Below are 71,635 nucleotides of genomic sequence, written 5' to 3'. Positions count from 1 at the left end.
CACCAGTTTTACACCAGTGTAATTCCATTAACTTCAGCAGAGTTGCTCCAGATTTTTTTATTATTAATCGTTTGTATTATTGTACCACTTAGGAGCCCTAGTCATAGCCCAAGGCCTCATTGTGTGAGGCACTGGACAAACACCGAACAAAAAGACAGTCCCTGCCTGTCACAGGGTGCTCTACTCAGCTCGGGAGCACCTCTTTGTGGGCCTGGTTGGGGATTAGCTCTGCCAGTCTGATGCCTTTTCCTGTAGGTGCTCGCTCGGTCTCCCTCTCTCTTGAAACTCAATGGCTCCCACTTCGTGGCTTGGCACTCCAGCCAGGTTGATGTAGTTTTGCCCTTCCAGGGGTTTGTGTAGCAAAGTCTCTCTCTGCTGATTGTGTCTTCCAATTCACTGCCCATCCACGGTGCCACTTCCCCAGTGGTTGGTAGGGGAACCCAGACTTGCCTTCTACACTGGGTTCCAGCCCAGGGACCCTACAACCACCAGCTAAAGGTTGCCCTGCCCTCCCACTTGCTGCTGTTTCCCTGGATTGCTTCCTACATTGCCTTTATCAGGCTTCTCCACTGTCCTCTAGGCCTCAGAGAGAGAGACTGTAGACTTCCTCCCTTGCAGCCCTTTTCTGCCCTCGGCTACCTGGCTTTATACAACCACCCTCCCCTCCGTTCTTGTCCAGGTAAGCATCATCCTTTAAGTGGTCCCCATTGCTCCTGGCTCCTTCTCCAGGTGCAGCGTAGGTGGTTAACGGGCCCACCTAACCACCTTAACTCCTTCAGAGGCTGGTATGGGGTGACCACTTCCCCCACCCCCCAGCTCCAAGGGACTTACAATCAAAGTGTAAAACAAGAGCCAGGCAATGAATACAGACAGATGAGGGAATACAAGGAACCAGTGAGACATGATAGGCAGTGGTCTCTGCCTACCAACAGCCTAGCTGTTAATCGTTATCAAGCTATCTGTGAGCCTCCTGGCAAAGGATGGTTTGGGAGGAGGGTGATGAGCTAGCTGTGCAGATGTTTATGGGGAGCACTTCCCAAGCATGCTCCAAAATAGCCCCCCAACCTATAAGTATGACCTACATTCTTGATTCCTCAACATATGACCTTACATATGTCTGCAGTAAAATGTTGTTCGAGTGAGCCCAGTTGACCATGAGAGCCAAATCACCTTGCAGAATTGATTTGTCCTTATATCATTTACCACACAACTAATTTTTCTGTCATCAGCAAACTCTACAAGTAATTATTTTATGTTTTCTCCTCGCTCATTGATACAGCATGGGAGGAAGAACAAAGGTGCTTCTTTGAAAATGTAGTAAGTGGGAAATGGAGGCTGCCACCATCGCTGAGTGGAGGTGAGCCTCAGCAGGGAACAGCGAAGGAGAGATGATAGGTAGGGTGGGATATGACCATGAAGGGCCTTGAAAGTATGTACAAGCAGCTTATGTTTAATGCAATAGAGAATGGAGAGCCAGTGGAGGAAGTCAAAGAGTGAGGTAACATAGTAAAGCAGCAGGCTAGGAGAATGATCTTTGCATGAGTAAGAACAGAATCAGGTCCCACTGGGCCTGCCATGAAGAGTTTACACTCCATGGGCGTGACTCTGAGTAAAAGCTGAGCATGCAAATCGCTATGCAGGAAGTTTGCTAGGACAAAACCTGTCACATGGAGAGATGGCAGGGAGCCCGGCACAGTGTGAGTTACTCCTTTTGCACAGTAGACCCAATACTACAGAGACGAGGGGCAGAAAGAACCCACTTTGAGTCTCGGAACCCAGGCTGTTTGCAGCAATGCCAGTTAGGAAAGCAGGCCAAATGCCCAGGGCTGGTGATATTCTCCTGTGGAGGATCTGGCCCATCAGTGAGCAAATTTGTCACTAAGGGAGAATTGCTATGAAATCCTCATAGTGACATTTTACAGTCACTTTTTCAACTCCCGAGATCCGATTTTGGAGCCGGTGCCAGAGAGAGAGCGGCTGTGTGCCGGCTGACAGCCCCGGGTGGTATTCTACAAGCTTGGCTGGCAGCTGCTGTGCTGGGGAGGGTACAGTCAGCAGCTTCTGACAACCAGAGGGAAGGGGGGGGGGGGCTGACTTGGATGGCGTTCCCTGCGCTGAGTAAGAACGTTTCACTGAACACGGGCCTGGGCTTGTGGGGGCTCCACGCATGGCTCAAAATAGCGCAAAGCAAGGTCCCTGCTTATTCATGGCCACCTGGGCAGAGGCTGCCAACGGGAAGGGAGGAAATGTCACTTCAGACTAATAGAGGGAGTGGGATGGACCCTAAAATATCACCAACCTATCACTGGGACTTAGATGCTGCTGCACAGTCAGCAATGGAAGCTGGTGACCCCAAAATAGGTGGGCGAAAGTGGCTGGTAAAACACTCAGCTCAGAAGCAGGTAATGCTCAGCCTGTGTTATGTTGGATCATATTAAAGAAGTTCTGTATTAAAAGCACAATTGAGTTTGATTCCCCATAGTTTAAATTCCAGGGTATTACTAATTAAGACGTCTCTTGGTTTTTGGTCTCTTATTTTTACTGTTTCTCTCTCTCTGTGTGAAACTTGCAAGCTGCTAATTGTGTTAGTACATCCTAAAACAGAGTCTGTTCTCAAAGCGATACTTTGTAACAACAACTACTCACACACAGAGAGACTCAAAGCAATACTCTGTAACAACAGAAACCGCACCCAGAGACTCCCCGCCCTTTTGTTGTATTTGTCTCACTTTGCTAACAATGGTGATTAAAATAGAGATAGAGGATGTATGTGGATGGATGCTTGGTGTGGATAATAACTGAATGATCAGGGAGGTGCCAGCCTAAGAATCCAGTGTCCATTGGCCGAAGAAGGAGTCAAGTGGAAACAACCAGAGGACCCCCAGAGGGCAGACTGGAATCTACCCAACAGCCTCAAGGACGGGAGAACCAAAGAACAAGATAACATCTGGCAGCACGGAGCCATCAGGTGCCATCTGCTGATTGATTCAGCAACAGCATGATGAAGCAATTCCCATAGACTGGCATAGGAATAAATTCCTATAAAAGTGGACTCTAGAAACTGAGAACTTTGGGGTCTGATTCTGCAAACCAACTTCCAGGAGCATCAGATGAGCATCTGACAAGGCCCTGCTCCCTCCTCATGTCCAGGCCACCTGGCCAGTGGCTTGGCATGAGCAACTCTAAGGCTGGTAACTATGATAATAACCTTGCAGAACCTGTGTGTGTGTGTGTGTGTGAATGAACATGTGAATAAATATGAGATTGAATGGAATGTTATAGCTATAACTAACTCCTTACTATGATTCTTTCTGTATTCACAATAAATGTGGCATTTTGCTTTATTCCCTTTAATAAGACCTTGCTGGTTTTTATTTTATTGGTATAACACCTGCATTGACTCAGCACAGGACAGGTTCTGCTGGCTGTGGCCAGGCTGAGAAGTCCTCAGTGGTGCTCGGCCATCTCCATGCAGTGAACGCTTTCCCTCCCGCCAAACCCCGCTGCTTTCCTTCGTCCTCTCTGCTACCATCACAGCCTATGCTGGCTGGGGGGCGGGACGCCTAGCATGGCGGCACCCTGGCTTCATTCCGCGGCTGTAGTGGGCCGGAGCCTCAGCTGGTGTCAACGGACACAGCGCCACTGACTTCTGTGGAGTTGTTCCCATTTACTCCAGCTGAGGATCTGGCCCTGTGAGCCCATTGGCAGCAGAGTGAACCTGCTCTGCCCCCAAGGGGGCGGGTGCAAGTGTTAAAACCTCCATACATGTTGAGGGGGGCAGCTCCTTCTCCAGAGTACGATATGGGCATCTCGCTGGTTACAGACCTACAGCTGAAGTTGTAGCTGTCGCTGACCTGGACAATTATACAAGCAAGGCAGTGGGAGACCCTCGATTCTCAGAGCAGGGCGCCTGTCCCTGACAGAGAGGACAGGCAGCTCTTGCAGTCAGAGTGACAATGGGAGTTGCCTGCACTCCCTACGGGGACACTAGGCCTTACAGGTATGTCCACACAGCAATTAAACACCCGGGGCTCGCCCCAGTCAGCTTCCCGGGGCTCAGGCTGGGGGGCTGTAAAACTGCTGTGTAGCTGTTCAGACTGGGGCTGGAGCCTGAGCTCTGGGATCCCACCTCACCCTAGAGGGAAATGACAAGCAGATGACAACTTTACCTGTGCGTGTTGTACCTCTCCACCTCTCCTCGTAAATCAAGGAAAAGTCACTCCTTGTGGCCTGCCAACTTAGAATCCTAGAATCTCAGGGTTGCAAGGGACCTCAGGAGGTCATCTAGTCCAACCTCCTGCTCAAAGCAGGGCCAATCCCCAATTTTTGTCCCAGATCCCTAAATGGCCCCCTCAAGGATTGAACTCACAACCCTGGGTTTAGAAGGCCAATGCTCAAACTACTGAGCTATGGCTGGGGCAGGCACCATCTGCTCATTCAAACCTGGCAAGGGAGAAGGCATGTGCACACTTACCTGACGTTCCATCTCCTGGCTCAGGCTCATCCTGGTGGGATGGGCTAGACAGTGGTGGCATCTCAGAGAGATTCCTGGCTCATGGCTCAGCTGGACACGTGACCCTCCTCCTCCACGCTGTTCATGGTGGGGGTCAGTTTCTGTGTCGCAGGCTCCTCAGAGGTATCCACCTGCCCTGCTACGTGGCGGTTAGGTATCCACCAAACATGGAATGCAGCTTATTGCAAAAGCATTAGGTCTGCGGCTTGGCACCAGAGCAACTGTTGGCCTTCCTGGCATTGTGGTGTGCCTGCCACACTGCTGCTGATCCCTGTCCTACCTCTTTGCCTGCATCCTCAGTGCAATCTTGTTGCAGGTGCTGAGGTTCCTAAGATACCTCCGTAGCTGTGCCTGGCCTCCTGGATCTCCTGGCCACGCCTGGCAGCAGTGCGTTGCACACAACAAAGGAGAGCTGCTAGGTGTGCTGACCAAGCTGGGCAACCAGGAAAAGGCATTTCAAAACTACCCAGAGCTTTTAAAGTGGTGGGGGGAAGGGTACGGCTTCCGGTCTCCATGACCCTGGGCAGTGGAGTTCACAATTGTGACCAGAGCGGTCACTGTCCACCATTGTGGGACAGATGCCGGAGGACTATTAGGCTTGACATAGGTCATGGGTTGGCTACACTCGCATTGCGTTGAACACATGACGTTGACCGGGGCTCAGTACCAGTTGGGAAAGGGGAGTTACTGCAGCACCGTAATGGAGCACTTACGTCAAGCAGGCGACAAATAGGAATATTGACACATGCCCAAATAAGCGGACACAAGGTGGCTTATGTCAACCTAACTTTGTAGTGTGGACCAGGCCTAAGCCTACTCTCCTGACAGAATACCACAGTTGTGAAATGTAACAGCCACGACACACTTACAATCTACCATCTAAACTATACTTGCCCTTACCCACCAGTAACCCCACAGGCGGCTTCGGTCGCCCCCTCATTACTGCCACGTGGCGCAGCAAGACCTCCCCCGGGTGCCTGACAGCTGAGCCAACCCGCACAATTTTGCACTAAAATGCTGCGGACGAGCTTCTCAGGTACACATGTGCCCCTTTCCTTTTGTTGGGAACACTGGGGCATGGCCACTAGGTAACTCGAGGGGATGGAAGACCACAAGTGTTGATGAAGCCCCCTCGCACTAGGCCCCTGTGTCCTTGGGCCCCCCCCCTCCTGCCTGGAGGCACTCGCAGCAGCTCTGCGTGCTAGGCCCAAGTGTCCTTGGCCCCCCCGCCTGGAGGCACACACAGCAGTTATGCTGAGAATCTGCAACAGTATGTTGCAGAGTCAGACTGCCTGAAACTAAGCAAGGCCAAACAGGGGAGATATGGAAGAACAATGCTGAATAAAGCAGCTTTATGTATAGTTTAACAAATGATACAGAGAATCAGGGAACTAGCTGGGAACTGGATTGGCTGGCTATATGGATACTTGGGGCAGCTTGCTATTGGATAAGTATGCTGGGAAAAAGGATGTACAAAAGCCTGTGTAACTTCCTGCTCTGTTGTGCAGGATTTGAGATTTTATTCTCCCTGTACCTTTTTGCAGCTGCAAATAAACTTTTCTGCTTCTCCACCCCGTTGTGATTATTGGGTGTAGCACACCGGGTAACGAACCACTCCAGCTGTTGTTCAGCCTCTCGGCACTGGGTGCCGGCAACAGCTTTTGGCACCCCAGATGGGACAGGAACAGAGCTCAAAGGTTAGGGCACGGTGTACGCCCCTAGAGTGCATTCTAGCAAACTGAAAGGTATTTGGTGCGGATCCGATGACTAAGAGCCAATTAAAACAATTCTGTACAGTTGACTGGCCTCAATATCAACTAGAGGACCAGGAGTGGTGGCCACCAGGAGGGTCAATTAATTACAACACGATCCTCCAATTAGTTTTGTTTTGTCAGTGAATGGGTAAATGAAATGAACATATGTATGCGCATTTGTTTCTAACTTTATGTACTTGACCAGATATTTTACAGCACTGTAATCTGACTCCGACTGGTTTGGTAGCAGCTAATGTTAGTCCCCAGACCCCCACCCCCACTGTAATGGCAGAGCCGGTGTCCCCTTCGGCCCCCACACCCCCACCGTATAAGGGTAGGATGCCTCGGGTTACAGAGATTGCCCCCTCGGTGGGACTCTATCCTTTGCTTACCGAGACGGTTGTGGCTTGCCCAGGGGCAGACGAACGTCAGGCTACCACTATGCAAGTTTACATCCATGTGCCATTCAATCCAATAGACTTAGCAGCTTTTAAAACACAGGCTGGGGAATTCTCAACAAACCCAAGCAGGTTTATTTCAGTCTTTAAGGGGTGCCTCAGTAGTCACAAGCCAATTGAGATGACTGTAATATCCTCCTGAAAACCCTGTTGTCTGAGGTGGAGAGGGATCAGGTTACAGCTAAGGCAAGGGGAGCGTCAGCTTTCAAGCAAAAGAAAGAAATCTATCTGTCAAGTTCCTCTCCAAATAACCGTAAGCGGCTCAGGGCATTTCTGGGTATGGCAGGCTTTTGCAGGATATGGATCCCAGAGTTTGGACTGTGGGCTAAACCCCTGTACGACTGTGTAAAAGGAGCAGATCATGACCCCTTCTATTGGACCCCAGAGGCTGACAGGGCATTTAAAATCCTGAAAAGAAAATTAATGGAAGCCCCGGCTCTGGGCCTGCCAGATCTCTCTAAGCCGTTTCAGTTGTATGCACATGAACGAAGGGGGGTGGCCCGAGGAGTGCTTACACAGCTGTTAGGAGCATGGAAGCGTCCTGTGGCTTATTTTTCTAAGCAATTGAATCAGGTTGCAAAGGTTTGGCCGGCATGTTTCCGGGCGGTCGCAGCTACTGCCCTATTGCTTGAGGAAGCCAAGAAGCTAACATTGGGAGGGGTTATGCAAATCTATACTCCCCATATGGTCCGAGCCTTATTGGATGCAAAGGGAGGGCTTTGGCTCACCCAGGCTCGGATTGCTCGGTACCAGGCTAAGCTGTTAGAGAACTCTGAAGTCACCCTACAGCCTTGCCCCTCCCTTAACCCAGCCACTCTCTTGCCAGAAACAGAGGAACAGAAACATGACTGTTTAGAGATCATAGATGTCCAGTACTCCAGCCGTCCGGATTTAAAGGATGTACCCCTCCCAAATGCAGATTATGAGTGGTACACTAATGGTAGCAGTACTGTAATAAATGGGCAAAGGAGGGCGGGTTATGCTGTTGTGACCCTCCATGACACTGTGGAAGCTGAAGGTTTGCCTGCGGGGACCTCTGCCCAGCTTGCCGAACTAATAGCCCTGACCCGTGCACTTGAACTGTCAAAAGGAAAGCGGGTCAACATTTTTACTGATTCAAAGTATGCTTTTGGTGTGCTGCATGCTCATGCTGGCAGGGAAGCACTTATCCAGCTAATGGGAAAATACTTTATCACTTCCGGACTCCGACCCCTGGCTGCCCAGGTACAAGCGGACTGCTTAGTCTGCCGAAAGAATAACCCCCGACCGGGACATCCTGTGCCACCAGCTGCCCTAGAACCCACTCCGGGCCCCGGACAAGTGTGGCAAATAGACTTTACTGAGTTTCCCCGGACCCAAGGGTTCAAATATCTCCTGGTTATAGTGGATCGGTTCAGCGGATGGCCAGAAGCCTTCCCATGCCGTAACTGCACTGCCAGGACAGTGGCCCTCAAGTTTGTTAAGGAGCTCATTCCTCGCTTTGGACTCCCCCTGTGGATGGAATCTGACAATGGGACACACTTCACGTCAAAAATCATTCAAAGCATCTCACATGCCTTACAGATCCCCTGGAAACTCCATACGCCCTGGAGACCGCAAGCCAGTGGGGTAGTGGAGCGGACCAATCAGACCCTTAAACGGCATCTCTCAAAAGTGTGCCAAGAAGCCTCACTGCGATGGCCTGATGCTTTGCCCCTCGTCCTACTCCGTATCCGCGTTCTCCCAAAGGGTAGATTAGGGCTCAGTCCCTTTGAAATTATGTTTGGAAGGGCATGGCCCATGAATGGCACCCCGGTTCTGTCAGGGGAATGGGAGTTGGGTAATGGTTTTTTTGTCACAGTATATGTGTTCCCTGTCTGCTGTTCTCTTGTTTCTTCACAGGTATACCAAGGATTCCCAGCCTCTCCCCTTGGACTCTCCCGTCCACTCCTTACAGCCCGGTGACTCTGTGCTTGTTCGCACCTGGAAAGACGAGCCGAAAGGACCCTATACCGTCCTGCTGATCTCCCATACAGCGGCAAAGATCGAGGGACACAAGAACTGGATCCATCACTCTCGTCTGAAGGCAGTACCTGCCCCCTCGTCAGCAGAACAGTGGACCGTCCAACCTGCTGACTCCTCATCTAGTGACGATCTCGGGCTAAAGCTACTGTTTAAAAGACACAAATAGCGGGCTGGGGTTTGTCGTCTTGGCTTGGTGGTTTATTTAGCCTGCTATTGAAATTTCTCTTTCCTGTACTGCTTGTATTACTGGTATTATGCTGTGCGGTATCATGTGTCAGGGCCCTTTTGCAAAAGTTAATAAGTCATTCTCTTCAGGGCTATCACAAAGTGATTATGCAAAGTCATATTATAAAAAAATAAGTAGCCCAAGTGAGAAAACTCAGAGCCAAGGCTGTTAAGTGTTCTCAAAGGGGGGAGTTGTTGGGAACACTGGGGCATGGCCACTAGGTAACTCGAGGGGATGGAAGACCACAAGTGTCGATGAAGCCCCCTCGCACTAGGCCCCTGTGTCCTTGGGCCCCCCCCCCCTCCTGCCTGGAGGCACTCGCAGCAGCTCTGCGTGCTAGGCCCAAGTGTCCTTGGCCCCCCCGCCTGGAGGCACACACAGCAGTTATGCTGAGAATCTGCAACAGTATGTTGCAGAGTCAGACTGCCTGAAACTAAGCAAGGCCAAACAGGGGAGATATGGAAGAACAATGCTGAATAAAGCAGCTTTATGTATAGTTTAACAAATGATACAGAGAATCAGGGAACTAGCTGGGAACTGGATTGGCTGGCTATATGGATACTTGGGGCAGCTTGCTATTGGATAAGTATGCTGGGAAAAAGGATGTATAAAAGCCTGTGTAACTTCCTGCTCTGTTGTGCAGGATTTGAGATTTTATTCTCCCTGTACCTTTTTGCAGCTGCAAATAAACTTTTCTGCTTCTCCACCCCGTTGTGATTATTGGGTGTAGCACACCGGGTAACGAACCACTCCAGCTGTTGTTCAGCCTCTCGGCACTGGGTGCCGGCAACACTTTCCTCACCCGCAGGGTAGGCACAAGCCCTCATCGCCTGATGGCACAGCTCTGTGACACCCCGCAAACTAACCCCCACCTCAGGTCTCAAACACCTCTCGCCCTGCTTGCCCCATCTACTGCCTCCTCCCTAAAACCGTTCGATACAGTTACAATCACGCTGAATGCTGCTGCTGTGCCTGTGAATAATTCCCAGTGGCTATTGCCAGCTTGGGGGGGCCGAGAAGGGGGGGGGGGCGGAGTTAAAGTTACATGGGTGTGTAAATTAAATTCTGTAATTCCTGTTTTTTTTCCCCCCTGACATTTTAGTTTGGCTGAACTTGACAACCTGGAAAGACACAGGCTGCTGCTGGGAAACCGTAACTTTGCATTAACCATGCTTTTTAATTAAGAGGGACTTTATGGTGTCTGTTTTCAGTGATCCAGGAAGGCCTCTTACAGCCACTTTCCAGAGCAGTTGCTGCAATGTCTTTGAAAGAGCCCTCTGGACTCCTGAGCGGGGCATTGGCCCAACTGAAGTAATTATTAGTATTTGTGTAACAACTGAGCTTCGGGCCCCATTGTGCTAGGTGCTGTACAAACACACTGTCAAACTTTGAGAGCAGGGCCTGTTACTCACAGTCTAAATAGAGGAGCCTGACAATGGCTGAGAGGAAACAGCTGGCATGGTGTGGCAGTGACCTGCCCAGGGTCAGGCAGCGCACACGGGAGGAGAGGTGGGTCAGTGGTTAGGGCCTGCTCTGCCACAGACTTTGTGTGTGGCCTTGGGTAAGTCACTTAGGGCTAGATTCACACAGGCCCTGAGGCATTGCAATGCCCAGCGCCTCCAGCCCGGTAGCAGCCTCGCTCTGCATTAGGTGCTCGGGCTCCCTATATAATGTATTAGTGGGAGGTACCTAAGGAAGGGATTCTCAGACGCCAGCCAGCTGCCTAACCTAGCCAGGTGTGCAGAGGAAATGTGCGTGGGGTATCCTCAACGTTATTACGGTGCCTAACACCTGTTGATCTGGCCTTTAGGTGCCTGCCAGGCCAGAGGGAGATGCCTACCACTAGTTGGGATGCTCAGCTGTGAACCTGGAGTTAGCTGCTTGAGCTAGGCCAACTGTTTTTCGTGAAAAACCTGAGGACAAGTAGTCAGAATGCACGCTAAGCACACCTGCAAAAGCCAGCCCCATTGGCGAGGTAGGCAGGCGAACACATGGTTCGAGACCCCCCGGCTTTGTATCTGCTGGGGCTTTGGCTTATGCTAGGGCTCTGAGCAGCTATTGCCTGTCAGGTGGTGTCCGTGCTTCGGTGGCAGTGTGCATGCCCATCCCCGAAACATAGGCACTATGGAGACTTAGGCTCCTATGGGGTTAGGTGGCAGCTAAGCAGTCGTTTTGAGCCCATTCCTGGTGCTTGAAGAGGCAGCTGGGAACCTAAATACCTTTCAGTACCGCCGCTCTCCAGCTGTTCAACGGGGACACTGGCCCTACCTCACAGGGGTGCTGTGTGCTGCATTAAAGAGTGTGAGGTGATTTGGGGGGTTGGGGGAACAACAGCTAAATTCCATTGGTGACCAGGCATGTAAATACCTAAGCGGCAGAGCCAGGGTTAGAAACCAGGTCTCCTAAGGTCCTGTTTGGTGCTCTAACCACTAGACCACGCTACTTCCCTACAGACCAGGTTTTACACAAGATGGTGTCTGTGCTGAGACAGGCCAGTTCAGGAGTAATGGGGACAGAAATACAGAGAGGCAGAAGACGTGCCTGCTTAATGGGTTGTCAAAATCTGATGTGTGTGTGTGCATTTGCATGGATGTGTTCGGAGCTCCTGCTGAATCTTTCATTGGCCTCTCACGGTATTGAGCCATCTGTTCTCAGCATCCAGTCAGAAAGCAGGACTAAATCTCACTGGTGCCCTATTTGCCCATGTCCCTTCTGTGGCCTCTTCCTCAGCTGTTGTGCTTGTATGTCAGGGCAATGCCAGTTTGGGAAGGCTAGTACCATGGCTGCCTGTCACAGCACGTCATTGTAACCCTTTGGACTCACGCGAGCCAAAGCCTAAGGGCAGAGAGGGGGAGGCCATGGGACACAATTCCCAGAAGCAGAGGAACCAGCAAAGCTGGAAAAATTATTTGCTGATTATATGGAAGGGGTTTATAGCCCTCCCTCAGAATGCTGCCATGGCTCAGCTGACTGCAGTGTCTGGAGGCTCCAGGGCTGCTGAACTCTCCCAAGGATATTGGTACAGGGCCCAGCCCACCTGGCAATGCGGAGTCTCCTCAGGGCCACAGAGAGCAAATGAGGGAAGGGCCTAGGGTGTTTGCATTAGCGGTGAGAGGTGCTGCTGCTGGCCAGTTAATTAGACCGGGCTGCGTAGCTGAGTGGGAGAGAGCAGGGAAGGAGGAGGGGATCAGAAGAAAGAGAGGGGATATGTGACAGATAAAAAGAAAGAAGGGAAGGGGAAATGGAGAACAGAGAGAATGAAGAAAGGGGGCTGATGGAAAGAGAGAAGGATGGGGTAGGGAAGGAAAGAAGAGAGGCAGATAAAGAAGGGCTTTGGAAACAGAGGGCCCACCAGATGGGCCGAGGAAAGGCCAAGGGAGGACCTGAGAGGCCAAGGGAAGACTAGAGCAGCTATACTTACTGGGACAGATTCTGCTGTCACTAACCCTGGTGCAAATCCAGAGACACCCCACTATCTCTAGCTGAATTGCTCTGAGTTTAGAGAGGCCGTGCGGAGATCAGACTGTGGCCCATCTTCTGTGGCTGCAGGGCATGGTCCTTGGGCCTCCAGACAGCCCCCACGGCCTCACCTGCCTCCGCACCCAGCACTAAGGTGAGCGTAACAGACACGCAGCGGCCTTTCTATTTGCTCCTAACTCACGTCTAGCTGGTTTTTAATCAATAGGGATCGTTAATTTTGTATTCTCACCTGGAAGTCACCCCACCCGCGCACCCGAATTCCACATGTTGCCAGCCACGGGTTTGGAACCTTGCCTTCCAATTCCCATTAAATAGCACCGGTGGCTCAGGGAGTGGCTGGGGAGAGATATGGAGCGTTCACGTCTTCGGCATTGCTCTGTAACTGCCTTGGAGGTGAAATCCTTGAACAACTTGTGGCTCTTTGGTGGCCCACGTAAAGAGTTGTTTTTTGGGTTTTTTGGGGGGGGGGGAGGGGTCTCAAACAAGTGTGTGTCATTGAAACACTGCTCAGTGCGTTGTCTCTGTGTCCCTCCTGTCAGGTGGTCATTTCACAGGTTCTTCCCATGCTGATGAATCCTACATTCAGAATGGTTTTAAAGGGGGACATTCAAACCAAGATGAAAACAACAATTAAGACTCTGCTCATCTGCAATGCCTTTTATCCACAGTGTGTTACAGACACTAATGAAGTTGGCCTCACAACCCCTCATGGGAAGGACTGTCCCCCTTTTAAGGATGGATAAACTGAGGTCCCCTGCCTATGTTCATCCTCTCACACAACCCTGCACACTTAACAATCATGGTCAATTTTTAGCTCCAGAACGCCAAAGAAAACAACTCTGCATGAAGTCATTTGCCAAGTCTCCTCGCTGTTTATTTATCTTTCAGCTGGAATGAAGGGCAGGTGCAATACACCGAGGCTGACAGGTCTTTAATGTGATAACATAACCATTTAAATACATAGCACAGCTATGGCATGATGCTAGATACACTTTTCATAGAACGCCCCCCCTCACCGCTGGCATATTGCTCTACTCTGCTATGATGGAATGCTGACAAAACAAGGGCGGGGAGAGAGCGGAATATTAAGCATTCAAAGTACCAATTTTAACTACAGCCATTGTTGCTTTTTTAATTTTTTGGTCGGTCCCATAAATACCATTAACGTTTTCATTCTTTTTTGGCCGAGCATTATCACAGCCTGCAGCCAAAAGCGTTTCGGCCCTGGCCTTGTGCTCCCAAAGGGATCTGATGCTACGGGAAGGACATTTGCAACAGACACATTTTAAGGTCAGAAGGGAGCATTGTCATCATCTTTTCTGGCCTCCTGTGTCATGCAGCCCAGGGAATCTCACCCAGCGAGTTCTGCATTAATAACTTGGTGGTTGGACTCCAGCATAGCTCTTAAAAAGACATCCAGTAATGGTGCAGTCTGAGCGATAGCCCAGTACCATGTATACGCCTGTATCAGAGCCAGGGTTAAAGCCCCTTCTTCTGTGTCTTGGGCCAGAACCTTAATCATAAGACCATCCTTGCTCTGCTTCCATCATAAAGGGAGCTACAACTGGGACACTAGGTCGTGTAAATAAAAAGGCTTCTAACCTTTGTCTGAATCAAGACAGGGGGAATATTACACCTGAGCCAAAGCCCACTGAAGTCGGCCTTCAATCAGGCCCAGATAGCCAACAAAGTTCAAAGCCAACGTCAATTTTATCCTAACCATTTGTGAAGAACATTTGCGAGCAGGAGGGAGGAGTTTGACACTTGGCCAAGCCCAGAACCCAGTGCTAAGGAACAGGACTCCCCTCCCCACATGCCTTGTGACTAGCGATGTGGGAAGCTGCTGGAGCTGAAAAGTTAGTTAGTCTCATGTTCCCAAAGCTGCAATTGTTGGACTGACAGACTGCCTCACCGTTTGATTGAGGCATTTGACAAGGGTGATTCACACTGAAAACAAGCACGTTTCTCTAGCAAAGGGGAAGCCCCCCTGCTGGGGAAGTGGCACTGGGTATGCAGCATGCTCTCGCCCAGTGCCTGCTGCCCAATGGCACCGTGTGCCCAGGAAGCTTGGGCTTGCCCTCAAGCAAGTAGATGCTGCTGCAATAGAACCCGGGAACCCTGCAGGGCATTTCAGTAGGGTCCATAAGTTGCCTTGCTCCTACACAGGTAAGATGAGGGGAAATGGGGGTTCCCCAGAGCCCACCGATATTTGGGTCTCCCCTCCCATAAGCAATGAGCATGCTCCAGCCCCAGAGGCTAACCATGCATTCTGAAGCAGGGGGAGCCCTGCTAAAGCTTCATACCTACCAAGACATGGCAGCACCCAGCAGAGCTGCAGTCTGAGAGCCCCCCACCCGCTCTTGTCTGAATCCTCACTGACTACAAGTCTTCAAGGCAGCAAAGAAACTACACGCCATTTCTTTGCTCACCTCTCCTTCTACTAGCTTGGGTGTCCCTTCCCAGCAGAGTACAGGGTGCAGCCTGACCACAACTGCTTTAAAGAAACCATCCCTGGCCGCATTCAGCTGTGCCTGCTTTTGATGGCTCTGCCCAGATGGTGAAGCCAACACCCCCCTCACCCCATGCCATTTGGTTGGACAGAGGTAGAATTAAACATCTGACTGGTTTTATTTCCCCTCTGTTAAGTAATCTCTTCCTTTGTTTCCTGGAAAGCCCATCACAACAGAGCACTGATTTCAGACCCCCTTAGGCCTCAATGAGCAACACAGTTTGGTTCTTGACGGCTTTTCCAAGTTCAAAGATGGCAGGAAACGTCTCCTGCAATGGGGTTGCATTCCTCCTTCACAGCTTTCAGCGGCAGCTGGTTCTTCTGAAGAGTCTCCCTCAGTTTTCACACTGCCCTGAAACAAACACCCATTGTCCCCAAAGAGACCGAACTTTCGCCAGTCCCTACATTCAACACTGAGAATCAAGCGCCCACCCCAAAAGTCACGAGATTGGCTGAAATACCATGACATTTTATACAAATAAAAAAAATTGGGGCTCTTTACATTTGCTTGTGGCGTTTGAGCCCTGAGTGCTCGTGTTTTCAAGCTTTTCTCCAATATCACGAGGGCTAGACACTTCATTGTTTGTTGTTTTTGTTTTAAGTGAGGTTAGCAACATGATTCCAAGAGCTGGGGCTTTACAGAAAACACCAACAATCACGAGATTTACGACACAATGGTGATAGCGGGAAACACTGGGTTTATTTTGACTAGGAAGTGTGGCTGAGTTGAGGCTGGGATTAGCTGGCACGTGCTAAACTTGATCGCAACTTGATCTTTAAGTGGCAACTGAGTAAACACTGAGGCCTATCCTGTTGGGTGCCCAGTACGAGACCCTGTGGGCCTGGCTTCCAGAGGTGCTGAACACCCACAATCCCAGCTGAAGGTCCGCAGAACCTCAGGAGCTCTGGAAATTGGCACCAATGTGTCTCAAATTGGGCTCTAAAATTGGCTGGAAAACAGGAGGGGGAGAAAAGAAATCAGCTGTTTTGTGAGTAGACACTTTCCCCACTTTTCTGGTTGGCATTTGAAATTCAAAACATTTCACCCTGTTCCACAGTTGGTCAAAAAAACAGGAGTCACCAATGTTATCAAATTCCACCACCATCCCCATTTTTCCCCCGTCAGATTTTGATGACATTTTAATTGAAATTTGAAGAATTTCAGCCAACCTCAAACATGGAGGCCCCCAAAATCCAAGCATCCAAGGTGCTGAGAGCCCTCAACTTCTACTGACTGCAGAATCGAGCCTTTGAGAGAATGGGCTGTGGAAAAGGCTGGTTTCATTGAAATGGTAAAGTGCAGTATGAGTTCTTCCTAAAGGAACTCTCCTTTACGTTCATATTATGCACTGGGAAATAGCTCTCTTTTTTAAAAAAGGCTTCTCCTTTATTAAAAATGTCAGCATTTGTATTCCCTCTGCTCAGTTTAGCTCAGAATGTCCAGTAATCGGACGGGGAAGATAAGCACCCACTATTTATTAAGCTGCTCACTCTGCCTGAACTCAAGTTTTTAATGGGGAGCCATCCAGAGGAGGAACCAAAGGACCCCTTTTGGAGAGGGCACTATTATCAGGGCAGCACTGTATTAAAACCATAAATTTCTCTTTGGACCCTGCACTGAAAACACCCAGTGGTTAAATGCCAGCCTGGCCATCATGTAGATGAAAATCCATGTGGCTAAACTCCCCCCAGGCACTGTGTTGACAATCAGTGGGGCTAAGCCCACCGTGGGTACGAGATCACAAATTTACCCCTAACCCCCTTAAGCCAGTGAACAGACCATGCTCTACTGTGTAACATTCACTGGAAAATAAAATCACAATTAGGGACAATGGGACTCCCCAGCCGGTGTCACTGGAAAGGAAGTGCTAGGAAGGAAGTGTTTGCCCGGAAACTACTTCTGCGCATAATCACACGAGTTGCTTCTTCTCTCAGGTTTTAGTCCACTGAAGCTTCCTCAAAGATCTGATTCAGTGACTTCCCCTGCTGCTCCTTCTTACTAAATGGAACTTGTGAAGAACATTTGAAAAAAACAGTTTATGTCTCACGTACCACTGTCCATTTGCCAAGAATATTTGCTTATGGGAAGTCTAGGCACCATGCAAGATACCCGCAGAGTGTAACTTTGCCCTTAGTTTCGTAGAACTGGGTGCCACATGGACACCGGCTTCCTTAAGGTTGCCAACATCTGGTTCCAGTGCGTGATGCCCATGCCGCTGGCCGATGGGCCAATGATGACATGGCCAATGTTTTCAGCTCTCCCATCTTCACAACACTCTGCCACCGTCACCCGGAGAGACAGATCCTGGAGGGGCACAGGAAACATTACCAATGTCCCATTGCACTTATTTATGTATTTGTACTGAGGTAGCGCCGCGGAGCCCCTGTCACAGGACTTATTGTGCGAGGCACTGTACAAACACAGAACAAAAATAGAGTCCCTGCCCCAAAAAGCCTACTGCAATCTAAGCACAATTTGGTGCCCGATGGCAGTGAAAGGCAAGGGTCAAGTATCATGAGTGAAGTGGTCCTTGAGGTATCCCTGAAAGCACAGAGTCTCCAAAATCTCCTGAGAGTAGGTTCTTATGAGACTTAAGGGGCCAAACTGGTAGAAAAGTCTATTGGATTCTAGGGGAGTATGTCTGTGCCATCAATTAGACTCACGCTCACTTCCCACTTCAGCCCAGACCTGAAGAAGGGCTCTGTGTAAGCTCGAAAGCTTGTCTCTCTCACCAATAGAAGTTGGTCCAATAAAGAATATTACCTCCCCCACCTTGTCTCTGGAATACAGTAAATAATCCTGCCAACAACACACAAGGTGGAATAATCTCCCATGGGAGTGCTGGCTCTGTGTAAAAAGCCATAAGCCTTATTGTTGCCACTCAAGTCAGCAGATCAGAGTCTGGACACACAGAGGAAGCTGATCTGCTGTGGGACTGGGAACCATGTATACACAGAGCCGTTGCAGAGTGAAAGCCCACTTTAATACTAGCGGCTAGGATAGCTTTGGTTAATGCCTAAGGGGTCAGCATTATGAATAATTAGCACTGGAGAGTGTAACTCAGACCTCAGCCCAAGGAATATTTGCCTTGTGTACCAAGTACACAGCAGCCCCTTTCTCGCATGAGCTGAGCAACGCAACCGGCTCCGTGTGAGCGTGCATGCAAAGTGGAGATTACTCTGGTTAGTTTAGCGACCCAGCCCTGCTTTTCATTATGTCCCATGCTACTTCCAAAACAGTCACTGATTACAAATGAATTGCAGAGACAAGTGCACGGCCCGTTCTCTCACACCCCAGCCAGCTGCCGGGAACATACAGGGGACCTGAAGTCAACAGGATTCTTCCCACAGAGTCCCTTGCTGAGTGGGGCTTGGAGAGAAATGATCCTCCCCTTAAACTCAAGATGGAAACAGCAAGCCCAGCTCTTCTGCTTCCTACTTAGGGAGCTCCAGCACGAAGCCAGTGCAGTTCTGTTCATGTCGGGGGCTGGGTGGAAGAGAGTTCCAGCTGAATGATATCTGTCAGTGCTGGCTGTCTATTAAATTCCCCTTTGTAGAAATCCTCCTCTAGAGCTACGACTGCTTTTCAACCCGGCCAAACCCTAAGAGCAGCCAAGGACCAGCTCATAGTGCATCACGCCGGCTGATGTCACACAGGGTAGCAGGCACTCAGCACCCTTCAGGTTACAGCTGAGAGACTTTCACCCACAAGGAGCCCGATCCCGCTGGGAGGTGCTGAGCATCCTCAGCGCTCGTTGACTTTAACGGGGGCCCTAGAAATGGCCCCAGCAGTTCCTCTCTTTGAAAGCCTTGTCGTTAGAGATGTGTGTTAATGAAACAGCCTGGATATTGAGTTCTGGAGCAGTTTAGATCTGGACCTATGGTGTATGGCTTGGGCCTATCTCTACTTACCATGCAAAGTTAGGCTCTGTCCATCAGCACTAGACAGAGCGGGTCAGAAAACGATGGTGTGTATTATACGAACATTTAAAAAGAAGAAGCATCTTTCATTTTGCTTGAAACTTTCTGTTAATTGGGTTTTATTTTCCCCTGGTTGTGAAGTTTTAAACAACACGTCATTTTGGTAGGAAAAATATAACTTGCTTTCACTTTTTTAAAAGTCTTTTACCCCTTGGGGAAAAAAAGGGGAGGAAAAAGTGGGAGCAAGTGGGTTCCTCCTGCACTGGAAATGTTGGGGTGGGGGGGGAAGGTCAATAAACAAAACCTTTATATCAAAATGTAAGTTTTTCATGAGAACTTCCACTTCGGTTGAAAAAAGCATTTTCCAATGAAAAACCGTTTTGGTGGGAGATTTCCATCCAGTTCTAATCAGCACATTTCTGATTCATGCCTTGGTATTTAGCCAGGTCCCTGATGTTTCACGGGCATGACACTCAGAGACGCGGCATTCCCTTTGCTTGCCAAGGCTTCCGCCTGCTGCCTTTGCTCCAGAGCTGTGGCCCACTGAAGACAATTGCCCCCTCAGTCAGTAAGCTATAGACCCAGCTATTCTGTTTGTTTGGCATGGCCTACGTTCATTCAAAAAGCCCATCTCTCCTAAATGTTCAACCACAAATTCCCTTGTTACAGGCTGGAATTGTTTACATGGATGGACGTCAGACTAAGCAGAGGGCAATTTCCCTGCATTCCCTTCCCTACACAGAGCTCCAGTCCCAGGTTTGCTTCTTCCCAGGGACTGCATCTCTACCCATCCATCTTAGGTACTTGTATAGCCCCATCACTGCAGTACCTCCCAATCTTTCATGTACTTAACCTTACAGCACCACTGGGTGGTGAGAAGTGCTATTATTGCCATTTTACAGATGGGGCACTGAGATTGCACAGCGAGACTAAGCGACTTGCCCAAGGTCACATAGAAAGTCTGTGGCGGAGCAAGGAACTGCACCTGGATTTCCTGAGCAGAAGCCTAGCCCCCTAACCACTAATCCACCCTTCCTGTCTCCTGAGTCCTTGGACTTATTGAAGGTGATTTTCTGAGATTTCCTCTCCTGGCTGCTTTGAAAAGGCTCAAGTGTGTTTCATCCGCACCTGCAGATTGATACTCTACAGATCTAGCTTTCACTCAGTGCCACTCTAGCTGTTATCACTGACACATTCATTTCCCTTCTCTTTGTCCAGTTCTCCCTGATCTCAGTGCTATCACCCTCACGGTGGGAGGAACAGGAGGAGACCCCTGGAGATGTTGTTATGGCAACCATCCCTTAATAGGCTCTTTCTTGTTTCCATGCCACTGAAGAAACCTTCCACCTTATTATCTGCCCTTTGAAGGTGTCTCCTTCAGACACATTTATTAGCCACTAACTCCAGAGCCTCTGACTTGCTAAATGAAATTACTCTGCTTCCATGCCGTGCAGTGATCCTGGTTAGATCTCAGCCATCGGCCCTCCTGTTTCAGCTGCAGGATTTAATTTTAATGTCTCTGATTTGCACCAGGGAACTCACTGCCCGAATCTCTTCCCTGATATAAGCAGCAGTCAAACTCCAGGAGATTTCAGAAAAGCTGTAATTGTCAGGCTAAGGAGGAGTGAAGATTTACAGCTCAGTCTGCAGTTCTAGTTACATACCCAGGCCCTGGTGTACTGTCATTTCCTTGATGTGGGGGAGGAGGGAAGGTGCAGTCTTGAATGCACCCTGTTGGGTAGACCCAAGAGGCAGGTTGGGGTGGATCTCATGAACGATATAAAGTTTTCTGGCTTAAAAAAAAAAAAAAGTCATAACTCTTCAGTCTGCCCTTGACTGGGAAGTTCTCACCTGTAGGACAATTGCGGGCACTGAGAAAATCATGGCCTCGTTAAACACCGGATTTGTCTCGTCTCTCTTCACAGCTGTCTTCTTCTTGCTGATCTTCCTCCCGTCCTGAAGCAAGTACACTTTGACGAAAGGATCTGTTTGGACAATGGGAAGCAAAGGATCATCATTCGCCAACTGTCCTCCACCCATAAGCAGAGACAATGCTGAGTGAGAGCAGGGAGCACTGGACCTCAGGGAAAAGGGGTATACGCACAGTAGCTCAGAGATGACGTGTAACTGGTGATGGGGGGGCCCACAATTTAAAGGTTTATGGGGGAACACATGACTTCTCCATGCCTTCCCTCTGCAGGGTGGGGGGAGGGAGTGACTGAGGGGCATGGGAGGGAACAGGGAGGAACGACATGTTCCTGCCTATTTGCCCTGCCCCCTCTCTCTGGCACCCTTGGCGAGCCCCTCTCTCTCCCCCCACCTTTGTGCCCCGTGGCCCCCTGCTCCCAGCCAGCCCTGCAGCAGCTAGCGCGCTGCATCCTGAACCCCACCCTAGCACGGACCACACGCTGCCTCAAGCGGAGAAACCACGACCGAGCTTAGGAAAGGGTTGACATTGCAAAAGCCTGCCCCGGGCCAGTGGGTGGCATTTCAGTGCAGGTGCTGCTGGCCCCTGCCTGGAGGTGCTGCCCCTCTCCCGGTGAGGTGGGCAGGGGCTGGAGCGAGGGGCACGAGGCGCCACAGAGCAGGTGACAGCGTTGGCCACTACTAACAAGGATGGAGCCCAGCTCTCGAAGCGTGGGGTTGCCGGACTTGGGATAAGCTGACAAGGGGGGCTCCTGGCTGAGGTGAGTCAGGGGGTGGAGCCCTATCGTGCAGGGCTGGCATCGCTGCTCGCCTCCCTGAATGTTCATCCCTAGGTGGGACACCCCACATTTTGAAAATCTCTGATTAGAAGCTGTTGCTAAATGAAAGACAGATATCGGGGGGGTGGGGGGGAAGAACGTGACCCCCCCCCACAAGTTAGCTCTGCATTAGCTCTTTGGGACAGGGACCATCTGTTTGCTCTGTGGTTGTACAGCACCTTGCACAGGGGGATCCTGGTCTGTGACTGGGGCTACCAGGCACTACCGCAATAATACACAATGTAACCTGTTAATATGCCTAGGGGTGACTTGAATAAACTCCCCATTCACCAGTGGCAGAACAGGCCCTTCCTATTTAACTACGGGACCCTCGGTGACTATAATGAGGCAACAGAAAAACAGGGCCTGTGAGCAATGCTGCCTCCTAGTGGCTGAGCAGTACAGAGATTAAGTGCAGTGGCTAGTGCAATGGGGCCCTGTCTCTATTCGGGACTATCATACTACAAACTGCCATCGCTAGCAGCTCTACAGGCTCTCCTTGGCTCAAGGGCAAGAGGCCTGAGGTTTTGGAGCTCAAGTTCTGGGCTTCTCGTCTGAGCTCCCCAGAGCTACACCTGATTTAACAGGCGTGAAGTGCCTGGACTCACGGCAGCACTTCCCGCACTAACGCAGCGGAGATGCACCCTGGGCAGCAGTTCTAGTAGGGGAAGCCGCAGGCAGGGCGGAGCTGCACGGAGCTGGCCTCTGGCGGGAGCTGCTCGTTCACGGCCTCGCACTCACCTGCTGTCATTTTGCTGTTGGTCCACACAAGGTTTTTGGCTTTAACCACAACGACCGTCAGCCGCTCCGCTGTGGGTAGGTAACTAAGAGACAGCAGGATCTCTCCCACCGAGTCAACTGCCTGTAGGGCACGTAAGGCACCGTCACCCAACAGCAAACATCGGCAGAAATGACTCATTCACAGACAAGAGGGGAAGGAGAAGTAACTCTCTGGCAGGGAAAGTTGTTCCCTCAATGAGGGCAGAAACTAGGCAGAGTAGTTATAGCCTACAGAGGCTGGCCTAGTGGTTAGAGGCCAGCACTGGGACTCAGGAGACCTGGGTTCAATTCTCTGCTCTGCTCCAAACTGCCTGTGTGACCATGGGAAACTCACAGAGGGTTTGTCCATGCTATGGGATGGCTGGGTCACTGTAGCCCCCAGTGTAGATGTGCGTGACAATGAGGAAAAGCTGTAGTAACTTTACCTCCCAAGTGACAGTAGCTAGGTTGACAGAAGCAGTCTTCTATCGACCTACACTGGGGACTTAGGATGGCAGAGCTACAGTGCTCAAGGGGGTGGACTTTTCACCTCCCTGAGAGCCTTAGGTATGTCGACCTAAGCTGTAAGTGTAGACAAGGTCTTAGTCTCTGTGTCACAATTCTTGCAGATGGGGAAAATATCACTTCTCTACCTCACAGGGGTGTGGCATGCATAACTACATGGAAGGTTATGAGGGGCTCAGATAATACAGTGCGGAGGTCCACATAAGTACCTCAGAAAGATAGGTGTCATCTTCATGTGTGACATCCAACTGTCATCAATGGTAGCAGAAGCAGAGGGAAACCCTGATCACTTCCCCCCATTCTCCTTGCTACCTTGCCCCATACTGGGAGAAACAGGGGTCTCATTGATTAAACCAAAAGGCAGAGGGCTGGATTCTCACTGGTGTAAATGCTGAGCCACACCAGCTGAGGGTCTGCCAGTGAATCTAGACGCAGAAGGGGAAACACTATTTCAGCCTGTGGAGGTCAATGAGACAAATATTTTCACTGCTTTTAAGAAGTCAAGGACTCTTAATGAATTGAGCTGGGCCTGAGCCAACAGCAGAATCAAACACCTGAACACTTGGAAAATTTGGTTCTGGACCTCAGCTTTGGTGCTCTGGCTCCAAATAGCCAGAACAGCCATCTGAGCTCTGCAAGCTGAGAGAAGGATGTGCATGCTTCGGGGTGCCAGCTGATGGCCTGCAGGGAGGAGGGAATTGCTCCTCCCAGGTGGATCATTACACAATTGGTGAGGTGCATAATGGGGGCAAGGGGCCGGGTTCACCTCACTCCACAGCAGGAAATGTTGGCCAGTGCCATGCCACTGCACAGGCTGACCAGATCTGGGGTGACATCGTATCCCGTTTCCCCCACTGTGCTTCAGCATCAGCTCTGGTTCCAAACCCAGCAGTAAAGATGAAATTCCCTCACACTTCATGCACTGGACGGCTCCCGCTGGGGAGGTAATCAGACCCAGCACTGCCTGTGGCCGACCCAGCGCTTATCTTTCATGCCCCACTAACTCATTTTCAGGGAGCCCAGCTGGCACCCCAGCATGCAGATGACAAGAGCTCACCTTGTTCATGTCCTGCAGATAGAGCCAAGCACTGAATGGGCGGCTGGCCAGATCCAAGTCCAACAGCTTCAGCTCTGCTACCCCGGTGCTGATGTTCCTCTCGTCCTCATCAATGCCAAAGACAGAAAATCTTAAGCTGTTTTCCTCCAGCACAGACGGGTCCAAGGGGATGGAAAACTTCTCATCAAAGAAGACAGAAAAGGCACTCCTTTGAATCTGCCGAGAGAAAGGAAGGTTCGAAGCTATGGCTGCAGGAGACGAACGTGCTACTATGGGGAGTTACTTAGGGGAGGGTGTTTTCCTTTAAAGAGCCGCTGAGACCACCTGGAAAGCTCTGAAAAAGATTCCCTTCAAAGGCAGTAAGTTAGCAGTTTAGAAGATCTCTAAGTGGCCGGAACCACAGGTTCAAATCCCACCGGGATTGACCCAACCCTTTTTGCTTCCAGGGTAGAGACAGATAGAGCTTCATGCAGTTTACTGAGTGGGAGGATCTGCCCACACAAGACCTTAAGAACCAAGGTTCTCCTTGCTGTTGGCAGAAAGTCAGGGCAAAATTTACAAAAGGGCTGTCCACTGATGCTTGTTCTGCCAGCCTCACAGCTATCCCCCCACAACATGCTAGTTATGTGATTACAATGCCATTGGTGACACCAGACATATCTGTGCCCTACTTCACAGGGAGCCATGAGGTTTAGGAAGTTCCTGTGTGTAAAGTGCTTCGATAAAAGGGGCTACAAAAGGTAGGAAAGTCCTTGTGGGAGGTGCAGAATCAAAGCAAGTTACTGCACCTAAAGGATGGCTCCTTGCTCCAGATGGAAGACGGATGAAGGGCAAACATAGTACCTGTCTTTAAAAAGGGGAACAAAAAGGATTCAGGGAATTATAGACCAACCAGTCGAATTTTGTTACTTGGGAAGATTCTGGAACTAATTATTGAAGAGTCAATTTGTACACACCTAGAGGACAATAGGGTGATAAGTAATAACCAACATGGATTTGTCAAGAATAAATCATGCCAAGCCAAACTAGTTTCCTTCTTTGATGGGTTACTGGCCTAGGGGATAGGGGGAAAGCCACAGACACGATTTATCTGGAGAAATGTGGTCTAGATGAAATTACTATAAATTTGCACGACTGGCTGGAAAACCATATTCAAAGAGTAGTTCTCAATGCATTGCAGTCAAACTGGGAGGATGTATCTCGTGGGGTCACACATGGGTCTATTCTGGAGCCAGTACTATTCAACGTTTTCATTAATGACTTGGACAATGGAGTGAAGAGCATGCTTATAAAATGTGCAGATGACACCACGCTGAAGGAGGGGTTGCTAGCACTTCAGAGGGCAGGATTAGAATTCAAAATAATCTTGATAAATTGGAGAATTGGTCTGAAATCGACAAGATGAAAGCCAATAAAGACAAGTGCAAAGTACTACACTTAGGAAGGAAAAATCAAACGCACAGCTACAAAATGGGGAATAACTGGCCAGATGACAGACCTGCAGAAAAGGATGTCGGAGTTATGGTGACTCACAAATTGATTATGAGTCAAGAGCGTGACGCAGTTGCAAAAAAGACTAATATCATTCTGGGGTGTATTAACAGGAGTGTTGTATGTAAGACACAGGATGGAATTGTCCTGCTCTACTCGGCACTGGTCAGACCTCAGCTGGAGTACTGTGTCCAGTTTTGGACACTACACTTTGAGAGAGATGTGAACAAATTGGAAAGGATCCAGAGGAGAGCAACAAAAATGATAAAAGATTTAGAAAATGTGATCTATGAGGAAAGGTTAAAAAACCTGAGCATGTAGCCCTGAGAAGAGAAGGCTGAGGGGAGAACCCGGTAACAGTCTTCAAATAAATTAAGGCCTGTTATAAAGAGACTGGTGATCAATTGTTGTCCATGTCTGCTGAAGGTAGGACAAGAAGTAATGGGCTTAATGTGCAGTAAGGGAGATTTAGGTTAGATATTAGAAAAAGCTTTCTAACTATAAGGATAGTTATGTACTGGAACAGGTTAGTGAGGGAGCTTGTGGAATCCCTGTCATTGTCTAACCTGTTCTTAAAAATTTCCAAACACCTGTCAGGGATGGTCTAGGTTTACTTGGTCCCTCCTCAGCACAGGGGGCTGGACTAGATGACCTCTTGAGATCCCTTCCAGCCCTACATTTCTATGAAAAAACTGAGCTGGACTTGTAAGGCAGCTTGTCAGGGTTCCTTCCCCACTCTGAACTCTGGGGTCCAGATGTGGGGACCCGCATGAAAGACCCCCTAAGCTTATTCTTACCAGCTTAGGTTAAAAATTCCACAAGGCACAGATTTCTTTCTTGCCTTGAGATCGCTGCCGCCACCAAGTGATTTAACATACAATCAGGGAAAGGACCACTTGGAGTCCTATTCCCCCAAGCCTACACCCCCTTTCCTGAGGAAGGCTTGAGCATATATCCTCACCAACTGGTTACAAAGGGAGTACAGACCCAAATCCCTGGGTCTTAGAACAATGGAAAAATCAGTCAGGTTCTTAAAAAGAAGGATTTTATTTAAAGAGAAAAAGGTAAAAGAATCACCTCTGTAAACTTAGGCTGGTAGTTAACCTTACAGAGTATCAGAAAATTCAAAGAGCACAGAGGAACCCCCTCTAGCCTTAGTTTCAAAGTTACAACAAAACAGGGATAAACCTCCCTCCAGCAAAGGGAAAACTCACAAGTTGAGAAAACAAAGATAAACTGACACGCCTTGCCTGGCTGTACTTACAATTTCTATAATATGAGAGACTGATTCAGAATGGTTTGGAGGACATGGATTGATGTCCGGTCCCTCTTAGTCCTAAGAGCGAACGAACACAAACAAAGAACCCAAAACAAAACCTCTCTGCCCCCTCTTCTGCCCCCTCACCCCATTTGAAAGTATCTTTTGTTCCCTTTGGTTCCTTTGGGCAGGTGCCAACCAGGTTACTTGAGCTTCTTAACCCCTTGCAGGTAAGGAGGAATTTTAGGCTACCCTTATGGTTATGACACAGCTAAATAAGCAAATCAAGGTACATTAGGGCAGTGGCTCTCAACTTTTCCAGACCACTCTACCCCTTTCAGATTTGTCTTGCGAACCCCCAAGTTTCACCTCACTTAAAAACAACTTACTTACAAAATCAGACATAAAAATTAAAAAGTGTCACAGCACACTAGTACTGAACAATTGCTTCCTTTCTCATTTTTACCATAGAATTATAAAATAAGTCAACTGGAATATAAACACTATACTTACATTTCAGCGTATAGTACATAGAGCAGTACAACCAAGTCATTATATGAAGTCTTAGTTTGTACAGACTTCGCTAGTGCTTTTTATGTAGCCTGTTGTAAAAGTAGACAAATATCTAGATGAGTTGATGTACCCCTTGGAAGACCTCTGCGTACCCCCAAGGGTATGTGTACCCCTGGTTGAGAACCACTGCCTTAGGGGGAAGAGGACATGGCTGAGACTCTTGGGACATAGCTTTTTTCTTCTGTGACATGCGGCTGCAGGGAGTTTGTTACATTAATGAGCACTAAGTTGTCCCTAAATTCCTCATGTATAAGCATACTATGATTCCACAGGGAGAGAGCAAAATCACCAGCCTGTTCCATAGCAATAGCTGTCCCCACATCAGTGCAGAAATTTCAAAATAGGGCTGAAGGAAGCACTCCAGGGGAGAGCTGCTGACACAGGGAAGGTTAGGGATTGCTGAGCTATCACTGTTACACAACTCCTGAAATGAGGCAGGGGGGAATGCGGTGTAAGGAGCACAGGCAGGCTCTGCACCAGCCTTCTCCCTCCCTGCCTGCGTGTGTGTGTTATGTGGAATCTCTAGAGACACTGAGGCTTAAAGGAACCCTGGGAAGGGCAGTCAGAGAACGCCACCAGCTGTGGTATTAACAAGTGACCCCCCCCACCCCAAGCAGTGGGGCCTCTGGGGTGGGGGGAGGGAAGGAGTCTGTTGGATCCCTCCCCTCGTTGCTGGTTCCCTCTCCATGTGACACCACGGTATGCACCGTGCTAGCTGCCCCCAACCAGCCAGAGAACAGAGTGGAAGAGAGTTTGCTGACCTACTAGGACATCATCTTGTGAGGTGCTGAGCATCTTCCGCTGAAATCCGGGTGGGTTGTGGGTACTCAGAAGCGGGCAGGATGCGTGTGTGTGCAAGGAAATGTGGGGCTGTAGGGGCAGGAGGGAGGATAAATGGAGGGGGAATGGGAGGGGAGAAATGGGCCCCTCCCCACGAAAGTGCCATAATAGGATAACCTGTCGTACCAGCTGCAGAGGGTCGGACGTGGCTCCTTAGAGACTCTCATTGCTACTAGGGAAGCGGAAGAATGGGTCCTGTGGCGAGAGCTCCCTCTGCCTCCCCAGTGCTCCCAGGGACACTTAGGACTGAGCGATGGCTGTGCATGTGGGAGCATGTGGTGTTCGCCCGAGGCTGCTGCACTGGGCTAGCACCAGTGAAGTCTGCCTGACAAAACAAAACCTTGGCCGGTGTTTCCTGCGTCCACTTCCATTCCTTGGCTGCAGGAGACGTGATCCTGTCTCATGGGGTTCCCCCCACTCCTCTAATTACCCAGGTAAGCCATTCCAGGGGGATTCAGTGGTCAAAAATTTGACCTTTTAATTTTTTCCCTTTTCTTTGCTTCCTGTCCTAAAGCAAGGCCTGATCCAATACACCCTTATCCCCACCCATAATCCTTCACTCATGAGAGTTGGCTTGAGAGACCACCCATGTGAGTTTGCAGGTTCAGGCCCCTGTTGTGTAACAGTGCTGTGCACTATTTAGCACCAGCCACCCTCCAGCCCAGAGGTGGCTGCATTTCAGTGGAAGGGAGAGAAATTCCTGGATTAGGGTTGCCAACTTTCTAATTGCACAAAACCAAATACCATAGCCCCACCTCTTCCCCGAGGCCCCTCCTCCTGCTCACTACATTCCCTCTCCCTCTGTGGCTCGCTTTCCCCCATGCTCACTCACTTTCACTGGGATGGGGTAGGGGGTTGGGGTGCGCAAGGGGGTGCGGGTTCTAACTGGGGGTGCAGGCTCTGGGGTGGGGCCAGAAATGAGGGGTTCAGGTTACGGGACGGGGCTCCAGACTGGGGCAGGAGGTTGGGAGGGGGTGAGGGCTCTAGCTGGGGGTTTCAGGCTCTGGGTGGGGCCAGGGATGAGGGGTTTGGGGTGCAGGAGGGGGGCTCAGGGCTGGGACAGGGGATTGGGGCACAGGCTTACCTCTGGCAGCTCCCTGTCAGTGGCGCAGCAGGGGTCCTAAGGCAGGCTTCCTGCCAGTCCAGACTCCGTGCTGCGCCCTGGAAGCGGCCAGCAGGTCCAGCTCCTAGGTGGAGGTGCGGCAGGTGGCGGTGCGCACTGCTCTCGCCTGCAGGTGCTGCCCCCGCAGCTCCCATTGGCCACGGTTCCCAGCCAATGGGATGCAGAGCCAGTGCTCGGGATGGGGGCAGGGCGCAGAGCTGCCTGCTGCGCCTGCCAGCAACCTGCTGGCTGCTTACGGAGCACAGCGCGGAGCCAGGACAGGTAGGGACTAGCCTGCCTTAGCTCCGTAGCACCACTGATCCAGACTTCTAATGACCGGGTCAGCGGTGCTGACTGGAGCTGCCAGGGTCCCTGTTCAACTGGGTGTTCCAGTCAAAAACTGGACATCTGGTCACCCGATCCTGGATGCCTGGGGTTGGCTGTCTGGGATCCTTCTGGAAGAAATCTGCTGTAGAACAGAAGATCTATGATGATGTATAAAATTATTTATTACACGAGAAGTTGAGTTGTACCCAGTGCTGTATTCTCTCACTTCAGTATCTGCTTGGCTAATGGATTTTAATATCACACGTTAAACTGAAAAGAAAAAGTCATTAGAAGAGGAAGCAAACTCACAGCCAGCTCTTCAGCTGATGCAAGCCAGCCTCTCTCTCTGGTGAAGACAAGGGAGTTATTTCCACCAGCTGAGGATCTGGCCCCTGAAAGCCTGTGTCCCTGTGAGCCTCTCCCATGACTTTCTCTGGTGATGCCTCTGGGTTTCCTGTCTCTCCTTGTACTGTTTATTTTCTGACTGCCTGGATATTGCTCCTCAGATCTGCAGTGCCACGGGATGGCTCCCCAGCTGCAGCCTGCATGCCCCTGAGAGCACTCTGATTCCCTGCCACATGCTCCAGAGAGAATTCCTCCCCGTCCCCACAGGGCAGGTTTACAGGGACCTTACACCTGCCCTCTGGGTAAAATCCATACAATTGGCTGCTCCCTTCAGAATAAAGCACTGGGCTCAGTGTGTTGCCTGGAGTGCTATCTGCACATTTACTCCCCAGAGCTCTGTGCTGACTCCCTTACAAGCCAGCTACTGAAGGAGTAACAGCCTCCAAATTGCTAATGGCCCGGAGGAGTTGATGGCCGGAGGCAGAGTGGTATTACCTCCAGCAGACGCCTGACTCAGAGGTCACTACAGCTCTTATAAACTAGAGCTGGCCCTGACCGAATTCATGGGGTCTAACCTCCCGGCACCCAGCTTTGTGGATGTTCGGACCCGGATCAGTGCCCACTCAGAACTTTGTGACTTATCTCTCGCTCTCTGTAAGGGGGCCAATCTGCAGTGCTAAAGGCCTGGTTCTGCTCTCACATTAGGTTTACACTCCATTGAGTCCAATGAAACCATCTCTGATTTTACACTAGCGTAAATAAGAAGAGAGGCAGATCTTAACCCTGGCCGCCCCCAGACTGTGGAAGGTTGGGCTCGGATCGGCTGCGGCACCCAAACTTAGCTGAAAGGAGGCCGTCCAGCAACCGAACAGAAAAGTTCTTCCCTGCTCCCTGCTGTTGAGTCTGGAGGGCTCTGCGCTGGCATGGAAGCAGGTATCACAGCAATGAATGACCGATCTGCTACCCAGAAGGAAAACAGCACTTCGTTCCCAACAGGACAGGCTGTTTCTAACTGATCGCTGCAGCAGCTGCACCGAGAAAGCATCTTGTTTGAATCAGGACAGTCAGAGCTTTCTGTGAGAACATGAAGCCATAAAGCAAGCCCTTCCTCCTCCATCCCTGCCTGCTTTCGCTCAGTTCCAGGGTGCGTGGGAGGTTTGCGGCATAGAGGAGAAAGCCTGCAGTGCTAAGTCAAGGACGGGTGCACTGTCCCTGAAAGGCAACTGTTGTCCACTCCAGGAAATCCCCTCCCCCACCGGTGGGGAGGAACTCAGCTGAGCTGGATTTGTGTTTCATTGGCTTCTACTTAACAGAGGCAAAAGATGCAGTTCTGGACCCAGCAGCAAGGTCGTTGGTGCAACAGCATCGTTTGTTAGCAACAGAGCTCTTGCACGCATGGGATTTTGCCAGGTGATCTGCCTTTCAGCTCAATCTGGCTGCCTGTTCCATGCTTCACAGGTGAGACAGACTCCTCTGTTAATAGCCTGTCAGCTAGGGGAAAGTGTACTAAGCCGGGAGCCTGGAAACCGAGGCCATGTCTCCCCTCCAGCGGCATGGCTATGGCCGTGGGGCTGTGCTGATGTAGCACTGTAGCGTGGACACTTCCCACATAGACAGAAGGGGGTTTCCCATCAATGTAGTTAATCCACCTCTCCGAGAAGCAGTAGCTAGGTCGACAGAAGAATTCTTCTATCAATCTAGCCGTATCTATGCTGGGGGTTAGGTTGACCTAACTGATGCTTGGGGCACAAAATTTTTCACAGACCTGAGCGATGTAGCTAGGTCAGTCTAATTTTAAAGTGTAGACCAGTCTCTGGTTCTGGTCTCACCTCTACCTGCTGTTTACACTTCACGCAGTATAGAGCAAGGCCTCGTTACTTTCCAGAAGGCAGCCAAATAGCATCCCTGCATTTTACAAATCAGTTACATAAGGCTGCATAAGATCTCACCAGACAAAGCTTGGAATAGAAACCAGGTCTGTAATACAGCAGATGCTGAGGCTTTTAGCGCCAAAGATCCCAGGTACCAGCCCCATCCCACGGAGTTGTGTTACAACAATTTCTGGAAATGAGGTCACTTTCCTCCTGAGGTGTCAGTTAGATTTGTCAACAGTCACAGGGTCTGGTTTTCCCAAACCTGGCAGCTTAGATGCTTTGCTGTATTCATTCTGAGACAGGAATTAGAACCAAATGGCTGGTTGAAACACAGCTTATAAAAGGAGGACTCATTGCCTGACTGGGTCCCAGTTCTGCAGAGAGTTGATACAGCACAGGGCGGCGGGGGAGCTTCTTAGCCATCTCCCTCCCTGTCCCATATTCTCCCACTGACCCCATTCCAAAGGAGGGCGAGGAAGTCCTGAGGGAAGAGAGGGATGAAAGCAGCTCTCTTAACAAACACTGACAAGTTTCAAGCCATCTGACCCTTGTTGCTGATTCAATGTGCATGTTTCCCTGACAGCGGCGGGGGCCAGAATGCTGGTTTCATAGGCTCTGCACAGACAGACACACAGCTAGGAAAGTTGGGGTGCTCCTACCAGCAGCTGCGGGCGTTATGTTCCAGCAGCCCGTGGGGTGTCCAGTGTAGTAAAACTCCATTGAACAGATGGGTGAACCTGAAGGTTCAGGTGAGATCTGGCTAAGCTCCCACCAGCGGAGCTGGGCAAACACCTTGGATCTGAAAAATGGATCTGGAAATCCAGGGGGAAAGGACTTATCCAATCATAGGCTTTTTGTATTTGCTCAGGGCCAGAGGCTCGGCTGCTCCCGCTTCCTGCCCTGGAAGCACCAACAGGCACAAAACCCATAAATTAAATTTTTTTTTTAAAGTGAAACAAGATTTTTTGAACCCTCAAGATGGTTCAATTCAAGGTTCAGCCAAAGCTCGAGGGGCTCCTGCTCCTGTCTGATCCAGTCCCCCATCCGTAATGGAAAGGGTTGACACCAGTGACCCTCCAGGTAGTTTAGTGCACCGCTGTGTGAGACCCTGAGTGCTTTTCTATAATCAGCAGCAAAGCAAGGTCCTAGGGAAGGGAGCACTCTGTATTGTTCTCTAGCGACTTCTCTGGCAGACCCTAAACACAGCAATTCCACCGTGGCACACCCCAGACGTGCTGCTTCTGCCAGCTAGTTATCATAATGGGCCGTCATGTCTTGCCACGGGACATTTGAAAGGCTATTCCTCCCTCTTCACTCTCCCATCACATCTGGAGTGCAGGGGCCTGCAAGAGTTAGGGCTTGGCTACACTTGTGAGTTACAGCACAATAAAGGAGCCCCGGGTGCCCTAGCTCACTACCTGGCCACACTGGCAAGGCACATAGAGCGCTCTGACTCCGCGGCTACAGCACTGCTGGTCCCCACTTCGGCGAGTGGAATAACGTTTGCTGTGCCCTCGCTGGAGCGCTGCGGCGCCTGTGTGAACGAGGTGTTGCTTTACTGCGCTCTGATCGGCCTCCGGAAACATCCCATAATCCCCTTAAGTCAAGTGGCCACTCTTGTCATTGTTTGGAATCGGCTGTAGGAATGCAGAAATGCCCTTGAAAGCTCCGTTTCTGACAGCCCGCTGCTTATCTGCTCCGAGACAAACCAACCATTAGCGTGGAATGCTGTTTGAGAGAGAGAGAGGTGGGGGGGTCTGCTGCTGTCCGAACTTACAAGACAGAACGCTGACATGCTCTCAGCCCCCCCAAAACCCACTCTCTCTCTCCCCACATACACACAACACACTCCCTGTCACACTCCACCCCATTTGAAAAGCACATTGCAGCCACTTTCATGCTGGGATAGCTGCCCATAATGCACCGCTCTCAATGCCGCTGCAAGTGCCACAAATGTGGCCATGCCAGGGCGCTTGAGCTGTCAGTGGGGACAGACTGCAGCACTTTCCCTACTGTGATCTATGAGGGCTGGTTTAACTCAAAGCGCTCTACATCTGCAAGTGTACCCATGCCCTTAGTAACAACGCATGCAACTGGAGCCATGCAGGGAAATGCTCCCTGCTCTGTCTTTGGGCTTCGCAATGTCATCACCAACAGTTACATTAACTTTCCCCAGCTGACTCCTACATTTGCTCAGCCCCAGTTAGAAAAGCAGTAGGAGCCAGGCCCATTGGGCTGCCCTTGTGTCATGGTGTGAGGGCCTGCATGCAATAGAAATGTAATGTCCAGATCACTCATGGTTGTTAAAGAAACCCTGCCTTTTTCACAACCAATGCATAAACCCTGGTGTCCTGGCTAAATTCCAAAGTGCATAAGTGCATTGAGATGAATCCCATAAGCATTCGACATGTCCTACTGCAGTGAACGGGCCTTGCCTGCTCACCCAGTTCTCAGTACTCACATGCCCCACTGCTGTTAATCTACTGACTCGGGAGAAAAATAGCAGCACAGATGTTTGGGCTCCCCACTCCCCGGGTTTCAGACCCTGGGCTCCCGCCCACGTGGGACACCTGCACTGCTATTTTTAGCTGTCTAGCACAAGCCCCACGAGCCCATGACCTGGGTCTGACACTCGCGGCCATGGGTTTTTTACTGCAGCAATGATGTACCCTAAGGGACTTGTCCAGGGTCACACATGGAGTCTGTGGCAGGAACTGAACCAGCTCTTTTGTGTCCCATTGCCAAGCCTTGACCACAAAGCTATCCTTGCAGGGATTCAGGGCGAGCATGCAGCGGACTGGCCAATGGGACAGCGAAGCCCAGTAGCTTTTAAATGAACTGGTGCTTCGAAAGGAATCAGTCTCCTCCCCACGCTCCAGCAGACCAGCTATTCCCCAGGGATTGCACGCAATCCCCCTGCTCACTGCAGGGCTCACACTCAGCACCCTCGCTCTGACGTTCTCGAGACAGAGACGCCTCCTTCCCCCTGCTTTCCTGCCCTCTCTCCTCCAAGGAGCGCCTCTAATGAGGGCTCTAGGGTTCACACTGTCACTGAAATACTATCACATCTCTCCCTATTCCAGTTCTTTTGATGGTGTGACACAACCCCGCTGGGCACGCCGAAAAGACAGAATTAGGCTGAGAACATGGCAACAGTCTGAACTGAAGTGGGCATTAAAAATTCATCTCAGCAGCAGGCTGCATTTGGAGGGACACCAAGAGGAATTGCGTAGTGCCGGTCCCAGCAGTACCGTGGTGGTGGAGTAGGGACAGTGGGTTCAGTGAGGAGCATAATGGATGCAAATCTTCACCTCACCTTCAAGCTGATTTTGAACCTGTCTGGAAGGGCAGGAAGTATTGACATTAACTTCCTCCTCCCCTCCTGCTGTTCTGTATTTCTTCATTCGGGACACATTAAGAGCACAGGAACACCAAGAAAGCTGCTTTCATACCAAGAAAGCTCACCCAGAGAGAGGCAGGATGAGAACAGGGGTATGGAAATTGGGAAGAACTGGAGAATGCATGAGACCCATAGCTGTGTTGAGTAAAAAGTCAGAGGTGAATGGAGGAAACTTTCCTCTCAACCCCAAGATACCCAGCCCAATTCTACAAAGCCAACAGTTTCCTAGCATCAGCTGGAAGTGCACAAAGAGGCTGAGTTATAGTAGCACTGTCTAACATGCAGAGTTAATGATGCCCTCCCTCATTATAATTGTTTTTAACGGAGCTGTTGGGTCCCAAATGTACTGGGGCTGGCATTGTCAGGAAAGACACTTTCTAACACACTGATGGACTACGTGTGAAATGATATGTTTACTTCAAGTGCACTTCAAGTTCAGCCACTAGAAGTCTCTGTTCACTTTATAGAGTTCCAAACAAGGAACGGCCCCTGGTAAACAAGAGAGACAGAGCTGTAACTCGAGTTGAGTGGAAGCCTGTTTGAGTCTCAGTACTGCCAACCTCAAACATTCAAAAATCATGGTCAGGCCCACCCAAAATAAATAATGAGACTGGCTGAAAACTAATAGTTTTTCTTTGCCCTCTGGTTTCTAAGCTTTAAGGTGCAACTCTAGCCACGTTTTCAGTTTTTTTCTCTGCAACTATGAGTGGAAGAAATTTACTTAAAAAAAAAAAAAGCAGAGATTCTAAGGTAGTTACAAGACTCTGGAAGCTGGGGCTTTAAGAAAAATATCAAACATCATCAGATTCATGATAAAATCACAACAGTGGGCAACACTTATATTTGCAGCTGTTTTCTAACTAAACACATCAAAGACTGTGATTCCATGTAGCACAGCAGCGTGGCTATTGACCATAACCAAACACATCCCCCTTCTACTGCAAGCACCCATAGCTCTTGTTGACTTCAGTGGAAGCAGAGAGCTTATCATTTTTTGGGCTTACCATTCATACCTACATGACAAAACAGGCCTCATCACATCTGCTTTCCTTCCACCTTCCTAGCTGTGCTTGAAAGGAACATGGACTGAAAGTGAGACTGAGAAATACGTTCAGGGGGATTTCTCTGCTTTGGTTCAGGTTTAGCCGTCTTAGAAACTTGAACCCACATACAAAACTTTGGGGTTTTTAAAAGCTGATTTTCAGGCTTTTCCTCCTCCCTGTGGGCTTGTTAAGATTTTATTGTTAAGGGAACATGCAGCTGCCTATTCTCTATGGAGAGGGCTTTAAAATTGCCCAGCTGGGCCAACTGAATGTCCTACCCCCTCTAACTTAGCCGTGATGGAGGGTACAGAACAAACTGAACAGTATCTACCAAACCTGCTGGCATCTAGCCCTGCCCCTTTTATGCACATGGAACTCTCTCATGGCCTGCTTAGTAACAACACTATTTGTCACAGTGCGCAGTCCAAGGGTGTTAATTACCTGAATAATGTAACACTACTTTTGTGTCAAGAACACTTAAGCAGTAAACACAGCAACTGGAATCCAGCCCCACCAGCCATCCAGCAAGGCAAAACCAGCCTCGGCTCTTTCTTCAGATTGTACTTTTCATTGCCATCTTCAGTTTGGGTTTAAAAAGAGTTAAAGTCAAAGTTCCCCCAAGCCAGTGGCTCATCTCATGGATGCAGATCAGGTACGTCAGTTTCATAGCCAATGGTACAAAAGGGAGGGACATGGCCAGCATCACATCTGACTGCCCTAACCTGATGGATCAGGTACGCCTTTTGCAGCTGGGTGAATTGGAGGTGGCCTTTCAACGTGAGATCAAGTGAGACTCGAAGCCATGACTATCAGGATTGTAACGGAGCGTCTTACCCACTCAGCCACCAGACTTTTTAAAAAGAGAGGCCTTGCGTTTTGTGGACACACAGACTTCTCCCATGTGCAGGAGGGCTGGGGATTTCATGTAGCGAATGTAAGAACGGCCATACTGGGTCAGACCAAAGGTCCATCTAGCCCAGTATCCTGTCTTCCCACAGTGGCCAATGCCTGGTGCCCCAGAGGGAATGAACAGAACAGGTAGTCATCGAGTGATCCATCCCCTGTCGCCCCTTCCCAGCTTCTCGCAAAACCGAGGCTAGGGACACCATCTCTGGGAGCACTGGCTTGCTGGCTTATGTCAAGCACACATACCTTTGAAATTCTGGGCCTGATTATTACATGTGAAATCTTTTAATTTCATAATTGGATTTATAATTGTGAAAACCATAATTACATCTCTTGGTGGTAGGACTTAGTCTATAGCTTCAAGCTTTACCAACAGTAAGGCATCATCATTATTAGACTACAACACTCACACCATTGTGTTTTATTGCCTAATGGAATTGTTCCTGTCACCCAGTGCCAGCCAGCATGGATAGAGGCTTTATTATTATTTACCATTATCTTGCCATAGTGTCTAGAGACCTCAGCTGCATCAGGAGAAAAAAAAACAAAAACAATGTAATGTGTCCTTAAAAATCAGTTTTATCTAGTCTGAGACCACAAACACTAAAATGCCTTAATTGTACAGTTATTGCAGGATATCACTTCAGGGCAGAGTTAAGGTGGTTCGAGTGCCTGAACTGTGCCTGTAATGTTTGATTTTGGGAAAATTATAACTACCTTATGATATTTTTTTTTAACCCAGAGGTTACTGATCCGTATTCTTAACCTTAACGCCATCTGAATGCAGTTTTTTTGGTCTGCAAATAGGAAATGACAGTCGCTGCTCCAAAGAGCTTACAATGTAAAAGCCAAGATATCAGAGGTGGAGGAAACCAGTAAGGGGAGGGATCGACCCAGGGTAACAAAAATAGGCTGTTTTAGCACAGACTGATTCATAGCTTCTCAGTAGCTCTAATCTCAGCTCATCACCTGCCTAGCCTCTGCCCTACTGACATTATTGGTCTTGAGATGGGGAAACATGGTGACATACTGATAACTTTTAAACTCAGAATGGACCATTACGATCATCGAGTTTGACTTCATGTATAACCTAGGCCATAGAATCTCACCCAGTGAGTCCTGCATCAGTCCCATTAACTTGGGTAGAACTAGAGCAGAGGGTAGTTTTTAGAAAGCCAACCAGTCTTGATGTAAAGACTTCGGATTTAAAGACTCTCCTCCTAACATGGTTTCCCCAGAGGGGTAGAAAGAGTTTTGATGTGTGTGGTGCTTTATAGACCAGAAAGACTAAGGGTTTGTCTATGCTGTCAGGTAATGTGCTCTGCGGAGGTGTGATTTCTAAACCACATTAACATGCTGCACGTTAACTGGGCCATGGAGACCCTGCTGATTTGCACTAAAGGTTCCCTCATGTGCAGAAGTCACACCCCTCTAAAGCACATTACCCTACTATGTAGATAAGCCCCAAGTCAAACTCATTTCATATGGCGGGCCTGACCTGATACCTGCCACTTAGCATGGGCCACATTCAGCAAAAGCTATTCAAATAGAAATAGCTAAAGATAAACCATGGTGGTGATTACTTACATTCACCCTCTGACAGATTTTAAATGTCCTTTTCTTCGACTTGCCAGGTTGGGATATCTATTCTCCAGTTGGCAGGTAAGCGCTTTTCCGTGCCATTTTCCCCTCACTCAGCCTTGTACCACCTTCTGCCCGACTTAATCCTCTCCAGAGCCTCTTCAATGTAACCATGTGGTTCTACACTTGTATGCAAGCTTTCGCTGCTCCAAAGTCCGGACAACAGGGGTGTGATTTGTAGGACACACCATGTGGATCTACTGGCGTGCACTAAATGTCCTTAGTGCGCATTGATGTAGTCCTGTTTTTAGTCCAGGACCACATCCATGCACACTAGCAGGGTCTACATGGTGGAGTTAGAACACAACACATTTGTGCACCCTACAAATCACACCCCCTGTAGTGCAGACTCTGGGGTCATGAAACAATCCCAAAGATTCATGGGAAGTCCGTGGGCCAGATGAAACTGTTCTGTGGGCCACACGTTTGATGCTCCTGCCCTAAGCATTACAGGTGTTACATATAAACGAGATATAGCTGACTATATGTGAGTATAGGTAGACCGTTAATATAAAGAGTACCATCTGCAGGCGCATAAGAATACATGAAGTTGTTCATAAGTTTGTAAAACCCATAAAGTTGTTATTGTGCAGTGCAAATGACTTCCAGATTACACAGCTGGTCACTACGGACCCTCTGGAGTTTCCAGTGAGAAATGGCAAGTGATCTTTAAGAGGAGAGACACTGATCTTGTGCCGCTGTGGAGTGTAATCTACTCACTACAAATAGCTAAACTGAATGCAGTCCTCATGGCTGAAATTTTGCACACACAAACACTGTGAAAATGCTGGTTCCCACAGTAACCATAATACTCTGCTTTTGCCGTAGATAACACAACGCTAAAGGAGCATCGGTCTCTTACTGATCATTACTCAACACAATAGGGTGACTGTCACTCTGCAAATAAATGATGCTGTTTCCGGACTGTGGAAATAAACAAACACGTTGCAGGCTGCGCTGTTTTCGCCTCCCTTGAGCTTCTGGATAGATTTCTCAGGCACTAAGTATGCCCAGGGCTGCCAGAGAGACAGGCGGGGTCACAGCTGGTGACCAGGGATATCCATCAGGGTGGTGTGAGCTGACAACACTGATGCGACATGGCACTGGATGCCAAAAAAGTGCCATGGCAGACCCTGCCACTGGGGTGAGGGGAGATCACCTCACACACAGTGCAGTCCAGTGGATAAGGCTTCCACGGCGATTATTGTCACAGAAAGGGACAAGTGGCCAAAGGCTCGTTAATGACCCTGCCTTCCCCTCCCACAAGGGCAAAGAGAAAGGTGACCAATGACATGTTGATGGCACACTGATTGTGTGGAACAGAGGATGAATGGGGCCAGAGGCAGGCTCTGGGTGACAAACCACCACACTGCCTGCTGTGATCAGGGGAAGGGCGGAACCACAGAGGCTACATGTCTCCAGTATCATATGAGAGGAGTGTTAGGATACGTCTACACAGTAAAAAAAACAAATCCCACAGCAGTGAGTCTCAGCACCTGGATCAAGTGAGTCAGGCTCACAGGGCTTGTACACTGGGGCTAAAAGTAGCAGTGTAGACATCCCTGCTCGGGCTGGAGCCTAAGATCTGAGACCTGGCAAGAGGGGTGGGTCCTCAGGGTATGTCTATACTGTGATAAAAGCAGCATGGCATGGCCGCAGCTAGCCCAGGTCAGCTGACTCAGGCTCACGGGGCTCAGGCTCAGAGAGCTATAAAGCTGCAGTGTAAATGTTCAGCCTCAGCCTGCAGCCCAGCGTCTGAGACTCCGTGTGTTTTTAAATCTCAGTGTAGACGTATGCTCAGAGCCCTGGCTCCAGCCTAAGCAGGAACGTCTACACTGCTACTTTAGCCCCGTAGCGCGAGCCCTGCAAGCCTGAGTTAGTTGACCTGGCCAGTGAGACTCAGAGCCACAGGGCTGGTTTTGCAGTGTAGATGCACCCTTAAGGCCTGAACATTCCTGTCTGAGTTCTACCATTTAGAGCTCTGTGATCAGGTGGTAATAAATGGCCTTTGTTTGCATGTCTCCCCGCTCTGCACCCTTCCAGTTCCCACAGTCAGTCCGGGAAGCTGAGACCCTGCACACCATGATGCCTACCACCGGACATCTGCCTCTTGTAAAATCCTCCCTGTTGCTTCATTTAGCTGATGTAGAGCATGCTCCACGGATTGTCCTGGAGCATCACAGGGCACTGCTGGGCTCCGGCCCCCTAAGCATGGGTAGACTCTGGGGTGTATCTACACTGCAATTACAGGCCCAGGGCTGGCCTGTGCCAGCTGACTCGGGCTACGGGGTGTACATGTTCCAGCTCAGGCCGCAGCCTGGGCTCTGGGAACTCCCACCTCCAGCCTGAGCTCAAACGCCTACGCTGCAATTAAACAGCCCTTGAGCCGGAGCCCGGCGAGCCCGAGTCAGCGGCACGGACACGCCCCTGCGCACAGGCAGAGAACACATGGATTTCGCTGGGGCTCTGTGGTATTGCCAGCCCCAAGCATTCAAAACTCATGAGGGTTTTGATCATTACAAATAATTGATTTGAGGTTCTTGTTCTTTGTCCAGACTCTGAGCCTTTAGGACGCTCTAGACTCACAGTTTCCAGCTCTTCTCTGCAACTGTGAGGGCAAGAAACTTCCTGTTTCCTTTAAACGAAAGCTCAGGTTCTCCTCTAACCACATGAATCCGGGAACTGGAGCTCAAAGGGAAACACCAGACATTGAGAGACTTATCTTGAGTTGAGAACACTGGGTCTGCTTCTGCGAAGCCTATTGCAACATTTGGGTCTTAGCTGCTGCCTGCCACCAAATGGCCCTATGCTTCCCCATGGGTTATGAGCAACTCCCACTGAGGTCAATGGGAGATCCGGGCATTCTCTGGGGGAAAGATGGGCTCTCAAAATGGCTCCACTACATCAGTGGTGGAGTGATCCCTGTATAAATATCTACAGTTGCTACAGTTTTGGGGGATCTATGAATTGAAAGATGCGACATAAATATTAGTTAATTTTTTTCAAGTGACTACAGAACACTACAGGAAAGAGACTAATGTGTCTTCATTACTTGTCTCAGGCCAGTATGCGTCTATAAATAGCGTTAGTGAATTGTAAATAGAGTCAATAAATAATAACTACAGAGCATAAATTCAGAGAGTCTGGTCTTAAAAGGGCACTGCCAAAATATTTTAAAGACAATATTTTATACTTGCTGGAATATTTTACATAGATATCTTTGGAAGCCAGAATTTACTACCTACTAAGATGATTTTTCCCTTCTTCTTTTGTTCATTGAATTTCCAGATAAACAATTTGGTGAGGCCAGAGCTAGAGTTGTAAATATGCGGCAGTTAGTTCCAAACAACATTATATTTATGCCACTGTAGTTAAAAAAACCTCCCAAACCACCAGATGTTTGAGAGCTTGGAAATCTGGAGATAAGGTTCCACAAAGACAACCTTAACTCTGACTCTGTAATTTAGGGTTGCCAACCCTTCAGGATTGTTCTGGAGTCTCCAGGAATTAAAAACTAATCTTTAATTAAAGATTACGTGATGTGATGAAACTTCCAGGAATATGCCCACTCAAAATTGGCAACCCTACTGTAACCCTGCCCCTGCCCACCGAATGTGGATACTGGTACATTGTAAATGAAGCTGGTGAGTAAGTGTTGGTGAAAACAAAATGTCAGCAAAAACAATAATTTGTGACTATGTTTGCATTCCTCCCTTCCCTCCCTACTGGTTCTGAGCCTCTCCAGCCCAGGCTGTGAGGGGGTTTGTTTTATAGGCCTGATCCAAAGCTCATTGACAGGAGCGGACAGGTTCCCGGTGAGCTTATATCTGGCTTAAAGGAGACAGGTTGGGGTGTTTTGCCATGAGCGGGACAAACTTCCACCTCTTGGAATCAGTTCATATCTTTAAGCTAGTTGCAATGATAAGAAGACTTCTTTAAGCCAAAGCTTAGCGGGGCATGAGCGTCTACAGGGTCAGTCATCAACATATGGCAGGACTAGACAGGACATTCAGGGTGTCCAGCTTGGATGGCTAATAACTCCAGAATTAACCATGCAACTTGCCTTAAGTGCTCAAACTCTCCTCACTGAGGACAACTGAATAAGGCAAAGCTGGGGTGTCTAGGCCAGAGACAAAAGCATCACATACCTTTTCCAAAAATGAACAAACTCTCTCCAACTTCACTGCCTCCAAGATGCCCGGCCCAACTAACCTCAAACTTTGCAACAGAAAGCAGCAAAACACAACTCCCAACCAAAGACACAGAGCTGGAGAAGAATAATGAGACATGTTGGGTATTACGGACTTCTTTTATTGAGGGACTTCGAGAATATGGTCAAAAATCAGGTTTATAATGGAAAGCTCTTTGCCACCTTAACAAGTGGCTTTGCAATGTGGGGCTGAAATTCTCAGAGCAATGGGGTAGGAAGCTGTTCAGTTGTAGGGCCCTAATCCTGCAATAGCTGGAAACCTGCAAATGACTCCATGTGGGTGGCGTCCTGCACCCGTATGGAGCCCCACTGACTTCATCGGCAGGGCCACAGGGGTTCACTTGCATGGAAACCTTTGGGGGATCAGGGCCTTGGTGACTGGTTCAAATCCAGCCCAGAATGGCAGTGATCAGTCATTAACTTCTGACCATTGTCCTATGTAGCCTTTGTTGTATGAATTAGTGATTTCAGTTTGGTCTCTGCTGGGCAGGACTCCATGGCACAAAAGTCACCATCTCAACTGGTATTAAATGGCACCCTTGTAGGCTGCCTCAGCAGAGAGGCCAGGAATTGAATGATCCTGGGGACTGCAGGGTGTGTCTCCAGGTAAAAGCCAAGGCATGTTGGGATGGGACTGGGGGAGAAGCAAGCAAGCACGGCTGTCCCTGCTCCATGGCAGAACAAGACTGGAGTGTCTCAAGCTGGCCACCTAGCGGCATTTACCAGAAATGGATTTATTTAAAAATTGCCCCCTCAAAAAATTAAAAGGAACAAGAGACTTTATGGGCAAGATTATCAGGAACCCACCACCATAGTAAAAGGATAGTAGTGTGGTTGGGGCCCTGGCCTAAGACTTGGAAGACCTGGGTTCAATTCCCTGCTCCGATACAGATTTTTCTGTGACCTGGGGCAAGTCACTTAGTCTCTCTGTGCCTCAGTTTCCCATCTGTACAATAGCCCCTTGTTAGCTCACAGAGGTGATTTAAAAGACTGTGAAGTGCTTTGAGATGTACTGATGAAAAGAGGTATATAAGAGCTAGGTATCTCTATTAATTGGAGCCAGATTTTGCAAAGAGCTCAGCAGGGACGGTCTGGTCCCAGTTGTGGGTGCTGAGCACTTGCAAATCTAGCATTGTGTTTTCCTTATCTCATGGCTAATTAAAAGGAAACTGTGCAGCAGCAAGGAGATTTAGGAAGGGGAAGATTTGAAAACCATACAGTAGGATCCAAGCTGTCCCTGTGGGATGTCATTTTATTTTGTCATTTGTTGAAACAGTCTGAATCTTTTGGCCCTGGCTCCTGCGCATGGAGTTAAATTGGGATGTCGACATATATAAATTGATACATATCAAGGCAGAGGGATCTGAGCAGAAGGGCATGATTGCCCTGGAGCAAGTGCAAATGTGAAACATGCCTGCATGTTCCTTTGAGCTGCTCAGAGAGACTTGCCTCCTACATGACACACACACAGCCTGTCGGGATCACTGGCTGGAGGAACGTCCCATTTACAGAAACTACAAGCAACTTCTAGCCCAGTTTCCTCAAGCTTTTAATTGTCTTCACGTTTTCCATATCTAGCCTCCCAGGGGCTTCCCCCTTCCTGGCCACACTCAAATTAGCTTGTCCAGAAACCAGGCACAAACACCACACAATGCTGCTGGAAGCGGACAGCCATTTCCAAGAGGACGGAGGTGGACAGGACAGGCAAGAGCAAGCCACATGCAACAGGAGGAGGAATAGAATGGATGGTGGTTGGCACCAATGTTTAGCCTTTACTCTCTGAGCTACTAGGCAGCTGCCCCATCATCATCTATCACTGATGATCCACAGAGTGCCCCAGGCCAGTGGATTTAGGCGGGAGGGTGGCCTTCTGAGTACAAAACTGGGAAACACGTTAGATTTGCTAGAAATAAATAAGCCACTAGTAATAAAACACAAACCAACTCCTCCATACCTCGACAACAGTTAGGTAGTTGGTGTGCTGAGACAATTGTCTAACATGCTTAGCTGTATTATCTCATTGTCTCCTCGTGCTTCCCCACCTGTCGTCTCTGGTCTTACACTTCTGTTGTAAGCTCCTTGGGTCATGGACCCTTTTTTTTTTTTTGTTCTGTTTGTACAGCGCCCAGCATAATGAGGTCCTGGTTAAGGACTGGAACGCTGGGATAACACACACAAATATAGCAACAACAAATCGCACATACAAAAATCTTATAGAAACTAAAACTTCATATATGATCAAATAATGACTCTCTCTTCCTCCCTATTCTCCATCTTCAATGCCTCTTTTTTTCAAGTCTTTTCCACATTCTGGATTTTCCCCACCACTTTTCTCTATCCTTTGGCATCATTTGTTCATGTTTCAGTTTGGCTTTTCCCCTCTCAAATGCCTGGACATAGCAAAACACTTAGGTAGGTGGTTAACTTTAAGCATGTGAGCAATTCCACTGACTTTCAACAGGAAGACTCATATGCTTCAGGCTAAGCACATGCTGGGTCCCAACCTAATCACCCCTCTTAGTTTTCTTTTCTGATCTGACCTGTCTCCCACTGTCTCCATTTCCCTTTAATATTCTTCCTTTCACTCACCTTCCTCCCCACCGTTAGCCATCTCCCCCTCCATTCTGAGCATAGAAATACAACCAGCAGTGAGCAGAGGGATGACCAAAATCAGACCAGCCAACGCTATGGGTTTGCCCCACAGACTATACGCTTATAGACTTCCCCAAAGGAGGTCTGCACCCGATTCACTGCCCTGCCCTATTCCCTTGCCTGCCTCCTGGAAAGGGCAGCAAATCAGAGCAGCTGCATGTGCTGAGGAGCAGGTCAGTCTCCCAATATTTGGAGGTGGGAGTGCTTTCCCTGGGTACTCCAAGCCAGCTGGAGAGCACCGGCAGGCTCCTAGGGGTGGGATACAAGGTCTTGTTCAGTAATAAGGGCTATGAAGTACATGAAACAGAGACAAAATCTGAGGCCATGGTCTCTTCCTCAAAGCATTTTCCCACAGGCTACAGCACATTTGGTGGAAGTCTGTCCCTCCTCCCCTTGCCTGCCTTTGTGATGCGGTGAAACAGGCAGCCTGATTCAGCCGGAGTGGAATGTCCTGCAAAATCCAGGATGCTTGAGTTGTCCAGACAAGGCTCTCTCCTGCTTTACAGGCATGAGTTAGTACAGTACCCCTGGGAGCTGGGTCTGTATCACTATCCCTGCTGTAGTGAGTTACAGGGAGGATATGTGTCTTGCCTAAGGCTAGAGAGTAAGTCATTAGCAGAGCTGGGAATGGCACTCAGGAGTCCAGACTCCCCCCTCTATTGCCTTCGCCAGGAGACAGCACCTCCCAGGTCCTCTGCATACTGCTCACAGATCCGCTTCCCAAGAGTAGAAGAGCATGCCTGCAGCTCATTGACTAGGGAAGCGATTGAAACAAAACTCTCTTTACAGTCCTTTCCATCTCATAGAACAGACTTAATTGCTCCCATTACAGTTAGTAAATTGACAGATGGTATCACAAACAACTTCCAAGGAAGAAGCTTCTGAATTATAACTGGGTCTGCCCGGAGCTTCCCATACCCCAGTGGAGGTTTCTTTCGGGATTAACCCATTACTCACCACTGATGCAGCTGGGGAGAAATGGAAGGGCTAGTGCTATGGATTGGGGAGGATAATATTCCACTGGGTTCCAGCCAGCAGCTCACAGCAGACATACCCAGTGCATTGCATGGTGCTGCATCTACCTCCCAGCTCACTGTGGTATATTGGGGGCCTTATCCAAGCGAAATCAATGGGAGTCTTTCCATTGACTTCAGTGGGCACTGGCTCAGGTGCTGAGTCAGCTACGAAGCAGGGAATGGAACAGAACAAGCCACTTGGACTGAGGAGTAGTGCCCGGCCATCCACTCACCTCACACAATTCTGCTGACACTGCCTTTGCAGCCACGGGGCCAAATTCTTTGCTGGCAGAAGCCGGTGTGATGCCACTGACTCGAATGGTGTTTTGCCCGCTAATGCCAAGGCTGAATATGGCCCATGGATGTAGCTGGGCTGCATCCCTACAGCCTGAATCCGCACTCACACTGCATGAGCGCCCCAAGGTGCGAGTGGCCTGGCAAGAACACACACCCAGAAAAATGCTCATTGGGGGGCACCCGGCAATAGCCGCTCATCTTCCTGCAGCTGCTCAGCATTCCAGAACTGGACCTGAAATCCGCAGGCATAGACACACCTTCAAACGCCCGCTGGAGATGGCAAGAGCTGGATTGGTCAGCTCAGCCCAGGAGCATCCGCAGCACGTGACCCTGTCTGCATGGGAAGAGTTCTTGCCTTCAGCAGGCTTTTGAATTAAGGCCCTCGAAAGATTTCCTCCCTCTGCTGTCAGTTAACAGCCATTTTACCACATTGAGCTGACAGGGAATCACAGGTAATGCCCATCCCTCATTCCTGTTAGGGGATCTTGGCCCTCTCAGCCAACAATGCAGGGTTGTTTCCTAAAGATGACAGCTATTGTTTAGATTATGGTAACATTTAGAGGCCCAGCTGAGATCAAAGCCCCACTGTGCTGGGCACTGCAAACACACATAGTAAGAGAGAGTCCCTACCCTGATGAGTGTATAGTCTAAACAGACAGGACAGACAAAGGAAGCACTATTAACCCCATGCTACATATAGGGAACTAGGTACAGGGATTAAGCCACTTACCCAGCGTCACACCAGAAGTCTATGGAAGAATCAGGAACCGAACACAGATTTTCTTTGTTCCAGGTCAGCGCCTCAAGCCACAGGACCATCCTTCATCTCCCAACAGTGATAACACACTTTTCTTATGAACACAGTCTCATGCCTCATAAACAAGTGTGACACGAATCATCAATTGTCTACAACAGCCCAAGATAGCCCTGAAGTAAGCAGACGCACCTCACGCTTGGACGGACAGACTCCACATCTGAGGAAGGGGCTGGAAAACACCAGTACAAGTGCCCCGGGAACTGACCAATGCCTAGTGCTTGCCTGTATCTAAATAGGAAGGAAGGAAGCCCATGCTAGAGGAATCATGCAATGTGCGCCCAGCATTTGCTAGATAAAAGCGATCCCCAGAACAAACCGATCATACTCTAAGTTCACAGAGAAGTGCAATCTAGCTTTGGACAGCTGCCGTTCAGGGGCACTCACCCAGCCCTAGAAGCAGCCAAGCTACAGCAGAAATGAATGTTGATTTGTCACAAGCAAGCAGGAGTCCTGGAAGCTGTGGCTGTCAATTTCAGCATCAGAGTCTGCATTTGCAAGCGCCGTGATATTTCTGCCTCTGCTTGTTTGGGTGGTGGAACTGTACGTGGTGGAGAGATGGCTGGGACAGCATCAGAGGCTGTATAATTTATTAAAGGAACAGGAGCCTTGGGGATTGTTCCCTTGAGTCAAGCAAACCCAGTCCACAGATTGCACACCCCGCCCCCCCGCCGCATCCCTAGTTTCAGCACCTATGGTTTTTGATGTCATGGAGACATGACCTCCAGGGTTGTTCATGTTTGGAGGGACATGGAAACATACATGCGATGAGTTAGTTGTGCCCAAGGATACGCTGCAAAATGTGGGGTGACCCTTGAACAGACGGTATTTGGGGTCTCCTATATTGTATAACTTGCTACTAACCCATTTCTGCTCTAGCAGAGGAGATGCAGAATGTCCCACATGGTGCAAACTTGCCCCTACTGGCAAATTTTGAAATAAAGAGTCTTACAGTGCACTACCAGTGAAGGTCACCAGTGCAGACCTGCAACCTCCTTCCCAGCTGGATAAAGCTGCTCCTTCTCCAACTCAAAATGTAAATTTCTTCATTCAAACTAGATTCGTTCAGGTTCCATCATGGGCAATTAGGACTGGGACAAGAGTGTGATTCTGCATTTGCGAACTCCTTTGCCTATCAGTTTTATGGCAGGAGTGACCATGCGTTGAGAACCTACCCCAATTCTTCGAAAAATGAGATTACATTACATTATATACCGTGAGCTTGGCGGTAATGTTGTAGCCATTCCAAGCACTAGGCCCTAAGTTGCAGTAATCACTCCGCCAACTGCTTCCAGCTATCATACTCCTCCCAGGGCTCCAAGACGTGCTGCTTCTGTGGCCCACTCCTCATCCATCCATCCATCCATCCACCCGGACCTTACTGACTTGTGCTGCCCTATCATCCTCCTGTCAGAAAAGAAGAGCAGCAGGAGATGCACCCTCAGATTTGACCCCTGACTGCTCAGCCAATTTGCTGCAAGGAGGTTGAGATCTAGCTTTTCAGAGGTCGGTATAACATGAACAACGACTAGTCCCATACACATTTCCCTTAACACACACACACACCCCTCCAAAAATGCTGCAAGAGAAGGTGACAGACACTTACCCTGGAAATGCCAATGATTTGTTCATCTGGAAGCAAGCTGATACGCACAAAGCAAGACTCAAAGTTGACGTCCTCCTTCTCCAGGAGGTCCTTCCCTTGCAGCAGCGTGACGTGCAGGGTGTTGGAGAACACATCGTACTCCATGTTGACTTCCACCTGGCCCACAGTGAAGTCTTGGCCAAAGTTATTCCCAATGGAGGAGATGGAGCTGAGGGAGTCAGTGGATACAGATCTCTTCAGTAGCCCGAATGGACCCAGATCTAGGTCTTTGCTCATCAACTCTAAGGTACCCAGCTCATTGATGTTCTCAAAGGTGTCATCCATCTTCAGGCGGGGCTTGCGGACAGGGGACGTCCTTTCCGCTGCCTTTCGGAAGTTTGAAGCTCCCCCCCTCTGCAGACATAGAAAAGGATAGAAGAGGCACTCAGGTTGCATTAACCCCTTCACCTCTGAACTACTTCTTACTACATGTGAAACAAAGCATATGGGGCTCTTAAGTGCTAAGGGGTCTAAATATGCAATTGCCATGGGATATGAAGGTGATTCCTTAACAAGAAGATCTACAGCATTAGGCTGTGGTACAGTCTCCCAGGACAAGTGCTTAGGTCATTTAAGGGAGACTAGATAACGCACTGGAACATATACGGTATATGATATGAAAGCCCTTCCCATCCCTTATTTCTCCCTTTCTCGTTTTGCTGCAGGGTAATTTTTCATTAGTCAACTAAGTGACACCTTAGTTATCTGTAAATATAAATATTCAAAACAAATCATTTTTGAAAGCTTTCCATTTTGGAACAAAAAAAAAAGATGATGAAAAAGGTACAAAATGAAAAATAATTAATTTAAAAAACCAACCAAAAATTTGAAATTTTTTCCACAAATCCGTCCCCCTTCTGTTTTTTTGGCCACCTCGAATACATAACATGTACCACTGCCCCCTACTGGGTGAACTATATTTGCTCAAGTGTCTGATTATGTTACCCAATAGCATTTAGTCCATAAATAAGGAAATTTTACACCATCTCTTAAGTGCCTAAGCAGCTTCGGAGCCTAAGTTCCATTTTCAAAGTGATTTAGGCACTTAGAAGCCTAAATCCCATTGACTTTCCATTAGACTTTGGCTCCTAAGTCACTTAGGTACTACTGAAAAAGTTGTCAGTAGTATTAGGACCTATAGCTAACAAAGAGAGAGTCTCATCTGAAATAGTGTGTGCAGTTCTGATCACCCAAGTTCAAGAAAGATGAATTCACACTGGAACAGGTGCAGAGAAAAGCGACCAGGATGATCCGAGAAGACTAAAAAGAGTGGGACTGAGAAGGGATATGAGTGCTCGCTATGAATCCATCCGGGGGGTAAACAGCAGGGAGAGAGACAAGCTATTTAAACTAAAGGCTGATATTGGCACAAGAACAAATGGGTATAAAACTGGCCATGAATAAATGCAGACTGGAAAGTAGAAGGTTTCTAACCATCAAAGGAGTGAGGTTCTGGGGCAGCCTCCCCTTAGGAGTAGTAGGGGCGCACAACCTAAGTGGTTCTGTGATGAAGCTTGGTAAGTTCCTTAACAGGATTAGATGACAGAACTGCCTGCAATCTCAGGGGACTGGATTTGAGGACTGGAAGGGACCTACTGGGTCATATTTTCCTTTAGCTCAGGTCTAAGACAAGTACCTTCCCAACCTTGTCTGTACGAAAGGTGATGCAAAGCAATCATTTTGTGGCTCTGCCACATAACTGTTCATTGTACCCCACACATGATCCAGCCACCCCACCAATTCTCTTGCAGGTTTCCTGATTCTAATAGATGTAAACAACATTGTGTGATTTGTTTTTTTTTAATCTTTGGCTATTAGCTCTTCAAATTTCTTCATCGCCTTCCTAATTTTCTTCTTGCATTTTTCTGCTGTGGTTTATGCTGCTTTCTAGTGACTTCACTGGGGTTGGAGTTTCTGAAGTCTTCCTCTGTTTGAGACCTTGCTGAGGAAATCAAAGGATTGAGCTGATTATGTTCTCCATATTGATCTGTCTTTATAAAAGCTTGATGGCTGGTGGGAATGTTTAGCGACCTATTTCAGAGTAGCAGCCGTGTTAGTCTGTATCCACAAAAAGAACAGGAGTAGTTGTGGCACCTTAGAGACTAAAATTTATTTGAGCATAAGCTTTTGTGGGCTACAGCTCACTTCATTGGATGCATAGAATGGAACATATAGTAAGAAGATTTTATATATATATATATATATATATATATATATATATATATACACACACACACACACACACACAGAGAACATGAAAAGGTGGAGTAAGAGGCTAATTAAGAAGAGCTATTATCAGCAGGAGAAAAAAAACTTTTGTAGTGATAATCAAGATGGCCCATTTCAGACAGTTGACAAGAAGGTGTGAGGATACTTAACATGGGAAAATAGATTCAATGTGTAATGACCCAGCCACTCCCAGTCTCTATTCAAACCCAAGTTAATGGTATTTAGTTTGCATATTAATTCAAGCTCAGCAGTTTCTCATTGGAGTCTGTTTTTGAAGCTTTTCTGTTACAAAATTGCCACCTTTGAATCCATGCTTTGTGTGTATATAAAAAGATCTTCTACACTTTGCACAGTATGCATCCGATGAAGTGAGCTGTAGCTCACGAAAGCTTATGCTCAAATAAATTGGTTAGTCTCTAAGGTGCCACAAGTACTTCTTACCTTTAAGTCTGTTACTGAGTGACCAGAGAGGTTGAAGTGTTCTTCTACTGGTTTTTGAATGTTATGATTCCTGATGTCAGATTTGTGTCCATTTATTCTTTTGCATAGAGACTGTCCGGTTTGGCCAACGTACATGGCAGAGGGGCACTGCTGGCACATGATGGCAAATATCACATTGGTAGATGTGCAGGTGAACGAGCCCCTGATGGCGTGGCTAATGTGATTAGGTCCTATGATGGTGTCACTTGAATAAATAGGTGGACAGAGTTGGCATCGGGCTTTGTTGCAAGGCTAGGTTCCTGGGTTAGGGTTTTTGTTGTGTGGTTGCTGGAGAGTATTTGCTTCAGGTTGGGGTGCTGTCTGTAAGCGAGGAAGATCTGTGAGAGTACGGGATCATTTTTCAGGATAGGTTGTAGATCTTTGATGATGCGCTGGAGAGGTTTTAGTTGGGGGCTGAAGGTGACGGCTAGTGGCGTTCTGTTATTTTCTTTGTTGGGCCCGTCCTGTAGTAGGTGACTTCTGGGTACTCTTCTGGCTCTGTCAATCTGTTTTTTCACTTCAGCAGGTGGGTATTGTAGTTGTAAGAACACTTGATAGAAATCTTGTAGGCGTCTCTGTCTGAGGGATTGGAGCAAATGCAGTTGCATCTTAGAGCTTGGCTGTAGATAATGGATCGTGTGGTGTGGTCAGGGTGAAAGCTGGAGGCATGTAGGTAGGAACAGCAGTCAGTAGGTTTCCGGTATAGGGCGGTGTTTATGTGACCATCGCTTATTAGCACAGTAGTGTCCAGGAAATGGACCGCTTGTGTGGATTGGTCTACACAAGCGGTCCATTTCCTGGACACTACTGTGCTAATTAATTAATTAACTAGCCTCTTACTCCACCTTTTCATTTCTCTGTATGTCTATATATCTACTTACTATATGTTCCATTCTATGCATCTGATGAAGTGGGCTGTAGCCCACGAAAGCTTATGATCAAATAAATTTGTTAGTCTCTAAGGCGCCACAAGTACTCCTGTTCTTTTAGCAACCTAGTCACACTGAACAGGAAGGGCTTTTACCTTGTGTTTGATGTCCGAATACGTAGTCCCGTACTTTTGTTCCAGGTATCGGTAGTTGTAATTGGGAAATGGAGACGGTGCTGGATAATTCCCAGACTTCCATAGTTTCCACAGGTTTAGTGCAGCGATTCCCAGCAGAACAAGTGCGCCAGTCACATAGATGCCTATTTCCCACCCGTGCGGACTCCTTATAACTAGAAGAGAGGAGAGTTATTGTCAGGAGTGGGGTCCAGGGTTGAGATATTAAACCTCATGTTTCAGAGCTTAAACCAATCTCTCAGTGATGAGGATGAGAACTAATGTGTGGCAGATTATCCCACATCTGCCTGCCGCAGGGTTTCTTACACCTTCCTCTGCAGCATCTGGTGCTGGCCACAGTCAGAGTCAGGATACTGGACCAGAAGGACCTTGGGTCTGATCCAGTCTGGCAATTCCTGGACAATCTATCTAGTGATAGCATTTAACTTCAGAGCAATAGTGCCAGGCTTTTACTGGGAAACGCTGCTAAGTAAACTCATAAAGAGGATTAGGTATCATCATTAAGTGAATCACAAGGGTATCTGAAGTTACATTAACCAAGGGCTCTCAATCCTCATGCTTCACAGGATAGACTGATCACCAGCCAGGGCCAGGAAGGAATGCCCATCCCCGAATTATGGGGAAAAAGGGGGACTGAGTTCAGTCTTCTTCTGAAGCATGTGGCATGGGCCCATGTCAGAAACAGGACACCAGACAAGATGAATCATTCATCTGCTCCTGTAAAATGGCAGCTCCTGTGTAATTGTTTCCCACCGAAGAGCTGTGATGGAAATCGCAATCATCATTTCACTCACTATGAACTAATTTGTGCGTGGTTGCTTTCGTATATTTCAGCCCCCACACATATACACAAAGTAAGCCAGATCCTCAGCTAGTATAAAGTGTCAGAGCTCCATCAAAGTCAATGGAACTATGACAATTTACCTCAATAGATGATTTTATACATATATAAAGTGTACAGAACATACTCTCTGGGTGTATGAAATACATTGTCCTTTCTACAAGGCCAGTTCCCAATGAGTTGGTGACGCCAAATGAATTTGGGAGAAATCTTCCTATGCCTATCTGGCTATACAGAGAAAAATCTGCATTCTTCACTGTCAACTTAAGAGAATACAGGCGCTCCAGCATGGCATATTTCACAATTGTTGCTGCATTGTGCCAGCATCCATCACATAAAATAGTTAAATCTACAGCCATCATCCAGCATGCAACAAGACATGAAATCCTTGTCACGCAAGGCCACCATGAGATCTGTGCCTCCAGCAGTGAAAATAGAAGGCTGGCCTTCTCTCGAATAGCAGACCCTGTTCTTATGACAACATTCTGGCCCATTGGCGTCATTTCTTAAAAACTATACAACTGAGACTTCGTCTTAGACTGTGAATATCATATTTGAGCAGAACAACAGTCTACCTACATCCATGCCCTGTCTCTGACAACGGTCAGTGACGGATGTGTCAGAGGAAGCCATAATACCTATAAAATTGATCTAATTGTGATAGAGTGGGGAGAGAAGGAGAGTTTTTCCTGATCATGGCTGGTGATCTACTTGGGCTGTGAAGCATGAGGTATGCTGTGGTCACTCCTCTTCACACTGACCTGTACTGTCTCATCATTACCTTGTACTTCCCTTTGTCTCTTCATTTGTACTTAGACTGTCAACTCTTTGGGACACCCAGGGACCATCTTTTTGTTCTGCTTGTACAGTGCCAAGCTCAATGAGACCCTGATCTCGGTTTGGGGTGCCTAGATTCTACTGCAGTACAAAAATAGATGGATTGATAGATGGATTAGATGAAGATGGAGTGCCCTTTTGATTTTTATCCTAGGGGGTGTATTATGTATTATTATTTCTTGTGTAGCACTTGGGAACCCTAATCCTGGACCAAGATGCCATTGTGACAGGTACTGTACAAACACAGAACAAAAACAATCCATGCCCCAATTACAATCTAAGTATTGCAAATTCTATTCTGTATATGGCCTCCACACTTAGAGCATCTCAAAGTATCAATGAATTATTCTCAACACCCCTTAATTCTCTGTTGTGAGGACATGACAGGTGTAAACCCTTAATTCTCCAATTCCTGGCTTACTTCACATTGGAGGGAACACATTCCAAACCACTGGTACGCACCTACAGTCTTAACTTCACTTTAAGGTTTTTCTGGGGGGGGGGGAAATAATCCCATTTTGCAAAGGTTTCCAATTTAGTAGCTCCAAGAATGCCCTGCAAAAGTGAGTTCTACAGGTGTATACACTGTGTTAAGAGTACTTCCACACGGACCTCTCAGAACTGGTCACTGTACCTGTCCCATCTGACACCCAGAAAGGCAGCTGTTCTCTGTTCTCCAGATCGGAGAATTACAGCTCAAATCAATCCCAAACAACATCCCCTAGTGCTTGTTTAGAGGTACTCACCACTGATGCGGTATTCAGCTATATTACTGTCCATGTCCAGCTCTATTACTCTCAGCTAGAGAGACTGCCTGAAACGTACAAACAAAAGTAGTCAGGAGAGGAGAAGCACACAGAGAAGAAAGGTATTTGATCTCTCACGCAAGAGCATTTCCAATCAGTCACTGGATTTAAATTCTGCCCTGTGACAGATGACCACAGTGGAAAACCAGGGCTTCTGCCACAGGGCGTGCATAGGGAAGGGCCTTGGTGAGCATCAGAGAGATGTGCTTGGAAGGGTTACCGAGAAAAGGTTGGCCATTTCTCCCTCTCCTCAGCCACATAGACTCTCCCTGGCCTGCTGCCCTGCATGTGAGGTGCTGGTTCAGAGACTGGGTGGAGGACAGGAGAAGGAGGGAGACACTGGAATCCTGCCTAAGAGGAAAGGCAGAGGGTCAGCCCATGACAGACCTGGTGGTGGAGGTATCTGCCCCAGACTGCTGTCAGTTTTACAGCTCAGCTAGCTGGCACTTTCTTCAAATGTCCAGCACGCCAGGGGCTTTACCAAAACCAGGGCTGATCCCTGCACACAGGGACTGGCCCTGCCAACAAGGACACTACCTGATTTCAGGGGCATGGCACTCTATATGTGACCAACATAGGGATGGGCTCAAACCAAGCCCTGGAGTCAGACATCCCCTTCTCCCTGCAACTTTCTGGGTGGTAGGAATCCAAACCCAGACCTCAGTCTGAACACTGGACTAAACCCAGACTCTGTATATGAAACCTACATGTTCTAGAGCTCCAGCCCCAGACCTCAATTTCTCTTTAATGCAGGAAGGGGGAGAGAGAGCACTAGCATTAGCAGAGAGAGGGTCTGGGCACTGTGGCTCTTTACTCAGAGCCTGCTCAATTGCAGCGGTGGCTGCTGCTGGACTCCAAGGCCTGGGTTTGACTTTCGGTCACGCAGCCCAGAGAGGGACTGGAGAGAGCTGCTTTTCACTTGACATTATAAGTGATGCACAATAGATTCGTGGGAATATGCCTGTGACCATTTATAGGCCTCACCCACTTCCACGCCCCTCCCCATCCCTGCCAAAAAAAAAAGGTTTTTTCGAATTTTTTTTTTCCAAACCATAACAAAATGTAATTTTGGTCAACATGTTTTTCTTTTCAATTAAAATAGTTGTGGCTTCTGTTTTGGTGGGGAGAAAAAAAATCCCACTTCGACTCCTCTCCTTCCCTTTCCACAACAATAATTTCCCCTTTTTCACCACTGAGGGGGAAAAAAATATGGGGAGGAGAGGAAAAGAAAGGAATAAATGGAGAAGATGGGTCCCCCCCCACCAAAATATTATTAAACAATTTAAATTAAATTTAAAAAATGGTTTCTTTCAATATTTTCCTATGAAATATACTCACCTTTTTTCAATCACCTCTGATTATTTATATAGGGCTAGTACCATCCAGCGCCCCTCTCAACTCATATATTACCCCTATTACTTCTCCATTCACATGCACACAACTCCAGACGGCCCCACACATCTTGGGAATAACAGGCCGCCTTAGTCAGATCACGAGGCTACATTCCCCTCCTCCTGCTGACCCTGACTGGGGTCTGCACACAGTGCTATATAGTGCTATTTGCCACAGCCCATTGTAAGGGCCAAGGGGTAGACACCACCCCAGGGGCATCTGGCCATAGAGAGAGACTCTTCCTCCTGAGGCTCCCCTGTTTCACTAGGGAGTGTCATTTGGGTCACCCCTTTATGGGGTGCAGCATAACCCCTCCCCCCATGCCCAGCCAACTCCATTGGCTAATGCATAGTGGGGGCACAGTCCCTGCCCAATCTCTCCCCACCCATGTGGCACGCAGTCCCTGCATTGCTCCAAGCACCTGGAGCTAGTGTTGCGAGGATAAATACCTTAAAGGTACGACATTTCTCGGGTACTACCATAATAGGAGCCATCTAAATACCCAAGACAGCTAGGATTGGACTGGAAACTACATGAGCACAGGGCATCCAACCCTTAGCATGGGTTTTAGCCTGGTGGGAAATTCCATGAGAATAGCGTCCCAGGGGGCATTCCAGACCTTCTCCTCCTGCAGCGCTGCACGACGTGCAGGTGGTCTCCTGGGGAAAGTCTTGATCAAAACCTGCCTCGTGTCTTGGTCAAAGTCCAGCAATAGAGTTCATTGATTGCTCAGTTCAACCTTGCTAAACTACTGCGCTATAAACTGCCAACCGGACTCTGATTTATCAGTCATTGCTGAGGTCTCCTTTCTGTGTGGAAGAAGAATTACAGCTCCCTTCCAGATGATGGATGTTTTGGCAGAATTTGGCCCATTTCTCTAGGATTTGGCCTCCAAATGTCTTTGAGAGGGCAATGGCTCTGCTGCCTTTCACAGGGGATCTCCACACTCCATCATCTTCCCTGCTTTCCCCACCTCTCTGGCTGATGGAAAGGTGACGGGTACATTCACTCTGCTGGCGCTAGGTGTGCTTGTCACGGTTCTCTTCCTGTTGGGAGGCCTAAAATTTAGATCACTCTTCCACAGACAGTCAGGAAGGAGGGACTTGTGCTTAAGTCACTGGTCTGGGACCCAAGAGCCCAGCCCTCCTGCAGACTCCCTGGGTGACCTCAGACAAGTGACAATCTCTGGGTCTCAGTTCCTCAACTGTAATGTGGGGATAATAATACTTCCTTTGCCTGTGTCTGTTCAGACTGTAAGCTCTTCGGAGTAGGGGCTGTCTCTGCCTAACTACATGTACAGCACCTAACATGGTGAGGCTTTGCTCTGTGGGGCCTCTAAGCACCACCGTAATTCTACTAACTGCCAGCCATTGGGCTGTTTTCACCATGTGAAGAAAGAGCAATTGTTTGGACTTGTTGAACCCAGCTGGTGAAGTGAGCCCTACCCCCTAGTCCTTTTAAATCTCTCTTTGAACGGACTCCTCCACGTCAGAGCCCACAGGAGGCTTATTTTCCCCAGACTTTTCACCCCACCCCCACCCCTTTTCCACTCTGTTTTTAAGCATACATGCCTGTTGCACTGTTCAGCTTCCTCTCTCACTGCATCTCATATTTCACCATTGTTTGGCTCCTTGCTAAGTCTAGGTGGTTCTGTTTTGGAGAATAGACAGCTTGCCAATTCAATAGAGGATCAGTGTTTTTCCTAAATCACTCCAATGTATCGATTCTGCCATACCCAGTCAATCTATTCTTGCAGCAGGGGCTGTTTATTACCTCTGTGGCCTGGAGGAATTTTCCAACATGGTGCCTGGCTAATTTGCTGGGCGCACTCTAAATTCATTGCCTCTGCTACATTTAGGTAGAATCTTTGCAATGCCATATGTTTTTAAGGTGCTTTATCCAACACAGCTATGCAAAAAGACCCTTGCCAATACACTCACAGAACAAGGCCTATTGCAGATCATTAGAAGATGCCAATAGACAAAACCCCAAAGTTTTTAGTTTATACGCAGGGAGAACATTCCCTTAAAACCTCTGCATAAGAATGCCGACTCCATGACCCTCCTCAGGGCAGACTGTGGGCTCCTGAGATAGCTAACAGGGGTGGATTTGGCCTGGTATGTTCCCTCTGCCATTGCACAATGCCATTCTACTTGGCAGAGTAAAGTCCCTCTTGCACTGGGGTTGCTAATTAATTGTTAATTTTACATGGGTGCTTGGTTGCTCAGGTAGATTCTTTCCATTGCCAGTGTTCAGCTACAGTGCTCGGGAAAGGCTTGCGGCTTCCAGCACTGGTGTTCTGTTGTGTTATTCGTCTCACTGCATCAGAAAAGATTAAACTAGACAATGAGGAAAATTCACAGAATGATTAGCCTGTCAGACACTATCCACAGCCCAGGATGCTTTGCGTAGTCATCCTTCTACAGCTGGGCCGGGGGGGCTTTCACAGAGTCACATACGCACATTAAACTCTTCCAAGCACAGAGATGTCAGTGCTAGGAAGCACTGCTAGAATATCAAGTGGATGGAATTAAATCTCCAGTTGCACCAGGGTTAAAGTAAAAACTTGTCTGGCATCCCCAGAGGACCGTGTCTACAGGTGGGCTGTAAATTCAAAGCTACTCTGAAGAATAAGCAGCCTCTCAAAGGGAAAACATACATGAAGAGCTGGAAAAAAACTGCTGTCACTTGAACACTTGACAAATCTCCCTGCCACCAGTGCCAAGTCATAACGCTATGCACCTTGGATCCATGGGATAAGCAGGAGTCAAACTCAGCACGACTCACAGTACAATGCGCCCGTGCAGTAACTAAGACTGACACAGACTCCTTCTGGGGCCCTGGGCAAACTACTCTGCCTCCGTTTTTTCATCTGTAAAATGGGGATTTAGCTAAGTATTGTAATCCCCATTTTATGAACGGTAAATCTGCAGCAGGGAGAGGGGTAACTGATTGGCCCCAAGTCAGAGAGAGTCAGTGTCAAAGGGGGAGCAGAATTCAGGAGTTTGTGGCTTCCAGTGCTGTGCTCAGACCAAGAGAGATCATGTCCGTCTCAAAATCAATGCTTTGGGTCTGGACTGTCCTCACGTTATGGTAACAGCAGTCACGCTGGAGTGAGTACAACCATTGCGGCTGCTGCCTGGAAGCCTCTCCCTAGGCTGCCTGCTGGATATACCTGTGTAACGCCAACAGACCCTGGTTGCCGGCGAGCAGGATTGAACCGGGGACCTCTGGAGCTTAATGCATGAGCCTCTACTGCATAAGCTAAAAGCCACCTGGCTGTTAGCTAAGACCACAGAGCAAACTCATTCATCTCTATCTCTTCTAAGTGGTCTCGGTGCCTCTAGATGGGACAGTACACCACACCCAGGTATGTGGGTTACACCTGCACATCCAATCGGAAAGACAGAAATTCAACAAAACCCCATGGAATGAGTCTCTGACAAAGAACACATGCCAGCAGGATAAACACCTGGCTCCTCTTTCCAATTAAGATTTCAGCTTGGCAATCAGCTTCCAACTCAGCAAGTGGCTCCTACAACGGCAAGCTGTCAAGGTGACAGATTCCCTTTGGTAAAAGTCAAGATGAGGCAGAGTCTTTTCCACCCCTACCCTAAAATCTTGGCTGGTTGTTAAAGGGTTTACATTGCAACAGAATCGTAAGTGCTAAACAGCAGTGGGAGTGAGGCAAGTCTGGCGGGCATACACCTGAAGGCGAAAGACTGGTAGCAGTGTTCCAACACCCCACCCCGGAGCTCGTCCTGTAGAACTTGGCCCTATGCTGTCCTGGGCAAAGCAGGCTGATCTGTGCGCAGCGGACAGATGTGGGCTAGATACTTAGGTGAGACTGTGCTAAACTCATTTCACTTGTGACCCGATTTGAAACTCAGTCTACTGAAAACGGAGCATAGCATAAAGCTAGGATGCTGGCATACTGTTCTGCTTAGTACAGCCCTTAGCTACAATTCAGAGGGAACGTTTTAATGCCATACGTCGCAGGGGTGGAACATTTTCCATTACACTTTTTTTTTTTTAAGCCTTTTTTCCTAAACTAGATTTTTGTGTTCCCTCAAAATTTTTCCATGTTTTTAAAGGAAAAATCAGAGTTCTCAGTGAAAATTTCCATCCAAAAACTTGGAAATTCCTGCAACATTTTTTGAAAAACCCCGAACGTCTTTCCTCTCTTTTGAACTTTTTCACTGAAATTCTCACCCAACCAGCTGTAAGCATAAGGCTAGAAGTTTAGCAGGTTTCAAATACATCTCCAGATTCACTTTGGAGTTTCATGTAGGAACTGGATTATTTTTGTGTGGTCCTGGCTGCATAAATGTTGGACTTCAATGCATGGGCAAAAGATGCTAAGGGGGAGGGGGGAGAATTTCTGGGGAACTTGAGCATTTTGTATTAATTACACCCCTTTCCCTTGAGCACTTCACTGAGTCACTTTGTGGCTTTCCAGCTGTCCCCTTCAAATCCCATCCTTTGAGCCCAGGGATTATGGAGGAGAGGAGCCTACAGGGCCAGCTACTTTTCCATGCCCTGCAGTGAATACAGGATTGTTCTTACTGAACAGACAGCCTGGAGATTTAAGGGCCAAACCCTCCAGCTAGCATAAATAGCTCCATCAACTTCAGCTACATTGATTCACTGTGGCGACAGATCCAACCCCCCAGATTTGAATAACTCCGACTCTCCCTTGGGCATTTCAATGAAATGCCCGTTCTGGGGCGCTCAGAGCTGAGTGTGAATTCCTGCTTTCCTTTGGAGCTGGGTGCTGTGGTGCGAGACCTCCCTCGTGGCTTTACTGGTGCGGAAGGAGTTATTGTTAAATCTTTCCATCCCCCTCAACCAGCCCCATTATTTCAACCTGACAGTGTGTGTCACCAGCAGTTTCAATAAAGCGCTGGCAGAGCCAGTGGAGGCTGGTGACAATCTAATGAAGACAAGGCGGTTGGAGCCAGATCCTTGTTAGTTTTCTTTATGAGCAGCTGCAGACCGGGGAGCAGCGACAGGCATGGGGAGCGGAGCCAGGGAAATCATATTCTACTTGCAACAGAAATAAATAGCTTGTGCTTTGCAGGAGGAAGAAAACAGCCCCCTGGGAGACATCCTGGCACTAAGGGGCAGTTAAATGTCCCCTCGGGAATGTAGAACATAGACCCCACCAACACGCTTTGACCAGACCAGCTTCCTGAGAACCGTTTTACCCTCAGCGCTGTCCCGCCCATTAGAAGGGGTTTAAACTCTAATACATTGTGCAGGGATATTGTCTTCTTATTATTTGTATTGTGGTAGCACCAAGAAGCCAGTCACAGACCAGGACCCCACTGTGCTAGGCACTGTACAAACACAGGACAGAAAGACAGCCCCTGCCCCACAAGCAAAGATTCTGTGTAATGGGCTCTCACTGAACATTCAATCCACCCCTATCCCACAGATCAATCCCACCAACCCACCTACCACCCTAGCTGCCACCTTGCCCACAGGCCCCCAAAACAGTCCTCTGCATCTACCTCCCAATTACTAAACCTTTCTCCAGTTGCCATCCCCCAGACAACCAAGTACTGTGCTCCAGTGGCCTGAGCATGTGGATAAGAACCTGGCCCTCCTGCACTGCAATCCCCGCTTTGCCATAGGTTCTCTCTGCAGTTTTAGGTGAGTCACTTTATTGCTCGTCCTCAGTTTCCCCACCTGTAAAATGGGAATAATGGCACAGGCGTGTTGTGAGGATAAATACATTAAACACTGTGACATGCTTAGATACTATGGTGATGGGCAGCCAATAAATACCACAGACTGAGACACAGAATGCAGGAAATTGCCAGATTAGACTAAAATAACGGTCGCCCTAGTCCATTATCCAGCCTCCAGCAGTGGTCACAGTCACCAGGTGTGCAGAAACCCCCTCCCTGTGCCTGACTATGGGGGAGATATTGGCCTGAGCCCCAGCGACCGGTTAATTTGTGCCTTTATGGGAATATTTACACACAAAGCTCTCTCCTTTTCTGCCGCTGCCTGATTCATTCAGTCATGCATTCATCTAGTGTTTGTGACCTCGGGAGGGCTTTGGTGGCAGAGAATTGTGGGAAGGAAATCCATGGCACAGAGTGAATCACAGCAGAACAGGAAAGCCTCTAGAGAAGAGGGAACTTCTACTGACACCGAGGGAGCTGAGTACACAAACAGTGAGGTGAAAGCCAGTGGCAGGGTACTGGAAACCAGGGCCGTGTGTGCTATTTGTTCAAGTCTGCCAGAAGGATTCTTTAAATACAAGGGGCCATTCTGCCCTCGCTTGTAGGGATGTAAATGTAGGGTAACTCCACTGATTTCCCCAGCAGGTACTGACTCCCAGCAAGCGCATTCGCTAAAGCCACAAATGTGGATGTATACCTCCCTGACTGACAGCCAGGCAGGTGGAGAACGAGTCCCTGACTAATCCCACTTCATTAGTGCTCAGGGCAGAAAGAAGCTGGCAGCCATAAGTGAGCTGATTCCTACCTGTGTTTACACTTTTAAGAAGTAACTGAATCTTGTCCATGAGTATATTGAGATTTCCTGCTACTCCATATACCCAGTGCAAGGTGTAAATAAATAATAGGCTCTATGAGATTCTCACCCAAAAAGGAATCTACAATCAATGCCTATTGACTGTTCAATATGGACAGGCCTGTTTTTGACTTGCAGAAACCATGGTTATTACTCAAGTGTGGTACAAACTCCTAATAAAGGCTCTGGGAAGGTCTGGAAAGAGAGGGTTAGATTCTCAGCTGTTGTAAATCAAGTTAATGGAGCTATGATGATTTTTGGTCCACCCTAAGAGCTGTGGGTGTATTTGAACTGTGTGTGTATATACAACAATTGACCAAGGAAAGAAATCCGCAGAGTTCCTCAGAGCACAGCAGGACAGGTCAGCACTCACTGCTAGCTTACTGGGAAATGTATTTGTTTGTTACATGGCAGTGGTGTATTTGTCCCCGGAATGATCATTATGCCAGGACATACCCACAATGATTTCCAAGATAATGGAGAGGGAAAGAGGCAGGAGTTTCAGCATGTGGATGAGTGGCTAGGCAATGGACAATTCAATGGTAGTAAATGTGCTGGCCTGTTAGTTCTCAATTGATTGGAGCTTCCTATTGATTTCAAATGTAGTGGGGACGGCCCCTGGACGAAAAGAGCACGAGAGAGAAAGTGATTAGATGAGGCCAGGCTGAGGTGCAATGTAACAGCAGAACTGAAGGAAATTTAGAGTTGGAGAAGAAACTATGAAAGAACAGCCCACTTCAGAATCCTTCCCCTCTGAGCACTTGCTGCTGGGAAGGCCCATTGTCAGAGGCCTCACAGGGTGACTCTGCTTTGGCACCAGTGACAGCTTTCGCTCCCCAGCGGAGAATGTCCGACCTGACCCAGTCTGCTTGATCAGAACCTTCTGAACGAAACCAGGCAAAACTCAGTGGCTTATTGGTTTGGAACCTGAAACATCCAAAGCCACACCCAGGGTGGGAACCCATGCAAATCTAACCTAATCAATCCAGCTTCCACAACCCCTTGTGAGCCAAAACTCCCAAGTTCCAGCCAGCTCTGGTACTTCTGCAACCCTCTAACGGCTGCAGCCAATGAAGACTGTAAAAGCCTTAATATTTCTGTTCCTAACTGGGATTCTCCTTTAGCTGAGGTGGTGGGGGCCTGGGCTTTTGGAGCCGGAGGGTCTAGATTCTAGCCCAGCTGATGACAATGACCTCTGAGAGGACGGCATTGTTACAAAGCCTTGGAACGGAACAGGAGGGAGTGTCATGGGCCAGAAGCGAGGTGCAGCAACAGGGCAGGGTGTGAGACCATGGGCTGGACTAGCAAGGGGACTGTAAGTCAGGACAGAAATGCATTGGCAGAGCTGGGTGGTGCACCCCATGCCCAGCACTACTCACCCATTCCTTTCATATGCCCTAAATTCGCTCCCAAATTTTCAAAGAAACAAGACTACTTGCAGGAGACTTTGCCCAGAACAGCACATACCTGAAATCTCTGCCTTTCAGAGCAACAGAATAGTGCCCACACTATGCCCCAGATATGGATTTCAACTGAGCAAACCACGGCCATTCTGGGTGTATCACACCAAGTCATGCTATCAGAGCGAGTCACAGAGATCCACCCGCGAGGGCAGCACTGTTCCAGTACTCTCTACAGGAATAGCCAAACACCTACTGGATAAGGACACTGAGTGGTAAGAACTCTCAGCGAGAGGTCTCTTTTTAGTGTTGCTCTGGAAAGTGTTGTACAGTCTTATGTTACTGCCTCAGTAGCACAGGACAGCCAGAAAGGCAGCTGAGATACCAATTTTCTTTAGAGTGATTGTTAGTATTGAAATTATATCCCCATTGTGCTGTACAAACACAGAGTGAGAGAGAGGCCCTGTGCCAAAGAGCTCACAGTAATATAACAGTGATGTTACTAAATCTCCGGAAATACCTGGCATCCTCACTGCCTGGCATGCAAGAGGCAATAACTCACCTATGGAGTCCAGAGGACCGGTGGCGCTGAGCCAGGGGTTGGCTGATTCAGGGGCATTCAGGTCCTACCTGAAACTTCAGCCACAAGAGGTATGGCACCTTTCCTGAGGAGCATCCCGCTTTCAGAAACGCTGGTTCAGTCCCACGTGCCAGCAAGCTCTCAGGCTCCAGGCAGAGACTGTAGGGCTGAGATGCCACAGCCAAGGGTGGCTGCTCCTGGGGGCTCTGCCCCAGCTGGAAGCACTGGAGGGAATCTCATGAGACAGCCTCTTCTCAGGAGATTTCCAGCCCGGATTTGAGGACTCACGGGGCTTGAATATACAGCTGCTAAAAGCAGAGGGGAGCTCCCACCTCATTCTGCTCCCTGGACTGGCTGAGCAGTGCTCCCACACAGAACCCCCCTGCTCTTCCTGTGAGAGGCAGGGGGTACCCGGAAGCAACCAGACTCTCACCTGTACATCCCTTCACCCCAGTAAAGAGGGTTCTTCCTGCCTGAAGGAGAGGGGACCACTTGTCTATCCACTCTCCTTAAAGGGTCCTGCAATGGGTTGCAGATACAGATCAGCAATAACTTAATCTCATCCCTTCCCTCCTCCTTCCATCCGTCTCCCCCCATCAACGCCGCATGCTCCCCCCATTACCTGCCCCCACCCTCCGATTCTGGGAAGGCCATTCAACTCCCAGACACTACCCCAACCTTGCGTTCATAGTCCCAACAGCTGCCCAGCTCACCCCCCCCATTCAGTGCCACTGACTGGGATCCACACTCCAGATCTTCACATGATGTTCTATATACAGGTGCTTTCCCTGTAGCACAGTCCTGCTTTCACCAGCTCTCCCCTCTCGATTTCATCCCATACCTCAATTGCTGTTAAAAGACAAGAGAGCAAATGAAAGCAGCAGAATTGGCTAAAGGAGCACCTCCCCATAATGGGGTATCTGCAAGCTAGCAAGTATTTCATGGCTGTACCCTATATTTGTGTACCACCGTCCTGAAAATACTTCCCACATGATTCCTTGAGGAGGTCTTCCTGCAGCCTGGCCCATCACTATCCTCATTTCACTTATGGGGAAACTGAGGCATACACCAGTCAAGTGACTTGCCCAAGTCACCCAGCGGATCAGTGTCAGAGCCAGGTATCCTAACATCCTAGTCTCCTGCCATAATCACTAGGCAACCACCCCCTTATATAACAGGAATTCCCTCTGGGCAGCTGCCAAAGTCACTGCTTCCCATCCTCCTCTTTGATACGAGTTCAGCCCTTTAAGTTTCTCCTTCCCAGCTCAGCTCCCTTCCCTGCAATGCAGTCACAGCCCCATTTCCACACAGCGAATTCTGTCTGAAACTCAGCACTATGGTTTCACTGCAGGATCAACTAGGAAAGAGAAGCCAGGCTCGGGGGGAGGGGGTGGGAGCCCACGTTAGATTTTCTGATGGGTTTATGGTAGCATAACACAGGCCTTGAGTCTCACACAAGGCACCAGCTGCGGAGAGTTTGCTGAGTGGGGAAGCTTTGCTACACAAAGTGCTCGCAGTGTGGATTGGGTGGGGGCCACTGAAGCCAGGGAAGTGATGTAGCCAGGATGGTGGGGGACACACCAATTCAACTGCCTCTGTGGTCTGGGTTCTCACAGTGCAAAGCCCCAGCTGCTGATTGAAGGTGGCCCGCCCCCCAGCAGAAACCACCTGCACACACGTGGGGTGAAACTTCCCCAGTGCCTGGGGCAGCTAGCACCTCCATGCGCTGAAACTAGTGAATGTGGCGGACGTGCATTCGGAAGGGGGAAGAGGAGGAGGCAGAGTAGATGAATGGCAAGTGCCCGGGTCTGGAAGGGCTTTGTGAAGGGGGAGTGACCTGGAGGAGGATTCATGTCACAGCTGTCCCTCCTTGAGGCTGAGCATCAAACTGATGGCCGGAAGCAGTGCTCAATTTATAATGAAAGAGGTGCCAGGGCTCAAGCAATTTTTTTTTTTTACTTTCATAAGTGACGTGGCAACCCCAGAGGTGCCGGGGCTGAGCCCTGGCAAGCCCTGGCACAAATTAAGCACTGGCTGGAAGTGCACAGGCAAGCACCCCCTGAGGATAGTCCAGCTGTTAACCAGCTCACTAGCCCTACTGTGAGCAACGAGGGGATACTTCCCACTGCCAAAATGGCGTTTCCTTCCCCAAATTCCCTAAGGCAAACACCTGCCACTAGAACTGACCCCCATGTTTTCCTTAGTGGTTCACACCAAAATCTGCATTCCAACATGCACGCAAACAAGATGGCGGTTTCAAGTGTTCCCTCTTGCACAGTGCCCAGGGTTCCATGCATGCAAAGCAGGCCTTGCCCTCTGGGTGTGTTTGCATCCCACCAAGGAAGTTAAATGCAGCAATGTCTGGGAGGGCAATGTGGAGGAGTTAACAGGAGAAGCTGTGGAAGAATTTATCTGGGAAGATTTAGGATTTTCCCTCCTTTAAAAATGGAACCCTGAGACACAAGAGCCAAATCAGGTTCAAGAGGAGGCCGGAGGGATTCTCACAGGTGCACAAGGGCTGAAATTCTTACAAAGGTGCAGCCAGCCCTTCTCCGTGAATTGCTGAGCTTGCAGCCATTCCCAAGAGATTCCAAGCCATCACGGTGCAGGCTGGCCTCTTTCATTAGAAAGTCTCTGAAAAATGGACCTGCATTTTTCCCAGCTTCTGCAGGTTGATGGGGCAGTAAAAGGCAGAGAATGTGACCTCCGCGTGTCTGTGTGTAAGACCCAGCCTAGTTCTAGCAGCATGTGTTAGTTACGGACCTAAACCCCCCTTAATCTAGAACACACTGAAACACAGCACATTCAGAGGGTCAAATCTCAGCTCTGATCCAGCCCCTTCATGAGGCTTTGGCAGCTTACAAGGGGCATAAAGTTGGTTTACCTGACCTCCTGGAGATTGCCCCAGCACCAGGGAAATCTTGGCAGTGTAGATCCGATTTATCTCCACCTCCTTCGTGGCTGCCCCAGCTGGTGAACCAGCCCCTTGAGGGTCATTGTAGCCAGAGGCAATTTCCTGCAGCCTCAAGGCTACTCTAAACTGTGACAGACTGAACCTGCCCCAGAGGAGGGGGATAAATGTGGTGTGAAGCCACCTTTGTCCCCAACTCCAGGCAACTGAGGAACAACCCCTAAGATATTCAAATGTTTCTGAATAGGGAAGAAAGTCATCTCTCCTAGCAAAAAGAAAAGGAGGACTTGTGGCACCTTAGAGACTCACCAATTTATTTGAGCATAAGCTTTCGTGAGCTACAGCTCACTTCATCCGATGGTGCCACAAGTACTCCTTTTCTTTTTGCGAATACAGACTAACACGGCTGTTACTCTGAAACCTATCCTAGCAGCATCTCTACAGCACTCACCACCAGGGGCCCTGGATTCCCCCACACAGATGTGGTCATTCACCGGCCATTCAGCATTTCACATGTCCCAGCTCGGGCCCCGGGGCTTCCCACAGCAAGCTGGAGCACTCCGGCTCTCCCCCGGGGAAGAAGCAGCTCAGTGCCAAGTGTGAGGGCAAGTATCTAAGCCCCTGATCGCGTTCAACCAGGGAGCGCCACGCTGGAGCGAGCACTACTCCTCCTCCTCGCCAGAGACCCAGCACCCCGCTACCTCGGGGGTGCACCGACACGCAGCACCCGCAGCCCCGTCCCCCAGCACACACCCCCCCCGATCCGCGCTGGGGTGGGCAGCTGGGAGGGGAGCCCCCGCGTGGCAGCCCGGCCTAAATGCCGCCCTTGGGCCCCGGGCCGGAGCTTGAAACTTCGCAGGAGCCTGAGCCGCCGCGAGAAGCGGGGGCTCTGGCTAGTCACGCCCGGCCCTGGGTCTGCAGGGAAAGCCAGTGGCTGCTGGGCAAGGGACTGCACCTGCCTCGGCGCGGTGCAGGCAGCGCGCGGGGCGCCGGAGCGGCCGGGCGCTGCACCAGCCCTTCGCTGCACGCCCCGTCCCCGGGAGCTGCTCTCCCGCCGCAGCTCCTTGCACCGTCCCCGGCTGCTCGCCCCTGGACGCTCGGGGGCTCCACCCCGCCCCGCTCGCCTCCCTGCATGAGGCGTCCCGGGGAGCCCGCCCCAGCCGAGCCCCACGCACCGAGCCAGCCAGAGCCGGGCACCCGCTGGGCCGGCAAACCCGGCGGGAGGTGGGGGGGTCCCCTGGCCGCGGGGAGAAGCCCGCCTGCAGCGCTGCTCCGAGGCCGCCCGCTTACCTCGCCCGGGACTGCGGTGCAGCGCGGACCGCCTGCGAACTCCGCGGCTGGGCTCGGGCGCCTCACGGAGCCGCCCCCCGCGGCCTGGGCAGCCGCCAGCCCCGCGGCATCCCCCGCCGCCGCCCCCTGCCAGAGGCGCGGGCTGCGAGCGTCCGGGAGCTCGGCTCCGGGCTGAGCAGGCGCCGCGCCCCCTGCTCCGTCCACACACGCGCGCCGCGCCGCCGAGCCTCGCCCGCCGCCGCCGCTCCGTGTGTGGCGCTGCCAGCCCCGCGCTCCTCCCGGCGCTGCCGCCCGCCCGCCCCCGGCCTGCAGGGGCCCGCCCCCGCGTGCCCGCCGGGCTCCAGCACCGCCCCCGCCGGGGCTCTCCGGGGAGGGGAGGCGGCGCGAGCCTCACGCGCCTTCCCTGCAGTCACCCCCTCCGCTGCGAGCCCGGCCTGGGGCACCCTGGCCGCATCCACGCGTGTGCCCCAGACTCCATGCGGGGCTGGGCATTGGAGCCCCTGCGCTGCCTCTTTTGCCAAGCCGGGTGGGGCTGGAGCTGAGGTGGGCATGGCTCCCTCACCCCTATAAATCCACCTGTGGACCCAGAGCTGCACGGGCAGCCCTGGAAGATGAAGGCCTCTTAAGTCACAGAACAGGTGTGACCCAAGGCAGGCTTCCCTCCCACCCTGCGCACCCCAGCACAGCTCCCCTTACCCTGGAGGGATCAGGCCTGGGGCTGACAAGATCCTTCAGCCTCCAGGGCTTGGCTTACTCAAGGCTTGGCCTTTTTCAGCTGAGATGCTCAGCCACCAAATGGTGCTGCTGGGTCTTTGCAAGCTGGAGACACTGACTGGGAACCGGGCGGAGCCCTCCAGCACCAGGGTGCAGCTCGGTGGTGCAGGCTGGCGAGCAGAAAGTCTTTCAGTCACTAGTGATCTGATTCGAGTTAGCCCCACTGGCCTAGCCAGGGGAAGCTCCATTGTCCGGGCTCAGTCACTTTCCAGCCTCTCTCAAATGGCTGGACATTGTTACTCAGGCAAAGCCCTCCAGCCCTTACCACCATCTGTGGAATATAAAGTCAAAATAAAAATCCTAAGAACAGCCAAGCTGGGTCAGATCAATCCTCCATCTAGCCCAATATCCTGAGGCCAGTGCCAGATGCTTCCGAGGGAATGAACAGAACAGAATCCATTACCTGTTGTCCATGGTCACCTTTGTCAGTCAGAGATTTAGGGACACCCAGAGCAAGGTGTTGCATCCCTGACCAACTTGGCTAATAGTCACTGCAGACCTATCCTCTATGAACGTATCTAATTCTTTGTTGAATCCAGTTATACTTTTGGCCTTCACAACATCCCCTGGCAATGAGTTCCACAGGTTGACTGTGCATTGTGTGAAGAAGTACTTCCTTATCTTTGTTTTAAACCTGCTCCATATTCATTTCATTGGGTGACCCCCTCATTCTTGTGTTAGGTGAAGGGGTAACAATATTTTGTTATTCATTTCAAATCACCAGTCCTTAGTTTATAGACCTCGAGCATATCCCCCCTTGGTCGTCTCTTTTCTAAGCTGAGCAGTCCCAGTGTTTTTAGCCTCACCTCATACAGAAGCTGTTCTATACCCCTAATCACTTTGGTTGCCCTTCTGTGTACTCTTTCCAATGCTAATATATATTTTTTGATATGGGGTGACCAGCACTGCACGCACTATTCAAGGTGTGGGCATAGCATGGATTTACAGAGTGGCATTATGATATTTTCTGTGTTATCTGTCCCCTTCCTAATGGTTCCTAACGTTGTTAGCTTTTCTGACTGCCATTGCACATTAAGCAGATGTTTTCAGAGAACTATCCACAATGACTCAGAGATCTTTCTTCAGTGGCAACAGCTAATTT

General features: G+C 49.3%; 1 protein-coding gene across 1 annotated transcript; it reads right to left on the bottom strand.

Moving 5' to 3' along the window:
* Positions 1–13,284: 13,284 nt before the first annotated feature.
* On the bottom strand, positions 13,285–69,991 carry SYT12 (synaptotagmin 12). The gene is made up of 8 exons (XM_084629847.1): positions 69,760–69,991; positions 55,581–55,648; positions 53,118–53,311; positions 49,346–49,738; positions 23,951–24,166; positions 22,351–22,471; positions 20,717–20,850; positions 13,285–17,249 (listed from the first exon to the last, which is right to left on the bottom strand). Exons 2-8 carry the CDS (start codon positions 55,612–55,614, stop codon positions 17,076–17,078), a joined length of 1,266 nt encoding a protein of 421 aa, XP_084485973.1. The 5' UTR covers positions 55,615–55,648; positions 69,760–69,991; the 3' UTR covers positions 13,285–17,075.
* Between the last annotated feature and the right edge of the window lie 1,644 nt (positions 69,992–71,635).

Source organism: Lepidochelys olivacea, assembly GCF_965140295.1.
Source record: "Lepidochelys olivacea isolate rLepOli2 genome assembly, chromosome: 6".
Lineage (NCBI taxonomy): Eukaryota > Metazoa > Chordata > Testudines > Cheloniidae > Lepidochelys > Lepidochelys olivacea.
This window is presented reverse-complemented; position numbering and strand designations above follow the sequence as displayed.

Bases quoted from the DNA above. Each gene is read 5' to 3' on its own strand.
- SYT12 (XM_084629847.1), bottom strand. From the start codon at position 55,614: ATGGACAGTAATATAGCTGAATACCGCATCAGTG. The intron at 22,472-23,950 runs GTGAGCTCTTGT...CGTGCCCTACAG, and splicing joins ATCTGCAGGACATGAACAAG to GCAGTTGACTCGGTGGGAGA. The intron at 20,851-22,350 runs GTGAGTGCGAGG...TTGTCCAAACAG, and splicing joins CAACAGCAAAATGACAGCAG to ATCCTTTCGTCAAAGTGTAC.